General features: G+C 43.5%; 2 protein-coding genes and 2 long non-coding RNA genes across 5 annotated transcripts in view; all 4 read left to right on the forward strand.

Moving 5' to 3' along the window:
- Positions 1 to 1,392, forward strand: part of LOC143818474 (uncharacterized) — an 11,556-nt gene extending 10,164 nt beyond the window's left edge. For both annotated transcript variants that reach the window (XM_077299771.1, XM_077299772.1), the window contains one exon: positions 1 to 1,392. This exon is cut by the window's left edge and continues 64 nt beyond it. The gene's annotated coding sequence lies outside the window, so the exon portion shown is untranslated.
- Positions 1,393 to 1,997: 605 nt separating this feature from the next.
- Positions 1,998 to 2,750, forward strand: LOC143818475 (uncharacterized). Its single transcript, XR_013224565.1, has 3 exons — positions 1,998 to 2,344; positions 2,423 to 2,465; positions 2,541 to 2,750. It is a non-coding gene; the product is annotated as an uncharacterized LOC143818475 (long non-coding RNA).
- Positions 2,751 to 9,686: 6,936 nt separating this feature from the next.
- Positions 9,687 to 10,606, forward strand: LOC143818476 (uncharacterized). Its single transcript, XR_013224566.1, has 3 exons — positions 9,687 to 10,027; positions 10,106 to 10,148; positions 10,224 to 10,606. It is a non-coding gene; the product is annotated as an uncharacterized LOC143818476 (long non-coding RNA).
- A 1,669-nt stretch (positions 10,607 to 12,275) lies between these two features.
- Positions 12,276 to 49,223, forward strand: LOC143816893 (thiol S-methyltransferase TMT1A-like). Its single transcript, XM_077297843.1, has 2 exons — positions 12,276 to 12,835; positions 47,628 to 49,223. Exons 1-2 carry the CDS (start codon positions 12,338 to 12,340, stop codon positions 47,862 to 47,864), a joined length of 735 nt encoding a protein of 244 aa, XP_077153958.1. The 5' UTR covers positions 12,276 to 12,337; the 3' UTR covers positions 47,865 to 49,223.
- The last annotated feature ends 11,725 nt before the right edge of the window (positions 49,224 to 60,948 follow it).

Raw genomic sequence — 60,948 nt, forward strand, 5'->3', positions numbered from 1 at the left:
GACATTCCTGTGGGCAGGGAAGGATCCGGTGGCCTGAACCTCTTTTCATCTGTAACAAATCATTGAAGTCAGCAGCATACTGTGAACATTGTATCATTGTGCCAATTTTTTATTATGAGTCGTTAGTATTTATATAATGTATTATTGGTATTCATTTTGTGTGCTTTGTATAGTTTTTTGCATCTTATGTTGTCAATTTTGTGTTTATTTCCTTTTCTATACACATATTTTGTATGGCACATATATTACCGAGTGCTGCTGCCCTTTATAGAGATGGTTTCCACTTTACTTCCGCCCCCCTTTTTTTCTATTGCGGCCAGTATGGAACATAATGGGTGTTATGGTAACCGTTCTCTTTATATTCACCGCCTTCTTCCTGCCGCGGGTCACGCATGCGTGCTGGCGCCTCCTCTGCCTTTCATTCATGGCGGCGTCTGCATGACGCGGTGAGTGTATCGTTTCTATGGGAACCTTTTCCCAACACTCTCCGCTTCTTGACGCCGGCCTGGATGATTGGCTGAGGTGAGCTCCTCCCCCATGCGCTCGTCAGACGCGGCTGGGGCTCATCCAGCTCCACGCAGGTGCGCTGGCTCCTGAACTCACATAGGGTTATTTAAACCTTCGTTACTGCACATTTAACACACTGCCCCCCGAAGAAGCGGCAGCGAAACGCGCGTTGGGGCATCTGTGCGGTTGGCTCTTGGCATCCATGGGTAAGATATGCCTACATTTTGACAATTAAGCACTTTTTTGCACTTTACCTTTTAGTCTCATGGGAACATGGTAATCTTGCTATATGCTATACTTTATAGGTAGTGTGTCCCTGGGATATGTGGTATATATTTTTGCCCATTACAAAATAGTAGGTTTCTACTTGGCTACTCTTTAACTTATATGTATATGATGTTATGACACTTGGTCTTATACTTACTCTGTACTGGGCATATACTTTAAATATTTTTGAGTGCCTTTCTTTTGGATTGCCTACCTCTGCCAGTTTGCATCATTGTTCATTAGACCTGTCCAGTCTCTTTTCTAATTTTAGTACGTGCACTTGTGTGTCTGGCTTGTATTTTGATATATTAATAAAGTTACATGTTTTTTCTACAGTCATTGGCCTGACATCAGTGATTGTTTGCATTTTTGGTTACATGAAGGAATCTAAAGGCTCTTGTTGTCTTTTTCATGTGTTTATTGTATCTATTTATGAATACATAGTTCATGTTAAAGAACGCTCTGACGAAGGTCCTGTGCTGGACCGAAAACGTTTAGCAGTTTTTTGTCTGGATGCATTAATAAATAAGAAGCTTTTGATTGACATTGAATGCCAGGTTTATTCATCTTCTTTCTATCTTCTTTCTTTACATTGTAATCAATGCAATAACGTTCTTAAAGGGGAAAAATAATTTCACCCACATTCGGGCAAGAAGTATAAAATTAAGGATTTCACTACCTGCAACACCTCTTTTGTCGTCTATCTTATCAAGTGTCCTTGCGGTCTCCTCTATATTGGAGAAACAACTCAATCCATCAAAGATCGCATTTCTAAACATAAGTCCACCATTAGATGTAGGAATATGTTACTACCACTTCCACATCACTTCATATCTCGGGGACATAACATAGCACAACTTAAATTCCAAGTCATAGAGCACAGTCCCACACCTAGACAGGGAGGTGATCACATTCATATTCTCAAAAGAACAGAATCCTATTGGATACATGAACTACAGACCTTAACACCAAAAGGCTTAAATAGAGAATATGAACTTTTGTCATTTATCTAACACTTATCTCCCCCTAGACGGCAGTCCCAGATGACATTGGACATGGTTTTAAGTCATTTTTTCTTAATATACCTTTTTCATGCTTTGTATCTTGTGTTTGTACTTAGGGTATAATTGTGCCATTAGTATATGCCTATATATACAGTATATATATATATCCACTTGATGTGTAACAAATCTGTGATTCCAGACAGTATGTTAATATATTGATCCCTCTTTACAGAGCCGTCTATATTGACCACCACTGCAAGTCACCGCCCCTGATCTCCCTCCCCCTTGGACTCTCCTAATTCCTCCTGTCCGACTGCACTCACTAGTGATTTTTTTCTATCTCGTACCACAGCTCCCTCAGTAGTACACTGCACAGCCGCACATCCTTGTCTAACTACATACACCACAGACCAGGTAACAGGATCCCTTAGTTTCCATAGCACTGCTACCGATGGAGCACACACTTCCTGTTGCGCACTTCCAGTCACGGCATGGCGATTAGTCCCGTCCCCCCACCCCCGGACACCGCATTAGATGAGCTGCCTTAATGCCACTATCCACCACCGGTAAGCCACCGTCTATACAGGATGTTTATCTACTATCCCTAATTCAAGCATATTGACTTATACTATGGTGTGTTGCAGATAGGAACATACAGAGCCCTACATATTATTATACAAATCACTGGTAAGACATTCTCTACCTCTATGCATAATCACTTTATTGAATTTGTGGGCTTCATATGATATTACTTATTTACAGACCACTGGATCCAGCTGAACCGGACTATAAGTCGCATACCTCTATTATCAGTGACACAGGTTAGTTTTTGGCGACAATATGACACCTAAAAGGTTTTATTCTCCCCTTCATTATTTATCTAATCTACTCCTCATATGTTTATGCCACATAGGTACTTACTCCACAACAGGGGCTGGATTACCCATGGTTGTTAAATGATGTCTCATCACTAGTAAGTTTAGACCTAGTTTGCCCACAGTTACAATATTTTCATTATATCATTGCTAGACATCTAAATTTCACTCTTTTTCTACTCCTTCAGGCATTTTTGCCTGTTACAGACTACTGTATATTTAAGCAGTCTGGTACGTGCTTTTCCCTTTCCTTTGTTCCTACCTCCTCACTAATCACAATACTATGAGCTATATTGTTATATTATCTTCATTGTGATCACGATTGTATTGTTTTTTTGTTCTTACAGGCATCTACGATGCCTGTGGTGTAGGTGATTAATATTGTAATGGGCAGGAGAAGCTCAAGGCCATGTTCACACATTAAGTATTTGATGTCTCTTTTACCTCAGTATTTGTACGCCAAAATCAGGAGTGTTAAAAAAAAAATAGTGGTGACATGTTTCTATTCTACTTTTCCCCTGACTGTTGCACTCCTGGTTTTGGCTTACAAATTTTGCGGTAAAAAAAAACACCAAATACACAATGTGTGAACGTTGCCTAAGTTCCACTCCTGGTTTTGGCATACAAACACTGATATCAAATACTGATGTGTGAATGAGCCTTTACAAGGATAAAGCACCACCTGAGGTGTCTGATAGAGGCCCCAGGAACCTCTACACCATGACTTGCTGTGTTTTCGTACTGAGAGATTCTGGCAGACATGTAACATAGCATAGAAACGCCATTAAGATTGAAATAATCAGTATAAATGCATGGTTTATCTGACGATTGAACCTTTGCATCATCAGTTACTATATTATTTTGGAACAGTAATTATCTGTGATACTAAGGGCTCATTCACGCATCAGTTTTTTGGTAGGCGTGGTATCCATTGCTTTTTATGTATAGGTCATGGACCCGTCATAATGAACATGTCTTTCTTTTTTTATGTTATGGACTGATGTCCGCAACTGAAAAAAAAAGTCCCAATATGATTCGCATCACGCATCAAATTGGCCAAGGCATGTCAATGGCTCAATGAAAAAAAACGGTTAGCACACGGATGTTATAGATAACAATTGTCATGAAAAATAGGATGTGTTGTGGAAGAATCTTCCCATCTATTGTCAACTCTAGTCAAATATTTTCACAATTCCAAGATCGGCCACTCCTTACCAGCTTGTGAATGCGCTCAGTGACTTTTGACCCTGATTTGCTGTAACAACCTAAGTTAACAATTTATTTTTTTTGGCCTGTGACCTAGATTATGTGTGAGAACCTACATAAAAGCTCCACTGCACATTGTCATGGTTTGTCAGTGTGTCATCTACTGTATACTATGCAACTAGAGACAATAGTGCAGACATCAGGAGCGAAACACAATAAAAGAGATCACAATAATCAGGCATTGGCATGACAGTCTGTCTGGATCTGAAAATTCATGCAGTTTTAGCACAGATCGGCAGAGATTTCAAATGATCAGTTAATGTCCTTACATCAGTCAAAGCTAATGGAAACATTATCAACAAAATGATAACTGCACCAATTTGCTGGCACATAGAGAAGTGTAATACTAGAGATAAGACCATCCTGATTGGTACACCTTGTCGTGGTGGGATGGCTTTTACACTTTTTTTTCCAATTACTGTCAACCAAGTACCCTATGTAGGGGCATATTAAGAATAGCCAGGGCCCCGGGCAGTTTAGAAGGCATGGGCCCCGCCGATACCCAATGTATCATATGACGTGTCACGTAATCCCCCTGGTAGATCATGTGATAGGTCATGTGAGTAACACACAGGTTACATAGTTACATAGTTATTAAGGTTGAAGGAAGACTGTAAGTCCATCTAGTTCAACCCATAGCCTAACCTAACATGCCCTAACATGTTGATCCAGGGGAAGGCAAAAAAAACCCATGTGGCAAAGAGTAACTCCACCATGGGGAAAAAAATTCCTTCCCGACTCCACATACGGCAATCAGACTAGTTCCCTGGATCAACGCCTTATCAAGGAATCTAGTGTATATACCCTGTAACATTATACTTTTCCAGAAAGGTATCCAGTCCCCTCTTAAATTTAATTAATGAATCACTCATTACAACATCATACGGCAGAGAGTTCCATAGTCTCACTGCTCTTACAGTAAAGAATCCGCGTCTGTTATTATGCTTAAACCTTCTTTCCTCCAGACGTAGAGGATGCCCCCTTGTCCCTGTCTCAGGTCTATGATTAAAAAGATCACCAGAAAGGTCTTTGTACTGTCCCCTCATATATTTATACATTAAAATAAGATCACCCCTTAGTCTTCGTTTTTCCAAACTAAATAGCCCCAAGTGTAATAACCTATCTTGGTATTGCAGACCCCCCAGTCCTCTAATAACCTTGGTCGCTCTTCTCTGCACCCGCTCCAGTTCAGCTATGTCTTTCTTATATACCGGAGACCAGAACTGTGCACAGTATTCTAAGTGTGGTCGAACTAGTGACTTATATAGAGGTAAAATTATGTTCTCCTCATGAGCATCTATGCCTCTTTTAATACATCCCATTATTTTATTTGCCTTTGTAGCAGCTGCCTGACACTGGCCACTGAATATGAGTCTGTCATCCACCCATACACCCAGGTCTTTTTCATTGACGGTTTTGCCCAGAGTTTTAGAATTAAGCACATAGTTATATATCTTATTACTTCTACCCAAGTGCATGACCTTACATTTATCCCCATTAAAGCTCATTTGCCATTTATCAGCCCAAGCTTCTAGTTTACATAAATCATCCTGTAATATAAAATTGTCCTCCCCTGTATTGATTACCCTGCAGAGTTTAGTGTCATCTGCAAATATTGAAATTCTACTCTGAATGCGCCCTACAAGGTCATTAATAAATATGTTAAAAAGAAGAGGGCCCAATACTGACCCCTGTGGTACCCCACTGCTAACCGTGACCCAGTCCGAGTGTGCTCCATTAATAACCACCCTTTGTTTCCTATCCCTGAGCCAGCTCTCAACCCACTTACACATATTTTCCCCTATCCCCATTACTCTCATTTTATGTAACAACCTTTTGTGTGGCACCGTATCAAAAGCTTTGGAAAAGTCCATATATACTACGTCCACTGGGTTCCCTTGGTCCAGTCCGGAACTTACCTCTTCATAGAAGCTGATCAAATTAGTCTGACATGAACGGTCCCTAGTAAACCCGTGCTGATACTGGGTCATGAGGTTATTCCTCTTCAGATACTCCAGCATAGCATCCCTTAGAATGCCCTCCAGGATTTTACCCACAGTAGAGGTTAAGCTTACTGGCCTATAATTACCGAGTTCAGTTTTTGCCCCTTTTTTGAATATTGGCACCACATTTGCTATACGCCAGTCCTGTGGTACAGACCCTGTTATTATGGAGTCTTTAAAGATTAAAAATAATGGTCTATCAATGACTGTACTTAGTTCCTGCAGTACTCGGGGGTGTATCCCATCCGGGCCCGGAGATTTGTCAATTTTAGTTATTTTTAGACGCTGCTGTACTTCCTGCTGGGTTAAGCAGGTGACATTTAATGGGGAATTTTTATCACTAGTCATTTTGTCTGCCATGGGATTTTCTTTTGTAAATACTGATGAAAAAAAGTCATTTAGCATATTGGCTTTTTCCTCATCCTCATCCACCATTTCACCCAGACTATTTTTAAGGGGGCCAACACTGTCATTTTTTAGTTTCTTACTATTTATATAGTTAAAGAATATTTTGGGATTATTTTTACTCTCTCTGGCAATGAGTCTCTCTGTCTCAATCTTTGCTGCCTTGATTTGCTTTTTACAGAATTTATTTAATTTTCTGTATATATTTAATGCCTCCTCACTACCTACTTCCTTTAATTCTCTAAATGCTTTCTTTTTGTCCCTTATTGCGCCCCTTACAGCTCTATTTAGCCATATTGGTTTCCTCCTATTTCTAGTATGTTTATTCCCATACGGTATATACTGTGCACAGGTCCTATCCAGGATGCTAATAAACATCTCCCATTTTCTTTGTGTATTTTTATATCTCAGGATATCATCCCAGTTAATTGCACCAAGATCATCTCTCATCCGTTGGAAATTTGCCCTCCTGAAGTTTAGTGTCCTTGTCACCCCTCTACTACACATCTTATTAAAGGATACACGAAAACTTATTATTTTGTGATCACTATTCCCCAAGTGACCCCCAACCCTTATATTTGATATGCGGTCTGGCCTGTTGGTTAATATTAGGTCTAGCAGTGCCCCCCTCCTTGTTCCGTACACGGAATACGACAGAAACAGTATCACACAAATTTCTCCTTTATGTACCGTACAGCATTATAAATAACATAGCTATACAAGAAGGAGCAGGGATGGGAGATTAATTTTCCCAAGGGGCCACATGACAGGCCGTGACTTTAAACTAAATGAAGAGATATTTTTTAAGGGGTTTTTTTGCTATGTTTTACATGTATAAGTCTGATTGTTTTGGTTGTTGATTAAGGGGCCTGTGTGGGGGCTGATACTGCATATACACAAGTGGTCAAAAATGTTGGTACCCCTCGTTTAATGACAGAAAAACCCACAATGGTCACAGAAATAACTTGAATCTGACAAAAGTAATAATAAATAAAAAATCAATGAAAATGAACAAATGAAAGTCAGACATTGCTTTTCAACCATGCTTCCACAAAATAAAAAAAAAAATAAAACTCATGAAATAGGCCTGGACAGAAATGATGGTTCCTTAACTTAATATTTTGTTGCACAACCTTTTGAGGCAATCACTGCAATCAAACGGTTCCTGTAGCATCAATGAGACTTCTGCACCTCTCGACAGGTATTTTGGGCCACTCCTCAAGAGCAAACTGCTCCAGTTGTCTCGTGTTTGAAGGTTTCCTTTTCCAGACAGCATGTTTCAGCTCTTTCCATAGATGCGCAATAGGATTTAGGTCAGGGCTCATAGAAGGCCACTTCAGAATAGTCCAATGTTTTCCTCTTAGCCATTCTTGGGTGTTTTCAGCTGTGTGTTTTGGGTAATTATCCTGTTGCATGACCCATGACCTGCGACTGAGACCAAGATTTCTGACACTGGGCAGCACATTTCTCTCTAGAATCCTTCGACAGTCTTCAGATTTCATTGTATCCTGCACAGATTCTAGACTCCCTGTGCCAGATGCAGCAAAGCAGCCCCAGAAAATAACAGAGCCTCCTCCATGATTCACAGTAGGGACAGTGTTCTTTTCTTGATATGCTTCATTTTTCCATCTGTGAACATAGAGCTGATGTGCCTTGCCAAAAAGTTCCATTTTTGTCTCACCTGGCCATAGGACATTCTCCCAGAAGCTTTGTGGCTTGTCAACATGTAGTTTTACAAATTCCAGTCTTGATTTTTTATGATTATTTTTCAACAATGGTGTCCTTCTTGGCCGTCTCCCATGAAGTCCACTTTGGCTCATACAACGACGGATGGTGCGATCTGATACTGATGCTCCTTGAGCTTGAAGTTCAGCTGTAATCTGTTTAGAAGTTTTTCTGGGCTCTTTGTTACCATTTGCATTATCCGTCTTTAATTTGTCATCACTTTTCGTCCTGCGGCCAGGTCCAGGGAGGTTGGCTACAGTCCCATGGATCTTAAATTTCTGAATAATATGTGCAACTGTAGTCACAGGAATATCAAGCTGCTTGGAGATGGTCTTATAACTTTTACCTTTAACATGCTTGTCTATAATTTTCCTTCCAATCTCCAGAGACAACTCTTTCCTTTGCTTCCTCTGGTCCATGTTGAGCATGATACATACCATGTCATCAAACAGCACAGTGAGTATCTGTAGCCCTATATACAGGCTCACTCACTGATTCTAAAATTGTAGACAACTGTTATGCTAGTAAGTGGACACAACTTGATTTAACATGTCCCTTTTGTCACATTATTTTCAGGTGTACCATCATTTCTGTCCAGGCCTATTTCATGAGTTTTATTTCTTTTTAAATTCTGTGGAAGCAAGGATGAAAAGCAATGTATGACTTTCATTTGTTCATTTTCATAGATCTTTTATTAATTATTACTTTGGTCAGATTCAAGTTATTTCTGTGACCATTGTGGGTATTTCTGTCATTAAAAGAGGGGTACCAACAATTTTGACCACATGTGTAGGGAGCTTTGTGGTGAGTCATACTATATATAGGTGGATGTCAGCATACTTAGTTCTGCTCAATACACCATGTTCCAAGTTATTATGCAAATTATATTTTTCTTGGATTTTCCTAAATGGTCGGTGCAAATGACAGTCAGTCTAATAAAAGCCATCACCCATTAGAGTATACATCTAATTTTATTGAAGAAACGTCCCAATGATAACCGTATAATCTCTAAAATGAATAAAAACTCAAAATGCACTGTTCCAAATTATTAGGCACAGTAGAATTTCTAAACATTTGATATATTTTAAAGAACTGAAAATGCTCATTTGTGGAATTTGCAGCATTAGGAGGTCACATTCACTGAACAAAAAAGCTATTTAACTCTTATACATCCTAACAAGCCAAGTTATGTGTTAACATAGGACCCCTTCTTTGATATCACCTTCACAATTCTTGCATCCATTGAACTTGTGAGTTTTTGGAGAGTTTCTGCTTGTATTTCTTTGCATGAAGTCAGAATAGCCTCCCAGAGCTGCTGTTTTGATGTGAACTGCCTCCCACCCTCATAGATCTTTTGTTTGATGATACTCCAAAGGTTCTCTATAGGGTTGAGGTCAGGGGAAGATGGTGGCCACACCATGAGTTTATCTCCTTTTATGCCCATAGCAGCTTTTTCATGCTTTGTATCTTGTGTTTGTAATTAGGGTTTAATTGTGCCATTAGTATATGCCTATATATACAGTATATATATATATATATATATATATATATATATATATATATACACTTGATGTGTAACAAATCTGTGATTCCAGACAGTATGTTAATATATTGATCTCTCTTTACAGAGCCGTCTATATTGACCACCACTGCAAGTCACCGCCCCTGATCTCCCTCCCCCTTGGACTCTCTTAATTCGTCCTGTCAGACTGCACTCACTAGTGATTTTTTCTATCTCGTACCACAGCTCCCTCAGTAGTACACTGCACAGCCGCACATCCTTGTCTAACTACATACACCACAGACCAGGTAACAGGATCCCTTAGTTTCCATAGCGGTGGAACTCATGCACTGTTACCGGTGGAGCACACACTTCCTGTTGCGCACTTCCAGTCACGGCACGGCGGTTAGTCCCGTCCCCCCACCCCCGGACACCGCATTAGATGAGCTGCCTTAATGCCACTATCCACCACCGGTAAGCCACCGTCTATACAGGATGTTTATCTACTATCCCTAATTCAAGCATATTGACTTATACTATGGTGTGTTGCAGATAGGAACATACAGAGCCCTACATATTATTATACAAATCACTGGTAAGACATTCTCTACCTCTATGCATAATCACTTTATTGAATTTGTGGGCTTCATATGATATCACTTATTTACAGACCACTGGATCCAGCTGAACCGGACTATAAGTCGCATACCTCTATTATCAGTGACACAGGTTAGTTTTTGGCGACAATATGACACCTAAAAGGTTTTATTCTCCCCTTCATTATTTATCTAATCTACTCCTCATATGTTTATCCCACATAGGTACCGTATTTTCTGGTGTATAAGACGACTGGGCATATAAGACGACCCCCAACTTTTCCATATAAAATATGGAATTTGGGATATGCCCGCTGTATAAGACGGGGGTCATCTTATACGCCCAGTCATCTTATACGGCGTGTGGTTCCCAGGGTCTGAAGGAGAGGAGACTCTCCTTCAGGCCCTGGGATCCATATTCATGTAAAAAATAAAGAATAAAAATAAAAAATATGGATATACTCACACCTCCGAGAAGCCTGGCTGTCACCGGTGCAAGCGTCTGCCTCCGTTCCTAAGAATTGCAGAGCTTGAAAGACCTTTGATGATGTCGCGGTCTTGTGATTGGTCCGTGACCGCTCATGTGACCGGTCACCTGACCGCGACGTCATCGAAGGTCCTTCACGCTCTGCAATTCTTAGGAATGGAGGCAGACGCTTGCAGCGGTGACAGCCAGGCTTCTCGGAGGGGTGAGTATATCCATATTTTTTATTTTTATTCTTTATTTTTTACATGAATATGGATCCCAGGGCCTGAAGGAGAGTTTCCTCTCCTTCAGACCCTGGGAACATCCAGGATCGCTCCCTGCACTCGCCGTACCCGGCGTATAAGACGACCCCTGACTTTTGGGACAATTTTTAAGGGTTAAAAAGTCGTCTTATACGCCGGAAAATACGGTACTTACTCCACAACAGGGGCTGGATTACCCATGGTTGTTAAATGATGTCTCATCACTAGTAAGTTTAGACCTCGTTTGCCCACAGTTACAATATTTTCATTATATCATTGCTAGACATCTAAATTTCACTCTTTTTCTACTCCTTCAGGCATTTTTGCCTGTTACAGACTACTGTATATTTAAGCAGTCTGGTACGTGCTTTTCCCTTTCCTTTGTTCCTACCTCCTCACTAATCACAATACTATGAGCTATATTGTTATATTATCTTCATTGTGATCACGATTGTATTGTTTTTTTGTTCTTATACTATGTTATGCAGTATACTGAGGAAGATCATGTTTTGACCGAAACGATTATGTTCGACCACAATAAATTTACCTTTTCTTCATTCATCCATACGAGTTGAGAGCCAATTTCTATTGTTCACTATATCACTGGTTTGGGAACCTAATTGAGCACCATCACAGCTCTGCCACACTATACTACATGACTAACCTGAGTGACAGATCAAAATCACTCATACAAGTCAATGGGACAGTGAAAATCAGAGACACTACATGGATGCATCAGTGTACGATCCCTGTGGTGTAGGTGATTAATATTGTAATGGGCAGGAGAAGCTCAAGGCCTTGTTCACACATTAAGTATTTGATGTCTCTTTTACCTCAGTATTTGTACGCCAAAATCAGGAGTGGTAAAAAAAAAAAATAGTGTGGTGACGTGTTTCTATTCTACTTTTCCTCTGACTGTTGCACTCCTGGTTTTGGCTTACAAATTCTGAGGTAAAAAAACCCACCAAATACACAATGTGTGAACGTTGCCTAAGTTCCACTCCTGGTTTTGGCATACAAACACTGATATCAAATACTGATGTGTGAATGAGCCTTTACAAGGTTAAAGCACCACCTGAGGTGTCTGATAGAGGCCCCAGGAACCTCTACACCATTACTTGCTGTGTTTTCGTACTGAGAGATTCTGGCAGACATGTAACATAGCATGGAAACGCCATTAAGATTGAAATAATCAGTATAAATGCATGGTTTATCTGACGATTGATACTCTTTGAACTTTGCATCATCAGTTACTATATTATTTTGGAACAGTAATTATCTGTGATACTATATTGCCTCTATGACATGCATTTGCTCCTTGGCCTAGCAGCAGAAGCAGTAGCAGCAGGAGGAGGAGGCAGCGTGCAGCCCATCTACCGGTTACACCCTCTGCTCACTGTTGTGCACGTCACATACAAGCTCGGAAATCAGCTTACATTACATCTTACACTGGCTGAACATGGCTGTACACATATTATTCTGCCAGATATGTATTGCTATCATTACACTGCCAATCCACATTCTTTACATGTTGGGTCTGTGGAATCCTTTAGCTAAGAAGTGGATGCCTTACCTCCTGAATAGAATCACCAAGACCTACAACAAATACATGAAAGACTACAAGAGAGAACTATTCAGCAACTTGAGTGATTTTAAAGGCCCCTCTGGAGATCTTAAAGTTCTAGAGCTTGGTTGTGGCACCGGTGCCAACTTCCAGTTCTATCCTTCAGGATGCAGAGTGACGTGCGTGGATCCTAACCCAAACTTCAGGACATACCTGAACAAGAGCCTGGCCGAGAATGATCATGTGCAATTCCAGGATTTTCTAATAGCCCCAGGGGAGAATATGCCCCAAGTAGCCAGCGGTTCCATGGATGTGGTGGTCTGTACATTGGTACTTTGCTCTGTGGAAAATGTTGATGGCATCCTGGCAGAGATACATAGAGTCCTGAAGCCTGTGAGTCTTATTTTCTGTATTGTATTACCAAACACACAGTAAATATTTGATTTAAAAAGCATATTAAGGGGGCATTTCAATTGTAAAAAATGATCACCTATATACAGGATAGGTGATAACTTTTAGATTGTAGGTGCATTTGCTGAGACCCCCACAGATCACCAGAAAGGGGTACTTCTGTTCTCCAGCTAGTTGAGCATGTTCTTTGTCGCTTTATTCAGATGGAGGACAGAAGTACCCTTTTCTGGAATTTAGTGAAGGTCTCAGTAGTTGGATCCCCATCAATCTAAGGGCTTGCTCACACAATCAATGATCTTCTCTTTTGAGAGAATTTAATCAATTATGCTAATGACACTGGGCTCAAACTCTGATCAGCGCTTAAGCGGAGTGTCAGTTTACTGTGATCCAATTGTCTCACATGAGAGAACAGTTTCACAGGTGTGAAGATGGAAAACTTAATTTATCCATCTTCTCTATTGTCTCTATCCACATAAATGGGAGCAAACCCTTAAAGTCATCACCTATTCTGTGGATAGGTGACATCTTGTAACATGTATTCCCGTTTAAGTTTATGGTCACCTTTTGAGACTGTAAATATGGGAGTAGGACATTTGCCATTCTGGAGTCCAGAAAAGCTGGGTGATTACTGCTGTGGCAGAAGGAGGAGAAATGCCTGTCTAGTAAGGGCTCATTCACGCATCAGTTTTTTGGTAGGCGTGGTATCCATTGATTTTTATGTATAGGTCATGGACCCGTCATAATGAACGTGTCTTTCTTTTTTTATGTTATGGACTGATGTCCGCAAGTGAAAAAAAAAGTCCCAATATGATTCGCATCACGCATCAAATTGGCCAAGGCATGTCAATGGCTCAATGAAAAAAAACGGTTAGCACACGGATGTTATAGATAACAATTGTCATGAAAAATAGGATGTGTTGTGGAAGAATCTTCCCATCTATTGTCAACTCTAGTCAAATATTTTCACAATTCCAAGATCGGCCACTCCTTAGCAGCTTGTGAATGCGCTCAGTGACTTTTGACCCTGATTTGCTGTAACAACCTAAGTTAACAATTTTTTTTTTTTGGCCTGTGACCTAGATTATGTGTGAGAACCTACATAAAAGCTCCACTGCACATTGTCATGGTTTGTCAGTGTGTCATCTACTGTATAATATGCAACTAGAGACAATAGTGCAGACATCAGGAGCGAAACACAATAAAAGAGATCACAATAATCAGGCATTGGCATGACAGTCTGTCTGGATCTGAAAATTCATGCAGTTTTAGCACAGATCGGCAGAGATTTCAAATGATCAGTTAATGTCCTTACATCAGTCAAAGCTAATGGAAACATTATCAACAAAATGATAACTGCACCAATTTGCTGGCACATAGAGAAGTGTAATACTAGAGATAAGACCATCCTGATTGGTACACCTTGTCGTGGTGGGATGGCTTTTACACTTTTTTATCCAATTACAAGTACCCTATGCAGGGGCATATTAAGAAGAGCCAGGGCCCCGGGCAGTTTAGAAGGCATGGGCCCCGCCGATACCCAATGTATCATATGACGTGTCACATGATCCCCCTGGTAGATCATGTGATAGGTCATGTGAGTAACACACAGGTGCTCTGGGGCACATCCGTACACGGAATACGACAGAAACAGTATCACACAAATTTTTCCTTTATGTACCGTACAGCATTATAAATAACATAGCTATACAAGAAGGAGCAGGGATGGGAGATTAATTTTCCCAAGGGGCCACATGAGACAGGCCGTGACTTTAAACTAAATGAAGAGATATTTTTTAAGGGTTTTTTTTGCTATGTTTTACATGTATAAGTCTGATTGTTTTGGTTGTTGATTAAGGGGCCTGTGTGGGGGCTGATACTGCATATACACAAGTGGTCAAAAATGTTGGTACCCCTCGTTTAATGACAGAAAAACCCACAATGGTCACAGAAATAACTTGAATCTGACAAAAGTAATAATAAATAAAAAATCGATGAGAATGAACAAATGAAAGTCAGACATTGCTTTTTAACCATGCTTCCACAAAATTTAAAAAAAAATAAAACTCATGAAATAGGCCTGGACAGAAATGATGGTTCCTTAACTTAATATTTTGTTGCACAACCTTTTGAGGCAATCACTGCAATCAAACGATTACTGTAGCATCAATGAGACTTCTGCACCTCTCGACAGGTATTTTGGGCCACTCCTCAAGAGCAAACTGCTCCAGTTGTCTCGTGTTTGAAGGTTCCCTTTTCCAGATGGCATGTTTCAGCTCTTTCCAAAGATGCGCAATAGGATTTAGGTCAGGGCTCATAGAAGGCCACTTCAGAATAGTCCAATGTTTTCCTCTTAGCCATTCTTGGGTGTTTTCAGCTGTGTGTTTTGGGTAATTATCCTGTTGCATGACCCATGACCTGCGACTGAGACCAAGATTTCTGACACTGGGCAGCACATTTCTCTCTAGAATCCTTTGACAGTCTTCAGATTTCATTGTATCCTGCACAGATTCTAGACTCCCTGTGCCAGATGCAGCAAAGCAGCCCCAGAACACAACAGAGCCTCCTCCATGATTCACAGTAGGGACAGTGTTCTATTCTTGATATGCTTCATTTTTCCGTCTGGGAACATAGAGCTGATGTGCCTTGCCAAAAAGTTCCATTTTTGTCTCACCTGGCCATAGGACATTCTCCCAGAAGCTTTGTGGCTTGTCAACATGTAGTTTTACAAATTCCAGTCTTGATTTTTTATGATTATTTTTCAACAATGGTGTCCTTCTTGGCCGTCTCCCATGAAGTCCACTTTGGCTCATACAACGACGGATGGTGCGATCTGATACTGATGCTCCTTGAGCTTGAAGTTCAGCTGTAATCTGTTTAGAAGTTTTTCTGGGCTCTTTGTTACCATTTGCATTATCCGTCTTTAATTTGTCATCACTTTTCGTCCTGCGGCCAGGTCCAGGGAGGTTGGCTACAGTCCCATGGATCTTAAATTTCTGAATAATATGTGCAACTGTAGTCACAGGAATATCAAGCTGCTTGGAGATGGTCTTATAACTTTTACCTTTAACATGCTTGTCTATAATTTTCCTTCCAATCTCCAGAGACAACTCTTTCCTTTGCTTCCTCTGGTCCATGTTGAGCATGATACATACCATGTCATCAAACAGCACAGTGAGTATCTGTAGCCCTATATACAGGCTCACTCACTGATTCTAAGATTGTAGACACCTGTTATGCTAGTAAGTGGACACACCTTGATTTAACATGTCCCTTTTGTCACATTATTTTCAGGTGTACCATCATTTCTGTACAGGCCTATTTCATGAGATTTATTTCTTTTTAAATTCTGTGGAAGCAAGGATGAAAAGCAATGTCTGACTTTCATTTGTTCATTTTCATAGATCTTTTATTAATTATTACTTTGGTCAGATTCAAGTTATTTCTGTGACCATTGTGGGTATTTCTGTCATTAAACGAGGGGTACCAACAATTTTGACCACGTGTGTAGTGAGCTTTGTGGTGAGTCATACTGTATATAGGTGGATGTCAGCATACTTAATTCTGCTCAATACACCATGTTCCAAGTTATTATGCAAATGATATTTTTCTTGGATTTTCCTAAATGGTCGGTGCAAATGACAGTCAGTCTAATAAAAGTCATCACGCATTAGAGTATACATCGAATTTTATTGAAGAAACCTCCCAAAGATAACCGTATAATCTCCAAAATGAATAAAAACTCAAAATGCACTGTTCCAAATTATTAGGCACAGTAGAATTTCTAAACATTTGATATATTTTAAAGAACTGAAAATGCTCATTTGTGGAATTTGCAGCATTAGGAGGTCACATTCACTGAACAAAAAAGCTATTTAACTCCAATACATCCTAACAAGCCATGTTATGTGTTAACATAGGACCCCTTCTTTGATATCACCTTCACAATTCTTGCATCCATTGAACTTGTGAGTTTTTGCAGAGTTTCTGCTTGTATTTCTTTGCTTGAAGTCAGAACAGCCTCCCAGAGCTGCTGTTTTGATGTGAACTGCCTCCCACCCTCATAGATCTTTTGCTTGATGATACTCCAAAGGTTCTCTATAGGGTTGAGGTCAGGGGAAGATGGTGGCCACACCATGAGTTTATCTCCTTTTATGCCCATAGCAGCCAATGACTCAGAGGTATTCTTTGCAGCATGAGATGGTGCACTGTCATGCATGAACATGATTTTGCTCCTGAAGTCACGTTTCTGCTTTTTATACCATGGAGGAAATTTGCCAGTCAGAAACTCTATACACTTTGCAGAGGTAATTTTTACACCTTCAGGAACCTTAAAGGGCCCCTACCAGCTGTTTCCCCATGATTCCAGCCCAAAACATGACTCCTCCACATCCTTCCTGACGTCGTAGCCTTGTTGGGACATGGTGGCCATCCACCAACCATCCACTACTCCATCCATCTGGACCATCCACGGTTGCTCGACACTCATCAGTAAACAAGACTGAAAATTAGTCTTCATGCATGTCTGGGCCCACTGCAACCGTTTCTGCTTGTGAACATTGTTTAGGGGTGGCCGAATAGTAGGTTTATGTACCACAGCAAGCCTTTGAAGGATCCTAAACCTTGAGGTTTGAGGGACTCCAGAGGCACCAGCAGCTTCAAATATCTGTTTGCTGCTTTGTAATGGTATTTTGGCAGCTGCAGAAACCTTCCTCACTATGCCTTTATCTGCATGAACTCTGTCTGTGCTCTGTTTCAGTTACAAATCTCTTAACAGTATGATGATCACCCTTAAGTTTTCATGAAATATCTACTGTTTTCATCCCTTGACCAAGGCATTGCACTATTTGATGCTTTTCGGCAGCAGAGAGATCCTTTTTCTTTCCCATGTTACTTGAAAACTGTGGCCTGCTTAATAATGTGGAACATCATTTTTAAGTAGTTTTCCTTTAATTAGAATCACCTGGAAAACTAATTATCACATGTGTTTAAGATTTATTTCAGTGATCCATTGAGCCCTGAGGCACAATACCATCCATGAGTTTATTTGAGAAACAAAACAATTAAATCTTTATGACACTTAAATCCAATTTCCATAATAATTTGGAACACGGTGTATTAAGTCATGCAGTTATTTATAATTATTTTTTATGTTGTATTAATATTTAATTAATCTCAGCCTACCGGGCGGTAGGCCAAATTGCCCTCATTATAATCCCCCTGTGATGCTATGTTATTTACTTGAACGGTGGCTCGGTGGTTAACACTGTTGACTTGCAGCACTGGGATCCTGGTTTTATATCCCACCAAGGACAACATTTGCAAAGAGTTTGTATGTTCTCCCCGTGTTTGCGTGGGCTTCCCACAGGTTCTCCGGTTTCCTCCAACATTCCAAAGACATACTGATAAGGAATTAGATTGTGAACCCCAATGGGGACAGAGATGACAATGTCTGTAAAGTGCTGCAGAATATGACGGCACTATATAAGCAATGCATAATAATACTATTACGATTTAGTTACCATATTTACTTACTGCAGGGTATTTGTACATTTTGTTTTTATCCTAGCTTCTGTCACCTGTGTATGCCTGAATTCATCTACCATCCTGGTGGAGAATTACTCTACCAGCAAAAGCCTGTTATCCTATATTGTGTTTAAAGAGGCACATCACCAACATATACAGTGGAGAAAAAAGTATTTGATCCCTTGCTGATTTTGTCAGTTTACCCACTGACAAAGACATGAACAGTCTACAATTTTAAGGGTAGGTTAATTTTAACATTGAGAGATAGAATATCAAAAATAAAATCACATATCTACTATATAATCGTCTTTCTGTCTGTCTGTCTGTCACGGATATTTATTGGTTGCGGCCTCTGTCTGTCATGGAATCCAAGTCGCTGATTGGTCGTGGCAAAACGCCCACGACCAATCAGCTACTCGCACAGTCCGGAAGAAAATGGCCGCTCCTTACTCCCCGCACTCACTGCCCGGCGCCCGCATACGCTGTCCGGTCACCGCTCACACAGGGTTAATGCCGGCGGTAACGGAGCGCGTTATGCCGCAGGTAACGCACTCCGTAACCGCCGCTATTAACCCTGTGTGTCCCCAATTTTTTACTATTGAGGCTGCCTATGCAGCATCAATAGTAAAAAAATGTAATGTTAAAAATAATAAAAAAACAAAAAAACTGCTATACTCACCCTCCGTAGTTTGCCGAGCCGCTGGCGCCCGCCGCCATCTTCCGTTCCCGGCGATATATTGCGAAATTACCTAGAAGACTTAGCGGTCTCGCGAGACCGCTAAGTGTTCTGGGTAATTTCGCAATACATCCTGGCAAAGGAAGATGGCGGCGGCGCCAGCGGCTCGGCGGAGCTTCGGTGGATCCCAAACGTCGGTAACCGCTTCCTGGATCCAGGTGCCAACGGAAGGTGAGTATATAACTATTTTTTATTTTAATTCTTTTTTTTTTTTTTTTTTACAGTGATATCATTCCCACATTGCTATATACGTGGGCTGCGCAATATGCAACGTGGCCTGCGCAAAATACTACATGGGCTGCGCAATATACTATGTGGGCTGCGCAGTATAATACGTGGGCTGCGCAATATACAACGTAGGCTGGGCAATATACTACATGGGCTGCGCAATATACTACGTGGGCTGCGCAATATACTAAGTGGGCTGCGCAATATACTATGTGGCTGGGCAATATACAACGTGGGCTGGGCAATATACTACGTGGGCTGCGCAATATACTACGTGGGCTGTGCAATATACTACGTGGGCTGCGCAATATACTACGTGGGCTGCGCAATATACTATGTGGGCTGCGAAATATATTATGTGGCCTGCGCAATATACTACGTGGGCTGCGCAATATACTACGTGGCCTGCACAATATTCTACGTGGGCTGCGCAATATACAACGTGGGCTGGGCAATATACTACGTGGGCTGCGCAATGTACTACGTGGGCTGCGCAATGTACTACGTGGGCTGCGCAATGTACTACGTGGGCTGCGCAATGTACTATATGGGCTGCGCAATGTACTACGTGAGCTGGGCAATATACTATGTGGGCTGCGCAGTATAATACGTGGGCTGCGCAATATACTATATGGGCTGCGCAATATACAACGTGGGCTGTACTGCGTGGGCTGTGCTATACACTACGCATACATATTCTAGAATACCCGATGCGTTAGAATCGGGCCACCATCTAGTAATCACATAATTATATAAATTTATTTGTATTTTGCAGTGAGAAATAAGTATTTGATCTCCTACCAACCATTAAGAATTCTGGCTCCTACAGACCAGTTAGATGCTCCTAATCAACTCGTTAGCTGCATTAAAGACAGCTGTCTTACATAGTCACCTTTATAAAAGACTCCTGTCCACAGACTCAATTAGTCAGTCAGACTCTAACCTCTACAACATGGGCAAGACCAAAAAGCTTTATAAGAATGTCAGTGACAAGATCATAGACCTGCGCAAAGCTAGAATGGGCTACAAAACCATAAGTAAGGCGCTGGGTGAGAAGGAGACAACTGTTGGTGCAATAGTAAGAAAATGGAAGAAATACAAAATGACTGTCAATCGACATCAATCTGGGGCACCATGCAAAATCTCACCTCGTGGGGTAGCCTTGATTATGAGGAAGGTGAGAGATCAGCTGTTGTGAAATTGGATTTTGGGCTCCCTGTCATGATTCTCAATGGCGAGAGAACATAGCCCAGCATATATGAGAACTAGCTCTTGGAAGATGGAAACTATACTGACCATGAACTAAACCCGCCGCACAACTAGAAGTGGCCGGGTAGCATGCCTACGTTCTTTTATCCCTAGATGCCCAGCGCCAGCCGGAGAACTACCTAATCCTAGCAGAGGAAAAGACAGTCCTGGCTCACCTCTAGAGAAACTTTCCCAAAAGGCAGACAGAGGCCCCCACATATATTGGCGGTGATTTTAGATGAAATGACAAACGTAGTATGAAAATAGGTTTAGCAAAAATCGAGGTCCGCTTACTAGATAGCAAGAAGACAGAAAGGCACTTTCATGGTCAGCAGAAAACCCTATCAAAACACCATCCAGAAATTACTTTAAGACTCTAGCATTAACTCATAACACCAGAGTGGCAATTTCCGCTCACAAGAGCTTTCCAGACACAGTAACGAAACAGCAGCTGTGAACAGGAACAAAATGCAAAAACACACAAGGACAAAAGTCCAACTTAGCTGGGAGTTGTCTAGTAGCAGGAACATGCACAGAAAGGCTTCTGATTACATTGTTGACCGGCATGAAACTGACAGAGGAGCAAGGTTATATAGCGACTCCCACATCCTGATAGGAGCAGGTGAACAGAGGGGATGATGCACACAAGTACAATTCCACAAGTGGCCACCGGGGGAGCCCAGAATCCAATTTCACAACAGTACCCCCCCCTCAAGGAGGGGGCACCGAACCCTCACCAGAACCACCAGGGCGATCAGGATGAGCCCTATGAAAGGCACGGACAAGATCGGAGGCATGAACATCAGAGGCAGTGACCCAAGAATTATCCTCCTGACCGTATCCCTTCCATTTGACCAGATACTGGAGTTTCCGTCTGGAAACACGAGAGTCCAAGATCTTTTCCACAACGTACTCCAACTCACCCTCAACCAACACCGGAGCAGGAGGCTCAACGGAAGGCACAGCCGGTACCTCATACCTGCGCAACAATGACCGATGAAAAACATTATGAATCGAAAAGGATGCAGGGAGGTCCAAACGGAAGGACACAGGGTTAAGAATCTCAAATATCTTGTACGGGCCGATGAACCGAGGCTTAAACTTAGGAGAAGAAACCCTCATAGGGACAAAACGAGAAGACAACCACACCAAGTCCCCAACACAAAGCCGAGGACCAACACGACGACGGCGGTTGGCAAAAAGCTGAGTCTTCTCCTGGGACAACTTCAAATTGTCCACCACCTGCCCCCAAATCTGATGCAACCTCTCCACCACAGCATCCACTCCAGGACAATCCGAAGATTCCACTTGACCGGAGGAAAATCGAGGATGAAACCCCGAATTACAGAAAAACGGGGACACCAAGGTGGCAGAGCTGGCCCGATTATTGAGGGCGAACTCCGCCAAAGGCAAAAAAGCAACCCAATCATCCTGATCCGCAGACACAAAACACCTCAAATATGTCTCCAAGGTCTGATTAGTCCGCTCGGTCTGGCCATTAGTCTGAGGATGGAAAGCAGACGAAAAAGACAAATCTATGCCCATCCTAGCACAGAATGCCCGCCAAAATCTAGACACGAATTGGGTCCCTCTGTCAGAAACGATATTCTCCGGAATACCATGCAAACGAACAACATTTTGAAAAAACAGAGGAACCAACTCGGAAGAAGAAGGCAACTTAGGCAAGGGAACCAGATGGACCATCTTAGAGAAACGGTCACACACCACCCAGATGACAGACATCTTATGAGAAACAGGCAGATCCGAAATAAAATCCATCGAGATGTGCGTCCAAGGCCTCTTCGGGATAGGCAAGGGTAACAACAATCCACTAGCCCGAGAACAACAAGGCTTGGCCCGAGCACAAACGTCACAAGACTGCACAAAGCCTCGCACATCTCGTGACAGGGAAGGCCACCAGAAGGACCTTGCCACCAAATCCCTGGTACCAAAGATTCCAGGATGACCTGCCAACGCAGAAGAATGAACCTCAGAGATGACTCTACTGGTCCAATCATCAGGAACAAACAGTCTACCAGGTGGGCAACGATCAGGTCTATCCGCCTGAAACTCCTGCAAGGCCCGCCGCAGGTCTGGAGAAACGGCAGACAATATCACTCCATCTTTAAGGATACCTGTGGGCTCAGAATTACCAGGGGAGTCAGGCTCAAAACTCCTAGAAAGGGCATCCGCCTTAACATTCTTAGAACCCGGTAGGTAAGACACCACAAAATTAAACCGAGAGAAAAACAACGACCAGCGCGCCTGTCTAGGATTCAGGCGCCTGGCAGACTCAAGGTAAATTAAATTTTTGTGGTCAGTCAATACCACCACCTGATGTCTGGCCCCCTCAAGCCAGTGACGCCACTCCTCAAAAGCCCACTTCATGGCCAAAAGCTCCCGATTCCCAATATCATAATTCCGCTCGGCGGGCGAAAATTTACGGGAAAAAAAAGCACAAGGTCTCATCACGGAGCAGTCGGAACTTCTCTGCGACAACACCGCCCCAGCTCCGATTTCAGAAGCGTCGACCTCAACATGAAAAGGAAGAGCAACATCAGGCTGACGCAACACTGGGGCGGAAGAAAAGCGGCGCTTGAGCTCCCGAAAGGCCTCCACAGCATCAGGGGACCAATCAGCAACATCAGCACCCTTCTTAGTCAAATCAGTCAATGGTTTTACAACATCAGAAAAACCAGCAATAAATCGACGATAAAAGTTAGCAAAGCCCAAAAATTTCTGAAGACTCTTAAGAGAAGAGGGTTGCGTCCAATCACCAATAGCCTGAACCTTGACAGGATCCATCTCGATGGAAGAAGGGGAAAAAATGTATCCCAAGAAGGAAATCTTTTGAACCCCAAAAACACACTTAGAACCCTTCACACACAAGGAATTAGACCGCAAAACCTGAAAAACCCTCCTGACCTGCTGGACATGAGAGTCCCAGTCATTTGAAAAAATCAGAATATCATCCAGATACACAATCATAAATTTGTCCAAATAATCGCGGAAAATGTCATGCATAAAGGACTGGAAGACTGAAGGGGCATTTGAAAGACCAAAAGGCATCACCAAATACTCAAAATGGCCCTCGGGCGTATTAAATGCGGTTTTCCACTCATCCCCCTGCTTGATTCGCACCAAATTATACGCCCCACGGAGATCAATCTTAGAGAACCACTTGGCCCCCTTTATACGAGCAAACAAATCAGTAAGCAGTGGTAACGGATATTGATATTTAACCGTGATTTTATTCAAAAGTCGATAATCAATACACGGCCTCAAAGAGCCGTCTTTCTTAGACACAAAGAAAAAACCGGCTCCTAAGGGAGATGACGAAGGACGAATATGTCCCTTTTCCAAGGACTCCTTTATATATTCTCGCATAGCCGCGTGTTCAGGCACAGACAGATTAAATAAACGACCCTTAGGGTATTTACTACCCGGGATCAAGTCTATGGCACAATCGCACTCCCGGTGCGGAGGTAGTGAACCAACCTTGGGTTCTTCAAAAACGTCACGAAAGTCAGACAAGAATTCAGGAATCTCAGAGGGAATAGATGATGAAATGGAAACCAAAGGTACGTCCCCATGTGTTCCTTTACATCCCCAGCTTAACACAGACATAGCTCTCCAGTCGAGGACTGGGTTATGAGATTGCAGCCATGGCAATCCCAGCACCAAAACATCATGTAGATTATACAGCACCAGAAAGCGAATAACCTCCTGGTGATCCGGATTAACACGCATAGTCACTTGTGTCCAGTATTGTGGTTTATTACTAGCCAATGGGGTGGAGTCAATCCCTTTCAGAGGTATCGGAGCCTCCAATGGCTCCAAATCATACCCACAGCGTTTGGCAAAGGACCAATCCATAAGACTCAAAGCAGCGCCAGAGTTGACATAGGCGTCCGCGGTAATAGATGACAAAGAACAAATCAGGGTCACAGATAGAATAAACTTAGACTGTAAAGTGCTAATTGAAACAGACTTGTCAGGCTTCTTAGTACGCTTAAAGCATGCTGATATAACATGAGTAGAATCACCACAATAGAAGCACAACCCATTTTTTCGTCTAAAATTCTGCCGCTCGCTTCTGGACAGAATTCTATCACATTGCATATTTTCTGGCGTTTTCTCAGTAGACACCGCCAAATGGTGCACAGGTTTGCGCTCCCGCAGACGCCTATCGATCTGAATAGCCATCGTCATGGACTCATTCAGACTCGCAGGCACAGGGAACCCCACCATAACATCCTTAATGGCATCAGAGAGACCTTCTCTGAAAATCGCCGCCAGGGCGCACTCATTCCACTGAGTAAGCACAGACCATTTGCGGAATTTTTGGCAGTATATTTCAGCTTCATCTTGCCCCTGAGACAAGGACATCAAGGCCTTTTCCGCCTGAAGCTCTAAATGAGGTTCCTCATAAAGCAACCCCAAGGCCAGAAAAAACGCATCCACATTGAGCAACGCAGGATCCCCTGGTGCCAATGCAAAAGCCCAGTCTTGAGGGTCGCCCCGGAGCAAGGAAATTACAATCCTGACCTGCTGTGCAGGGTCTCCGGCAGAGCGAGACTTCAGGGACAAAAACAATTTGCAATTATTTTTAAAATTTTGAAAGTGAGATCTATTCCCCGAGAAGAATTCAGGCAAAGGAATTCTAGGCTCAGACATAGGTGCATGAACAACAAAATCTTGCAAATTTTGTACCTTTGTGGCGAGATTATTCAAACCTGTAGCTACACTCTGAAGATCCATTTGAAACAGGTGAACACAGAGCCATTCAAGGATAAGAAGGAGAGAAAGAGAGGAAGGCTGCAGTATAGGCAGACTAGCAAGTGATTCAATTAAGAGCACACTCAGAACTAGAGGGAAAAAAAAAAAAAAAAAAAAAAAAAATTGTAGCAGACTTCTTTTTTCTCTCCTTTCTCAGCCAGTAATTTAACCCTTTTTTTTAGGCCGGTCAAACTGTCATGATTCTCAATGGCGAGAGAACATAGCCCAGCATATATGAGAACTAGCTCTTGGAAGATGGAAACTATACTGACCATGAACTAAACCCGCCGCACAACTAGAAGTGGCCGGGTAGCATGCCTACGTTCTTTTATCCCTAGATGCCCAGCGCCAGCCGGAGAACTACCTAATCCTAGCAGAGGAAAAGACAGTCCTGGCTCACCTCTAGAGAAACTTTCCCAAAAGGCAGACAGAGGCCCCCACATATATTGGCGGTGATTTTAGATGAAATGACAAACGTAGTATGAAAATAGGTTTAGCAAAAATCGAGGTCCGCTTACTAGATAGCAAGAAGACAGAAAGGCACTTTCATGGTCAGCAGAAAACCCTATCAAAACACCATCCAGAAATTACTTTAAGACTCTAGCATTAACTCATAACACCAGAGTGGCAATTTCCGCTCACAAGAGCTTTCCAGACACAGTAACGAAACAGCAGCTGTGAACAGGAACAAAATGCAAAAACACACAAGGACAAAAGTCCAACTTAGCTGGGAGTTGTCTAGTAGCAGGAACATGCACAGAAAGGCTTCTGATTACATTGTTGACCGGCATGAAACTGACAGAGGAGCAAGGTTATATAGCGACTCCCACATCCTGATAGGAGCAGGTGAACAGAGGGGATGATGCACACAAGTACAATTCCACAAGTGGCCACCGGGGGAGCCCAGAATCCAATTTCACAACAGCTCCCCCTGTGGCCACTGGTGGAATTGAACTGGTGTGCATCATCCTCTCTGTTCACCTGTTTCCATCAGGATGTGGGAGTCGCTATTTAGCCTTGCTCCTCTGTCACTTCCATGCCGGTCAACATTGTAATCAGAAGCCTTTCTGTGCATGTTCCTGCTGCTAGACAACTCCCAGCTAAGTTGGACTTGTGTCCTTGTTTGTTTTTGCATTTTGTTCCAGTTCACAGCTGTAGTTTCGTTTCTGTGTCTGGAAAGCTCTTGTGATCTGAAATTGCCACTCTGATGTTATGAGTTAATACTAGAGTCTTAAAGTAATTTCAGGATGGTGTTTTGATAGGGTTTACAGCTGACCATGAAAGTGCCCTTTCTGTCTTCCTGCTATCTAGTAAGCGGACCTCAATTTTGCTAAACCTATTTTCATACTACGTTTGTCATTTCATCTAAAATCACCGCCAATATTTGTGGGGGCCTCTGTCTGCCTTTCGGGGAAATTTCTCTAGAGGTGAGCCAGGACTATATTTTCCTCTGCCAGGATTAGTTAGTCCTCCGGCCGGCGCTGGGCGTCTAGGGATAAAACGCAGGCTACGCTACCCGGCTACTGTTAGTTGTGCGGCAGGTTTAGTTCATGGTCAGTTTAGTTTCCATCCTTCCAAGAGCTAGTTCTTATGTTTGCTGGGCTATGTTCTCTTGCCATTGAGAACCATAACAGTTTGACCGGCCAAAAAAGGGTTAAATTAATTGACAGAGAAAGGAGAGAAAAGAGAAGTCTGCTGAAGATATTTTTTTTTTTTCCTCAGTTCTGAGTGTGCTTGTAATTGAATCTCTTGCAAGTCTGCCTATATTGCAGCCTTTCTCTCTCTCTCTCCTTCTAATCCTGGAATGGCTCTGTGTTCACCTGTTTAAAATGGATATTCAGAGTTTAGCTGCAGGTTTGAATAATCTCACCACGAAAGTTCAAAATTTACAAGATTTTGTTGTTCATGTTCCTATATCTGAACCTAGAATTCCTTTGCCTGAATTTTTCTCGGGGAATAGATCTTGCTTTCAAAATTTCAAAAATAATTGCAAGTTGTTTTTGTCCCTGAAATCTCGCTCTGCTGGAGATCCTGCTCAGCAGGTCAGGATTGTGATTTCCTTGCTCCAGGGCGACCCTCAGGATTGGGCTTTTGCATTGGCTCCAGGGGATCCTGCGTTGCTCAATGTGGATGCGTTTTTTCTGGCCTTGGGGTTGCTTTATGAGGAACCTCAGTTAGAACTTCAGGCGGAAAAGGCCTTGATGTCCCTATCTCAGGGGCAAGACGAAGCTGAAATATACTGCCAGAAATTCCGTAAATGGGCTGTGCTTACTCAGTGGAATGAGTGCGCCCTGGCGGCGAATTTCAGAGAGGGTCTCTCTGATGCCATTAAGGATGTTATGGTGGGGTTCCCTGTGCCTGCGGGTCTGAATGAGTCCATGACAATGGCTATCCAGATCGATAGGCGTCTGCGGGAGCGCAAACCTGTGCACCATTTGGCGGTGTCTACTGAGAAGACGCCAGAGAATATGCAATGTGATAGAATTCTGTCCAGAAGTGAACGGCAGAATTTTAAACGAAAAAATGGGTTGTGCTTCTATTGCGGTGATTCAACTCATGTTATATCAGCATGCTCTAAGCGGACTAAGAAGCTTGATAAGTCTGTTTCAATTGGCACTTTACAGTCTAAGTTTATTCTTTCTGTGACCCTGATTTGTTCTTTATCATCTATTACCGCGGATGCCTATGTCGACTCTGGCGCCGCTTTGAGTCTTATGGATTGGTCCTTTGCCAAACGCTGTGGGTATGATTTGGAGCCTCTTGAAACTCCTATACCCCTGAAGGGGATTGACTCCACCCCATTGGCTAGCAATAAACCACAATACTGGACACAAGTAACTATGCGGATTAATCCGGATCACCAGGAGATTATTCGCTTTCTTGTGCTGTATAACCTACATGATGTGTTGGTGCTTGGATTGCCATGGCTGCAATCTCATAACCCAGTCCTTGACTGGAAAGCTATGTCTGTGTTAAGCTGGGGATGTAAGGGGACGCATGGGGACGTACCTGTGGTTTCCATTTCATCATCTATTCCCTCTGAGATTCCTGAATTCTTGACTGAATATCGTGACGTTTTTGAAGAACCTAAGCTTGGTTCATTACCTCCGCACCGGGAGTGCGATTGTGCCATAGATTTGATTCCGGGTAGTAAATACCCTAAGGGTCGTTTATTTAATCTGTCTGTGCCTGAGCATGCTGCTATGCGAGAATATATAAAGGAGTCCTTGGAAAAGGGACATATTCGTCCTTCGTCATCTCCCTTAGGAGCAGGTTTTTTCTTTGTGGCTAAGAAAGATGGCTCTTTGAGGCCGTGCATTGATTATCGGCTTTTGAATAAAATCACGGTTAAATATCAATATCCGTTGCCACTGCTGACTGATTTGTTTGCTCGCATAAAGGGGGCCAAGTGGTTCTCTAAGATAGATCTCCGTGGGGCGTATAATTTGGTGCGAATTAAGCAGGGGGATGAGTGGAAAACCGCATTTAATACGCCCGAGGGCCACTTTGAGTATTTGGTGATGCCTTTTGGTCTTTCAAATGCCCCTTCAGTCTTTCAGTCCTTTATGCATGACATTTTCCGTGATTATTTGGATAAATTTATGATTGTGTATCTGGATGATATTTTGATTTTTTCGGATGACTGGGACTCTCATGTCCAGCAGGTCAGGAGGGTTTTTCAGGTTTTGCGGTCTAATTCCTTGTGTGTGAAGGGTTCTAAGTGCGTTTTTGGGGTTCAAAAGATTTCCTTTTTGGGATATATTTTTTCCCCCTCTTCCATCGAGATGGATCCTGTCAAGGTTCAGGCTATTTGTGATTGGACGCAACCCTCTTCTCTTAAGAGTCTTCAGAAATTTTTGGGCTTTGCTAACTTTTATCGTCGATTTATTGCTGGTTTTTCTGATGTTGTTAAGCCATTGACTGATTTGACTAAGAAGGGTGCTGATGTTGCTGATTGGTCCCCTGCTGCTGAAGAGGCCCTGGACGCACATCTCGATGGATTTTATTTCGGATCTTCCTGTTTCTCAGAAGATGTCTGTCATCTGGGTGGTGTGTGATCGTTTCTCTAAGATGGTCCATTTGGTTCCCCTGCCTAAGTTGCCTTCTTCTTCCGAGTTGGTTCCTCTGTTTTTTCAAAATGTGGTCCGTTTGCATGGTATTCCGGAGAATATCGTTTCTGACAGAGGTACCCAATTCGTGTCTAGATTTTGGCGAGCATTCTGTGCTAGGATGGGCATAGATTTGTCTTTCTCGTCTGCTTTCCATCCTCAGACTAATGGCCAGACCGAGCGGACGAATCAGACCTTGGAGACATATTTGAGGTGTTTTGTGTCTGCAGATCAGGATGATTGGGTTGCTTTTTTGCCTTTAGCGGAGTTTGCCCTCAATAATCGGGCCAGCTCTGCCACCTTGGTGTCTCCCTTTTTCTGTAATTCGGGGTTTCATCCTCGATTTTCTTCTGGTCAGGTGGAATCTTCGGATTGTCCTGGAGTGGATGCTGTGGTGGAGAGGTTGCATCAGATTTGGGGGCAGGTAGTGGACAATTTGAAGTTGTCCCAGGAGAAGACTCAGCTTTTTGCCAACCGCCGGCGTCGGGTTGGTCCTCGGCTTTGTGTTGGGGACTTGGTGTGGTTGTCTTCTCGTTTTGTCCCTATGAGGGTTTCTTCTCCCAAGTTTAAGCCTCGGTTCATCGGCCCGTACAAGATATTGGAGATTCTTAACCCTGTGTCCTTCCGTTTGGACCTCCCTGCATCTTTTTCTATTCATAATGTTTTTCATCGGTCATTATTGCGCAGGTATGAGGTACCGGTTGTGCCTTCCGTTGAGCCTCCTGCTCCGGTGTTGGTTGAGGGCGAGTTGGAGTACGTTGTGGAAAAAATCTTGGACTCCCGTGTTTCCAGATGGAAACTCCAGTATCTGGTCAAATGGAAGGGATACGGTCAGGAGGATAATTCTTGGGTGACTGCCTCTGATGTTCATGCCTCCGATTTGGTCCGTGCCTTTCATAGGGCTCATCCTGATCGCCCTGGTGGTTCTGGTGAGGGTTCGGTGCCCCCTCCTTGAGGGGGGGGTACTGTTGTGAAATTGGATTTTGGGCTCCCCCTGTGGCCACTGGTGGAATTGAACTGGTGTGCATCATCCTCTCTGTTCACCTGTTTCCATCAGGATGTGGGAGTCGCTATTTAGCCTTGCTCCTCTGTCACTTCCATGCCGGTCAACATTGTAATCAGAAGCCTTTCTGTGCATGTTCCTGCTGCTAGACAACTCCCAGCTAAGTTGGACTTAGTCCTTGTTTGTTTTTGCATTTTGTTCCAGTTCACAGCTGTAGTTTCGTTTCTGTGTCTGGAAAGCTCTTGTGATCTGAAATTGCCACTCTGATGTTATGAGTTAATACTAGAGTCTTAAAGTAATTTCAGGATGGTGTTTTGATAGGGTTTACAGCTGACCATGAAAGTGCCCTTTCTGTCTTCCTGCTATCTAGTAAGCGGACCTCAATTTTGCTAAACCTATTTTCATACTACGTTTGTCATTTCATCTAAAATCACCGCCAATATTTGTGGGGGCCTCTGTCTGCCTTTCGGGGAAATTTCTCTAGAGGTGAGCCAGGACTATATTTTCCTCTGCCAGGATTAGTTAGTCCTCCGGCCGGCGCTGGGCGTCTAGGGATAAAACGCAGGCTACGCTACCCGGCTACTGTTAGTTGTGCGGCAGGTTTAGTTCATGGTCAGTTTAGTTTCCATCCTTCCAAGAGCTAGTTCTTATGTTTGCTGGGCTATGTTCTCTTGCCATTGAGAACCATAACAATCAGCCTAAAACTACACAGGGGGAACTTGTTATTGATCTCAAGGCAGCTGGGACCACAGTCACCAAGAAAACCATTGGTAACACATTACGCCGTAAAGGTTTAAAATCTTGCAGTGCCTGCAAAGTCCCCCTGCTCAAGACGGCACATGTGCAGGCCCATCTGAAGTTTGCCAATACACACCTGGATGATACTGTGAGTGACTGGGAGAAGGTGCTGTGGTCAGATGAGACAAAAATGGAGGTATTTGGCATTAACTTAACTCACCGTGATTGGAGGAGGATAAATGCTGCCTATGACCCAAAGAACACCGTCCCCACTGTCAAGCATGGAGGTGGAAACATTATGTTTTGGGGGTGTTTCTCTGCTAAGAACACAGGACTACTTCACTACATCAATTGGAGAATGGAGCTATGTACCGTAAAATCCTGAGTAACAACCTCCTTCCCTCCGCCAGTACATTAAAAATGGGTTGTGGCTGGGTCCTCCAGCAAGACAACGACCCAAAACATACAGTCAAGGCAACAAAGGAGTGGCTCATAAAGAAGCACATTAAGTCGCCTAGCCAGTCTCCAGACCTTAATCCCATAGAAAACATATGGAGGGAGTTAAAGCTCCGAGTTGCCAAGCGACAGCCTCAAAATCTTAATGATTTAGAGATGATCTGCAAAGAAGAGTGGACCATAATTCCTCCTGACATGTACGCTAACCTCATCATCAACTACAAAACGTCTGACTGCTGTGCTTGCCAACAAGGATTTTGCCATCAAGTTTAAGTCTTGTTTGCCAGAGGGATCAAATACTTATTTCTCACTGCAAAATGCAAATAAATTTATAGAATTTATGCAATGTGATTTTATTTTTGATATTCTATCTCTCAATGTCAAAATTAACCTACCCTTAACCCCTTCATCCCCGGAGCTTTTTTCGGTTTTGCGTTTTCGTTTTTTGCTCCCCTCCTTCCCAGAGCCATAACTTTTTTATTTTTCCATCAATATGGCCATGTGAGGGCTTATTTTTTGCAGGATGACTTGGACTTTTGAACGACTCCATTGGTTTTACCATGTCGTGTACTAGAAAACAGGAAACAAAATTCCAAGTGCTGTGAAATTACAAAAAAAGTGCAATCCCACACTTGTTTTTTGTTTGGCTTTTTTGCTAGGTTCACTAAATGCTAAAAGTGACCTGCCATTATAATTCTCCAGGTCATTATGAGTTCATAGATGCCAAACATATCTAGGTTCTAGTGGTAAAAAAAATTCCAAACTTTGTTAAAAAAAAAATATAATTGCGCAATTTTCTGATACCTGTAGCATCTCCATTTTTCGTGATCTTGGGGTGGGTGAGGGCTTATTTTTTGCATGCCAAGCTGACATTTTTAACTATACCATTTTGGTGCAAATACAATCTTTTGATCACCCCTTATTACATTTTAATGCAATGTTACGGCGACCAAAAACATAATTCTGGAGTTTAGACTTTTGTTCTTGCTACGCCATTTAGCGATCAGGTTAATCCTTTTTTCTTAATTGATAGATTGGGAGATTCTGAACGCGGTGATACCAAATATGTGTATGTTTGATTTTTTTAATTATTGTTTTATTTTGAATGGGTCAAAAGAGGGGTGATTTTAACTTTTATATATTTTTTTAATTTTTAAAAACATTTTTCTTTAACTTTTGGCATGCTTCAATAGTCTCCATGGGAGACTAGAAGCTGCCATGGCCCGATCAGCTCAGCTACATAGAGGCAATGATTAGTTTGCCTCTACGTAGCTGAATTACTGACTTGCTATGAGCGCTGACCACTGCGTGGCGCTCATAGCAATCCGGGAGAACTCTGGTTGTCATGCCGATGAACCGATGGCCCCCAATCATGTGACTGGGGTCACCGGTGCGCGTATTTCTGGCCCGATGACCTGAAACGCGATTTAAATGTCGTTGTCAGAGTTTGACAGCGGCATTTATCTAGTTAATAGCCGCGGGTGGATCGCGACTCCACCAGCGGCTATTGCAGGCACATGTCAGCTGCTCAAAACAGCTGACATGTCCCAGAAAAGATGTGGGCTCACCGCCGGAGCCCACATCAAAGCGGGGGATAGCAACATCGGTGTGCTATTATGCCTGATATCGATAAGGGGTTAAAATTATAGACTGTTCATGTCTTTGTCAGTGAGCAAACTTACAAAATCAGTAAGGGATCAAATACTTATTTCCCCCACTGTAACTGTATTCCATACAGTTGAATATAACTCACATTATAAAAATAGATTTACATAATTTGATGGATTACTCTTAAAAATATAGTTGACTGTGTTTTTCAATGTAGAGTAACAACAGATATTTATTGGCCCATATGTGAGCACTGCTTTACAGAGACCCTTTATACAGTACATCACTGTGGGCAAATGCGGCTGCCCGGCAGTGCAGGTGAGGCCACTGGTGACACTAATAGGATTAGTGGCTGTGTGACAGCTATGCATCTCTTCATTTCAAATTCAGTACCTCTGGTCAGGAGTCAGGACATCCAGTACAGAAACCATCACTTTCTAGCAGTCATTATACCATCGTGGACCAAAGATCTGAGACGGACACAAATGTTGCTTTTCACAATATTTGCTGCTTCAGGTTTTTAAGATGTTTTAGTCAGTTACTATGGTTATTGAAGTACCATTATCAGCATTTCATAAGTTTTTGCACTTTTATTGACAAACTTCAAGTTTATGTAAAGACTCAATATTTACAGATTGACCCTCATTTTTCAAAACTTCTGCAAAATTATGAGTGAGCCCCCTCTCTTGGACGAAAAACAATGCCACACATGAATGGTTTCACTATACTGTACTTTAGTGCTGGCATTACACAGGACTAAAGTAGTGCTCTGAAGGGGGCTTCATCAGAAGAAATACCTTTGCCCCAATACTCTGCAGCCCAATTCCTACACGTCCTGCAGAATGTCAGTTCTGTCCTTTTCTTAGAGAGAAGTGGCTTGTTTGACTTCTTAACACCAAAAGTCATCACTTCCCTGTGCGTTCAGATGCACTGACATCTGTCTGCTGCTATTTCTGAGCAAGCTCTGCACTGGTGTTAATGTAGAGATGGACAAGAGAGACTGAGTAACAGTAAGCAAACACAGTCATCTGCTGGACCAAACTGAAACTGAAAGTTAAAACAGTAAGCAAACACAGTCATCTGCTGGACCAAACTGAAACTGAAAGTTAAAAAAAGAAATAATTGTGTTATCAGGAACCAAATTGTGCTGGGAGATTTCCAGGGGGATTGAATTTGCCTGCTGAACCTGATCAGGAAGGACTTCCTTAATATAAAAGGCCTGGCCAGGCTGAGAAGAGCAGTTGGTGCTTGCAGCCACCATCACCACAGAAGGGTCCAAGAGCAGTCAGATGCCGGAGAAGACCTGAGTTGAGAGGAAGATCCGTGCCCCACTCCAGTGGAAGGCCGGGAGCAGAGCCAAACCAGGCCCGAGGGACGCCGCGGCTGAGTTACTGGGACATACTTGAAGAGCAAGACAGGTGGAACGTTGTGAGACAGTGAGTGAGATTCGGACAACTCTAGTCAAGACCTGGGATCTAGACGACGCTGGTCAAGTACAGAAGACCAAAGCAATGCCGGTCAAGACCCGGAATCCAGATGACACCCCAGACGTCAAGAGTCGATGACCAGCCCCAAACTTTACCATATCGAGGAGATGCCTTTTGGCAGTCAAGCACCAAACATACCCCAAAAATTCAAGACCAGAGACTCTTACCTCAGCTGGTGATCGTAGGACGCGAGTGAACAGTGCCATTGCTTTCAGTACATAGTCACGGTAGTGGGTGTGGGCAGGGGCGAGGCTACAGATGAGATGAGGTCTGACTGACCCTAAAGCAGCCCAGAAAGCGTTATTAGACATTGTCAGGGCCCGTAAAGTCACAAGGGTGCCCTAGAAGCAGTTCTTGCTACATTCAGAGTTTTCTCCCTTCCCGGTTAGACCAAAGTTGGACTGTAGACCCCAAACCTATCTCAAGGACATGTACTAACTAATATATCTTTATGCATATAATAGCCTGTAAATGATCATGTGAATATTGTTCTTGTGCGATTTATCTGTGATAATAACCTTTCCCGCATTTACCCGTTAAGTGAATAAAGTAGAAGTAGATTGTTGATCTCGCTTGTTGACTCTGCTGTTGCATTCAAATCACCTGCACTACCTGCATTGAACCGATCGCATGGCTGAATCCTGAAGCGGTCCTACCACTTGCTGGACTTTTTTGAGCGCCATTAAGCCTTCTTCACAGAAATTGAACCACTCTCTTTGAAAAAGTTTTTTGTGATTAAGTTAATTTTCATGGCAAAGAATAACTTTGTAATTTTATTGAAAATCGTATTTATTACTCATATTAGGGTAGAGTAACACCACCGTATTTTCTCTCATACGAGAGAATTGGGACTAATCACACTCTTACCACAGTTTGATCAGAGTGTGATCCGATTTTCTTTGATCCAGAGCAGATGGAAAAAAATTCTCTATTCTGTCAGTTTGTGAAAATCGGAGCACACTCGGATGTCATCCGAGTGCTGTCTTATTTTTTTGACAGACCCATTGACTTACATGGCCTACTGTGATCTGAATATTGGATGAAACTTGTGCATGCTGCAATTTTTTTCTCGGACAGACTTGTTCTGAGGAAAAAAAATTGGAAATGTTCACAGTCCCATAGAATAACATTGCTCCAACTGTGATCCGATGTTTGAATGAGCCATTACATTCATTATTTTTCATTGCAATCTTGCAATCTAAAGGTAATACAAATGTCCACTATAAAAACTGAAGCACCACACTTTGTGAAACCCAAAATTTGTGTCAGTTTCAAAACTTTTGGCCACCCACGACAATACAGTTAGTGGAGTCTGTTTATTTAACCCCTTAGTGACAGAGCCAATTTGGTACTTAATGACCGAGCCAATTTTTACAATTCTGACCACTGTCACTTTATGAGGTTATAACTCTGGAACGTTTTAACGGATCCTGCTGATTCTGAGAATGTTTTTTCGTGACATGTTGTACTTCATGCTAGTGGTAACATTTCTTCGATATTACTTGCGATTATTTATGAAAAAAATGGAAATATGGTGAAAATTTTTAAAATTTTGCAATTTTCAAATTTTTTATTTTTATGCCCTTAAATCAGAGAGATATGTCACACAAAATAGTTAATAAATAACATTTCCGACATGTCTACTTTACATCAGCACAATTTTGGAAACAACATTTTTTTTTGTTAGGGAGTTATAAGGGTTAAAATTTGACCAGCAATTTCTCATTTTTACAACACCATTTTTTTTTAGGGACCACATCACATTTGAAGTCATTTTGAGGGGTCTATATGATAGAAAATAACCAAGTGTGACACCATTCTAAAAACTGCACCCCTCAAGGTACTTAAAACCACATTCAAGAAGTTTATTAACCCTTTACGTGCTTCACAGGAACTCAAACAATGTGGAAGGAAAAAATGAACATTTAACTTTTTTTGCAAACACTTTAATTCAGAACCATATTTTTTTATTTTCACAAGTGTAAAAACAGAAATTTAACCATACATTTTGTTGTGCAATTTCTCCTGAATACGCTGATACCCCATATGTGGGGGTAAACCACTGTTTGGGCGCACCGCAGAGCTTGGAAGAGAAGGAGCGCCGTTTGACTTTTTCAATGCAGAATTGGCTGGAATTGAGATCGGATGCCATGTCACGTTTACAGAGCCCCTGATGTGCCTAAACAGTGGAAACGCTCCACAAGTGACACCATTTTGGAAACTAGACCCCTTAAGGAACTTAACTAGATGTGTGGTGAGCACTTTGAGCCCCAAAGTGCTTCACAGAAGTTTATAACGTAGAGCCGTGAAAATAAAAAATCGCATTTGTTTACACAAAAATGATATTTTCGCCCACAAATTCTTATTTTCACAAGGGTAACAGGAGAAATTAGACCACAAAAGTTGTTGTGCAATTTCTCCTGAGTACGTCGATACCCCCATATGTGGGGGTAAACTGTTGTGTATTAGACTTTTTGGCTCCCTCTTGTGGTCACTAGTGGTATGACTCTGGGATTGTCTTTTTTCTGTTTGGCACTCACCTGGGTCGTTAGTCCAGGGGTGTCGCTATATTAACTTCCTGGATCCTTAGTCCAGTGCCTGGCATCGTTGTAATCAGATCCTTCTGTTGCTCCTGTCTGCTGGTCCTGGCTCTTGCAAAATTAAGCTAAGTCTTGCTTCTTTGTTTTTTGAGTTACTTGCTTTGCTACTATTTTTGTCCAGCTTGTACTAAATGTGATTTCTGACCTTGCTGGAAGCTCTAGGGGGCTGGTGTTCTCCCCCCGGCCGTTAGACGGTTCGGGGGTTCTTGAATATCCAGCGTGGATATTTTAATAGGGTTTTTGCTGACCATATAAGTCATCTTACTATATTCTGCTATAAGCTAGTGGGCCTCTCTTTGCTAAATACCTAGCTCATTCTTATGTTTGTCTTTTCCTCTTACCTCACTGTTATTATTTGTTGGGGGCTTGTATCCAACTTTTGGGGTCTTTTCTCTGGAGGCAAGAAAGGTCTTTCTTTTCCCTTCTAGGGTTAGTTAGTTCTCCGGCTGGCGCGAGACGTCTAGAACCAACATAGGCACGTTCCCCGGCTGCTTCTATTTGTGGTGCTAGGATTAGATATATGGTCAGCCCAGTTACCACTGCCCTATGAGCTGGTTTTTTGTGTTTGCAGACTTGGTATTTATTCCTGAGACCCTCTGCCATTGGGGTCATAACAGTATGCCAGGCCTACATTGAATGTTTAATGCATTGCAGAAGTGGGATATAAGAAAGGAAATTCTGAATTTTTTTTTTTTTTTCCTCTCTTCCTCCCCTTTACCTCTGAGTGGCTTGAGCTTGCTGCAGACATGAATGTCCAGACCTTGATTACAAGTGTGGACCAGCTTGCTGCTCGTGTGCAAAGCATACAAGATTTTGTTACCAGTAGTCCTATGTCTGAACCTAAAATACCTATTCCTGAACTGTTTTCTGGAGACCGATTTAAGTTTAGGAATTTCAGGGATAATTGTAAATTGTTTCTATCCCTGAGACCCCGTTCATCTGGAGACTCAGTTCAGCAAGTTAAAATTGTTATCTCTTTTTTACGGGGCGACCCTCAGGATTGGGCCTTCTCGCTAGCGCCAGGAGATCCGGCATTGGCAAATATTGATGCGTTTTTTCTGGCGCTCGGATTGCTTTACGAGGAACCCAATCTTGAGGTTCATGCAGAAAAAGCCTTGCTGGCTATTTCTCAGGGCCAGGATGAAGCTGAAGTGTATTGCCAAAAATTTCGGAAATGGTCCGTGCTTACTCAGTGGAATGAGTGTGCTCTGGCCGCAAACTTCAGAAATGGCCTTTCTGAAGCCATTAAGAATGTGATGGTGGGTTTCTCCATTCCTACAAGTCTGAATGATTCCATGGCGCTGGCTATTCAAATTGACCGGCGTTTGCGGGAGCGCAAAACCGCTAATCCTCTGGTGGTGTTGTCTAAACAAACACCTGATTTGATGCAATGTGATAGAATTCAGACCAGAAATGAGCGGAAAAATCATAGACGTCAGAATGGGTTGTGTTTTTACTGTGGTGATTCTACACATGTTATATCAGCATGCTCTAAACGCCTAACAAGGGTTGTTAGTCCTGTCGCCATTGGTAATTTGCAACCTAAATTTATTTTGTCTGTGACTTTAATTTGCTCATTGTCCTCCTACCCTGTTATGGCGTTTGTGGATTCAGGTGCTGCCCTGAGTCTTATGGATCTGTCGTTTGCCAAGCGCTGTGGTTTTGTTCTTGAGCCGTTGGTTAATCCTATCCCTCTGAGGGGTATTGATGCTACGCCATTGGCGAAAAATAAACCGCAGTTTTGGACACAGGTAACCATGTGCATGACTCCTGAACATCGGGAGGTGATTCGTTTTCTTGTTCTGCATAAAATGCATGATTTGGTCGTTTTGGGGTTGCCATGGTTACAGACTCATAATCCAGTCTTGGATTGGAAGGCAATGTCTGTGTCAAGTTGGGGCTGTCAGGGTATTCATGGTGATTCCCCGTCGGTGTCTATTGCTTCCTCTACTCCTTCGGAAGTTCCTGAGTATTTGTCTGATTATCAGGATGTGTTCAGCGAGTCCAGGTCCAGTGTTCTGCCTCCTCATAGGGACTGTGACTGTGCCATAGATTTGATTCCAGGTAGCAAATTTCCTAAGGGAAGACTATTTAATCTGTCTGTACCTGAGCATACCGCAATGTGTTCGTATATCAAGGAATCTCTGGAGAAGGGGCATATCCGTCCTTCCTCTTCCCCTCTTGGTGCGGGATTCTTTTTTGTGGCCAAGAAGGACGGATCTTTGAGACCTTGTATTGACTATCGGCTTTTGAATAAAATCACTGTTAAATTTCAGTATCCTTTGCCTCTGTTGTCAGACTTGTTTGCCCGAATTAAAGGTGCCAAGTGGTTCACCAAGATAGATCTTCGTGGTGCGTACAACCTTGTGCGCATTAAGCGAGGAGATGAATGGAAAACCGCGTTTAATACGCCCGAAGGTCATTTTGAGTACTTGGTGATGCCTTTTGGGCTCTCTAATGCTCCGTCAGTGTTTCAGTCCTTTATGCATGATATTTTCCGGAAGTATCTGGATAAATTTATGATCGTTTATCTGGATGATATTCTGTTTTTTTCTGATGACTGGGACTCGCATGTAGAGCAGGTCAGGATGGTGTTTCAGGTTTTGCGTGAGAATGCTTTATTTGTTAAGGGCTCAAAGTGTCTCTTTGGAGTACAGAAGGTTCCCTTTTTGGGGTTTATTTTTTCCCCTTCTGCGGTGGAGATGGACCCAGTCAAGGTCCGTGCTATTCATGATTGGACTCAACCCACGTCAGTTAAGAGTCTTCAGAAGTTCTTGGGTTTTGCTAACTTCTACCGTCGTTTTATTGCTAATTTTTCTAGCATTGCTAAACCTTTGACGGATATGACCAAGAAAGGTTCTGATGTTGCTAACTGGGCTCCTGCAGCCGTGGAGGCTTTCCAGGAGTTGAAGCGCCGGTTTACTTCGGCGCCTGTTTTGTGCCAGCCTGATGTCTCACTTCCCTTTCAGGTTGAAGTGGATGCTTCTGAGATTGGGGCAGGGGCCGTTTTGTCGCAGAGAGGCCCTGGTTGCTCTGTGATGAGACCTTGTGCCTTTTTCTCGAGGAAGTTTTCGCCTGCTGAGCGGAATTATGATGTTGGCAATCGGGAGTTGTTGGCCATGAAGTGGGCATTTGAGGAGTGGCGTCATTGGCTCGAGGGTGCTAAGCATCGTGTGGTGGTCTTGACTGATCACAAAAATTTGATGTATCTCGAGTCTGCTAAACGTCTGAATCCTAGACAGGCCCGCTGGTCATTGTTTTTCTCCCGTTTTGACTTTGTGGTCTCATATTTACCAGGTTCAAAGAATGTGAAGGCTGATGCTCTTTCAAGGAGCTTTGTGCCTGACTCTCCGGGAGTCGCAGAACCAGATGGTATTCTTAAAGAGGGAGTTATCTTGTCAGCCATTTCTCCGGATTTGCGACGTGTGTTGCAGAGATTTCAGGCTGGTAGACCTGACTCTTGTCCACCTGACAGACTGTTTGTTCCTGATAAGTGGACCAGCAGAGTCATTTCCGAGGTTCATTCCTCGGTGTTGGCAGGGCATCCGGGAATTTTTGGCACCAGAGATCTGGTGGCTAGGTCCTTTTGGTGGCCTTCCTTGACACACATTTCCATGGATTTCATTTCAGATCTCCCGGTGTCTCAGGGCATGTCTGTCATCTGGGTGGTATGTGATCGCTTTTCTAAGATGGTCCATTTGGTACCTTTGCCTAAGCTGCCTTCCTCTTCCGATCTGGTTCCTGTGTTCTTTCAGAATGTGGTTCGTTTACACGGCATTCCTGAGAATATTGTGTCTGACAGAGGATCCCAGTTTGTTTCCAGGTTCTGGCGATCCTTTTGTGCTAGGATGGGCATTGAGTTGTCGTTTTCGTCTGCCTTTCATCCTCAGACTAATGGACAAACGGAGCGAACTAATCAGACTCTGGAGGCTTATTTGAGGTGTTTTGTTTCTGCGGATCAGGATGATTGGGTGACCTTCTTGCCGTTGGCTGAGTTTGCCCTTAATAATCGGGCTAGTTCCGCTACATTGGTTTCGCCATTTTTCTGCAACTCTGGTTTCCATCCTCGTTTTTCCTCGGGACATGTGGAGCCTTCTGACTGTCCTGGGGTAGATTCTGTGGTGGATAGGTTGCAGCAGATCTGGAATCATGTGGTGGACAACTTAAAGTTGTCACAAGAGAAGGCTCAGCGTTTTGCCAACCGCCGCCGCGGTGTGGGTCCCCGACTTCGTGTTGGGGATTTGGTATGGCTGTCTTCTCGATTTGTTCCTATGAAGGTCTCCTCTCCTAAATTTAAGCCTCGCTTCATCGGTCCTTACAAGATATTGGAAATCCTTAATCCTGTGTCCTTTCGCTTGGATCTTCCTGTGTCGTTTGCCATTCACAACGTGTTCCATGGGTTTTTGTTGCGGCGGTACGTTGTACCTGTGGTTCCTTCTGTTGAGCCTCCTGCTCCGGTGTTGGTTGAGGGCGAGTTGGAGTACGTGGTGGAGAAGATCTTGGATTCTCGTCTCCCCAGGCGGAGGCTTCAGTATCTGGTCAAGTGGAAGGGCTATGGTCAGGAGGATAATTCCTGGGTGGTTGCCTCTGATGTGCATGCGGCCGATTTAGTTTGTGCCTTTCACGCTGCTCATCCTGATCGCCCTGGTGGTCTTGGTGAGGGTTCGGTGACCCCTCCTTAAGGGGGGGGTACTATTGTGTATTAGACTTTTTGGCTCCCTCTTGTGGTCACTAGTGGTATGACTCTGGGATTGTCTTTTTTCTGTTTGGCACTCACCTGGGTCGTTAGTCCAGGGGTGTCGCTATATTAACTTCCTGGATCCTTAGTCCAGTGCCTGGCATCGTTGTAATCAGATCCTTCTGTTGCTCCTGTCTGCTGGTCCTGGCTCTTGCAAAATTAAGCTAAGTCTTGCTTCTTTGTTTTTTGAGTTACTTGCTTTGCTACTATTTTTGTCCAGCTTGTACTAAATGTGATTTCTGACCTAGCTGGAAGCTCTAGGGGGCTGGTGTTCTCCCCCCGGCCGTTAGACGGTTCGGGGGTTCTTGAATATCCAGCGTGGATATTTTAATAGGGTTTTTGCTGACCATATAAGTCAACTTACTATATTCTGCTATTAGCTAGTGGGCCTCTCTTTGCTAAATACCTAGCTCATTCTTATGTTTGTCTTTTCCTCTTACCTCACCATTATTATTTGTTGGGGGCTTGTATCCAACTTTTGGGGTCTTTTCTCTGGAGGCAAGAAAGGTCTTTCTTTTCCCTTCTAGGGTTAGTTAGTTCTCCGGCTGGCGCGAGACGTCTAGAACCAACGTAGGCACGTTCCCCGGCTGCTTCTATTTGTGGTGCTAGGATTAGATATATGGTCAGCCCAGTTACCACTGCCCTATGAGCTGGTTTTTTGTGTTTGCAGACTTGGTATTTATTCCTGAGACCCTCTGCCATTGGGGTCATAACAGTAAACCACTGTTTGGGCGCACCGCAGAGCTTGGAAGAGAAGGAGTGCCGTTTTACTTTTTCAATGTAGAATTGGCTGGAATTGAGATCGGACGCCATGTCGCGTTTGGAGAGCCCCTGATGTGCCTAAACAGTGGAAACCCCCCACAAATGACACCATTTTGGAAACTAGACCCCATAAGGAACTTAACTAGATGTGTGGTGAGCACTTTGATCCCCCAAGTGCTTCACAGAAGTTTATAACGTAGAGCCGTGAAAATAAAAAATCACATTTTTTCTACAAAAATGATCTTTTTGCCCCCAAATTTTTATTTTCCCAAGGGTAACAGGAGAAATTAGACCACAAAAGTTGTTGTGCAATTTCTCCTGAGTACGTTGATACCCCATATGTGGGGGTAAACCACTGTTTGGGCTCACTGCAGAGCTTGGAAGAGAAGGAGCGCCGTTTTACTTTTTCAATGTAGAATTAGCTGGAATTGAGATCGGATGCCATGTCGCGTTTGGAGAGCCACTGATGTGCCTAAACAGTTTAAACCCCCCACAAATGACACCATTTTGGAAACTAGACCCCTTAAGGAACTTATCTAGATGTGTGGTGAGAACTTTAAACCCCCAGGTGCTTCCCGGAAGTTTATAACGTAGAGCCGTGAAAATAAAAAAGTCGCATTTTTTCTACAAAAATGATCTTTTTGCCCCCAAATTTTTATTTTCACAAGGGTAACAGGAGAAATTAGACAACAAATGTTGTTGTGCAACCTCTCCTGAGTACGTCGATACCCCATATGTGGGGGTAAACCACTGTTTGGGCGCACTGCAGAGCTTGGAAGAGAAGGAGTGCCGTTTTACTTTTTCAATGTAGAATTGGCTGGAATTGAGATCGGATGCCATGTCGCGTTTGGAGAGCCCCTGATGTGCCTAAACAGTGGAAACCCCCCACAAATGACACCATTTTGGAAACTAGACCCCTTAAGGAACTTATCTAGATGTGTGGTAAGCACTTTAAACCCCCAGGTGCTTCACGGAAGTTTGTAACGTAGAGCCGTGAAAAGAAAAAATCCTTTTTTTTCACTCAAAAATGATTTTTTTAGCCTGCAATTTTTTATTTTATCAAGGGTAACAGGAGACATTGGACCACAAAACCTGTTGACCAGTTTGTCCTGAGTACGCTGATACCCCATATGTGGGGGGAGGGCACTGTTTGGGCACCCATAAGGGCTTGGAAGGGAAGGAGCGCCGCTTGGAATGCAGACTTTGATGGGATGGTCTGCAGGTGTCATGTTGCATTTGCAGAGATCCTGATGTACCTAAACAGTAGAAACCCCCCACAAGTGACTCCATTTTGGAAACTAGACCCCCCAAAGAGCTTATCTAGATGTGTGGTGAGCACTAGGAACCCCCAACTGCTTCACAGAAGTTTATAATGTAGAGCCATGAAAATAAAAAAAATCATATTTTTTCCACAAAAATGATCTTTTCACCCCCAAATTTTTACTTTCACAAGGGTAACAGGAGAAATTGGACCCCAAAATGTATTGTGCAATTTATGCTGAGTAGGCTGATACCCCATATGTGGGGGATAAACCACTGTTTGGGCGCATGGCAGAGCTTGGAAGGGAAGGAGCGCCGTTTTGGAGTGCAGACTTTGATAGAATGGTCTGCAGGCATTATGTTGCGTTTGCAGAGCCCCGATGTACCTAAACAGTAGAAACCCCCCACAAGTGACCTCATTTTGGAAACTAGACCCCCCAAGGAACTTATCTAGATGTGTTGTGAGAACTTTGAATGCCCAAGTGCTTCACAGAAGTTTATAATGCAGAGTCGTGAAAACAAAAAAAAATATTTTTTTCACAAAAAAGATTTTTTTAGCCCCCCAATTTTTATTTTCACAAGGGTAACAAGAGAAATTGGACCCCAAAAGTTGTTGTCCAATTTGTCCTGAGTACACTGATACCCCATGTGTGGGGGGGACCACTGTTTGGGCGCATGGCTGAGCTCGGAAGGGAAGGAGTGCCGTTTTGGAATGCAGACTTTGATAGAATGGTCTGCAGGCATTATGTTGCGTTTGCAGAGCCCCCGATGTACCTAAACAGTAGAAACCCCCCACAAGTGACCTCATTTTGGAAACTAGACCCCCAAGGAACTTATCTAGATGTGTTGTGAGAACTTTGAATGCCCAAGTGCTTCACAGAAGTTTATAATGCAGAGTCGTGAAAACAAAAAAAAATATTTTTTTCACAAAAAAGATTTTTTTAGCCTCCAATTTTTATTTTCACAAAGGTAACAAGAGAAATTGGACCCCAAAAGTTGTTGTCCAATTTGTCCTGAGTACACTGATACCCCATGTGTGGGGGGGGACCACTGTTTAGGTGCATGGCTGAGCTCGGAAGGGAAGGAGTGCCGTTTTGGAATGCAGACTTTGATAGAATGGTCTGCGGGCGTTATGTTGCATTTGCAGAGCCCCAGATATACCTAAACAGTAGAGACCCCCCAGAAGTGACCCCATTTTGGAAACTAGACCCCCAAAGGAACTTATCTAGATGTGTGGTGAGAACTTTGAATGCCCAAGTGCTTCACAGAAGTTTATAATGCAGAGTCGTGAAAATAAAAAATATTTTTTTTTTCCACAAAAAAAGATTTTTTAGCCCCCAAGTTTTTATTTTCACAAGGGTATCAGGAGAAATTGGACCCCAAAAGTTGTTGTCCAATTTATCCTGAGTACGCTGATGCCCCATATGTGGTGGTAAACCACTGTTTGGGCGCACGGCAGAGCTCAGAAGGTAGGGAGCACCATTTTACTTTTTGAGCACAAAATTGGCTGTGGCGTTTAGAGACCCCCTGATGTACCTAAACAGTGGAAACCCCCCAATTCTAACTCCAACCCTAACCCCAACACACCCCTAACCCTAATCCCAACCCGATCCATAATCCTAATCACAACCCTAACCCCCAAAACACCCCTAACCCTGATCCCAAAGCTAACCATAACCCTAATCAAAACCCTAAACCCAACACCCCCCTAATCCTAATCTCAACCCTAACCTCAAAACCTAACCCTAATCCCAATACACCCCTATCCTTAATCCCAACCCTAGCCTTAACCCTAATCCCAAACCTAACCCTAATCCCAAATGTAACCCTAATGCCAACCCTAATCCAAATCCTAATCCCAACTCTAACCCTAACTTTAGCCCCAACCCTAGCCCTAACCCTAACTTTAGCCCAAACCCTAACTTTAGCCCTAAACCTATCCCCAACCCTAACCCTAACTTTAGCCCCAACCCTAGCCCTAACCCTAGCTCTAACCCTAATCCTAGCTCTAACCCTAACCCAAGCCCTAACCCTAACCCTAAGGCTATGTGCACATGTTGCGGATTTTGCTGCGGATCCGCAGCGTTTCCGCAGCTGTGGGTCCGCAGCAGTTTCCCATGAGTTTACAGTACAATGTAAACCTATGGGAAACATAAAACGCTGTGCCCATGCTGCGGAAAAAAACAAACGGAAACGCAGCGGTTTACATTCCGCAGCATGTCAATTCTTTCTGCTGATTCCGCAGCGGTTTTACACCTGCTCCATAATAGAAAACCGCAGATGTAAAACCGCAGTGGAATCCGCACAAAAACCGCGGTACATCCGCGATAAATCCGCAGGAAAAACGCAGCGTTTTGGTCCTGCGGATTTATCAAATCCGCTGCGGAAAAATCCGCAGAGAACCATTCTATGTGTGCACATATCCTAACCCTATCCCTAACCCTAACCCTACCCCTAACCCTAGCCCTAACCCTAACCCTAGCCCTAACCCTAACCCTAACCCTACCCCTAACCCTACCCCTAACCCTACCCCTATTTGGAAAATAGAAATTCATACATTTTTTTTATTTTATTTTTTTCTTACTAAGGGGGTGATAAAGGGGGGGGTTATTTACTATTTTTTTTATTTTGATCACTGTGATAGGATCTCACAGTGACCAAAATAAAAAAAAGAGGAAGAATTTTCTTCTGCCGGCCGGCAAGAAGCCGGCGGCCAGCAGAAGAAGCAGGAGGACCCAGGGACACCGGTAAGTATAACAGGGTCCCCGAATCCCCCTATTTCTCTGTCCTCTGATGTGCGATCACATCAGAGGACAGAGAATGACATCGCTTTTTTTTTTTTTTTGCGGTCGCCGGTAAACAGTTAATTACCGGCGATCGCAAAACAGGGGTCGGTAAAAACCGACCCCGATCATGTTCTTTGGGGTCTCGGCTACCCCCGGCAGCCGAGACCCCAAAGAACATCCGGGTGCCGGGCGGCGGGCGCACTGCGCATGCGCCCGCCATTATTTCCCCGGAAAAAGATGGCGGCGCCCATCGGGAGCCATGAGGAGCACCGGGGGAGGTAGGTGAGTATTGGGGGGCTATCGGGGACCACATTTCTCTGTCCTCCGATGTGCGATCACATCGGAGGACAGAGAAATTAAATGGCAAATCGCGTTTTGTTTTTTTTTGTTGCGACCGCCGGTAAAAGGTTAATTACCGGCGATCGCAACTTGGGGGTCGGTAAAAAAAACCCGAATCATGTTCTCTGGGGTCTCGGCTACCCCCGGCAACCGAGACCCCAGAGAAAATCCGACTCTGGGGGGCGCTATTCACTTTTTCCACAGCGCCGTTAATTAACGGCGCTGTGGTTTAAGTACCCTTAGCGGCCGCCGTTAAAAGGCGTATCGGCGGTCGTTAAGGGGTTAAATGGCTAATATAGCTCCTAAACTCAGACAGCCTAGCACTCTCTTGTCGGAAATATTGTGTCTCATATTGTTTCTGTCTTCTTTTCCAGGGTGGAGCATATTACTTCTTGGAGCATGTAACTGCAGATCCCTCTTCTTGGAATTACTTTTTCCAGATAATTTTGGATCCTACTTGGAGACATATAGGAGATGGATGTAAACTCACAAAGAAAACATGGAAATACCTAGAAACATCAAGATTTTCTGATGTTAAATATAAACATGTCTTAGCACCATTTAAATGGAGTCCAGTTAGACCCCATATTTACGGTTATGCAATTAAATAAATCTGATTAAAAAATATTACATCTCCATTTAAAAAATACTAATAAATCCAAGATCTTATTCTGAGTTTTACATTTTTTTGACAGATTTCTTTAACTATAACTTCTTTTTGATGAGGGAATTTTTGGGGGGGCAACAACCATTTAAAGTGAATCTGTCACGACGTGTAACGCTATTAACCTACAGATATAGGGTTACTTTGCAGGTTAATAGCGCTAAGGTGCAGTCAGACACCCGTATAACAGAGACGATGATCGCATTGCAGTGCCGGACTGGCCGGCGGCTCTCTTCACTCGAGGGTGACAGCTGCATAAAAATACACGCTGTCATTTTCAAGCCAGGAGAGCCGCCAGCCAGTCCCAGCATTACTATGTGATCATTGGTTGTGTCGTATGGTCGTCTGACTGTGTCCTTAGAAAGGTGACCATCACAGTAAAAATGAATTTTACTCCTCCCAGGAGCCACCAGCTTTCAGTCATAGTGGTGTGCCGATACGGCTACAGCCACCACTCACAGCACTGAGAGTAACAGCTGTAAACACAGTGCGGCACTTTGACTGACAGTCTGCCCCACATTGATGCACTGCTGAGGCGGCTGTCATTCTAATTGTTGGGGCAAAAACTGTAGCCATGTCAGGAAGCCTGTATGACTGAAAGCTGGATTAAAGTTCATTTTCTCCCAAGTGCTGCACTTTCAGTCTGGCACTAATGCTATTAACCTGTAGATTAGCCCTATATTCACAAGATAAAAGCATTAGCCGACATGACAGGTTCACTTTAGGCCTTACTCACATGTCAGTATTTCTCACGTTTGCAAAAATGGTACCGGTATCACCAGTGCTTTGGATCAGCGTCTTATCAGTGTATGGTCCGTTTGTGCGTTTTTTTCCATCAGTATGTCGTCAGTGTTTTTCACGGATAAATAAATTACAATGTTAAACACAGACAGAACACGGATGTCATCATGTTTTTCATGGACCCATAGGCTTGTATTGGCCCTTTTCATCCATGCAGACAGAAAAAACAGACATGCTCTGTGAGTTTTGCACAAACACACAGTTCATAAAAAAAATGAACATGTGACTATTCGCATAGAAACTATAATGGGTATGTGTTCTATACGTGAAAAGCACAGAACGAGTACATGCAACATGAATTTCTGAATGAAGTCTTAAAATGAGGGGAAAAAAGCAACCTGATTTTCTTTCCAAATTACTGTACTTGAAGGCTCCTATATTACCTATGGTGGTTGTTAAATCTGCTGTTGTGCTGGGACACTCAGCTTGATACTAATACTGTTCTAGTGCTCGATTATTATGTACTGTCTTTTTATATACTGAATAAATAGAAATGTTTTGAAAATGTTTGCTCCATTTTTCATCATTTGCAAAAATTCAGCTCACATGTTGCAACTAGGTTCCACACTTTCACTCCAATCCTTGTCATTTGTGTGGTGCTTTTCTACACTAAATCTAAAAAACATAACATGAAAGCTTAGAAAAATTGATGTGCAAGCCGGTGGTATAATTCACTTGCGCTGCTGATAATATTCAAGGCAGAGGCAAAATCGAAGGTGTTTAATATTAGAGGTTTTTAAAAGTCAACCTGTTTCAAGGTTCTACATGACCTCTTCATCAGGATAAAAACCAAAAAGGATAGCGGTCAGGAAAGTTCATCTTATAAGCTTCATTTAAAAAAAAAATACCAAACCAGGCACATGACCGAATAGGGTTCAAACAGTTAATCCAGAAGCATGTGGTGTTAGGCATATGTAACATATAATTCTTATAATACAGATTATTAGTACATTTATAAACAGTTTATTAAAACTATAAATTCATTAAAACATTAAGGAAAAAGATTAAAATGGAAGGTTGGGAAGCTCCTATTAATGATATACACTTTGTTCCAAATTATTATGCAAATTGGATTTAAGTGTCATAACGATTTAATTGTTTTGTTTTTTCAAATAAACTCATGGATGGTATTGTGTCTCAAGGCTCAGTGGATCACTGAAATTAATCTTAAACACATGTGATAATTAGTTTTCCAGGTGATTCTAATTAAAGGAAAACTACTTAAAAATGATGTTCAACATTATTAAGCAGGCCACAGGTTTCAAGCAATATGGGAAAAAAAAGGATCTCTCTGAAAAGCGTTAAATATGATAATTTAAATATGATGTTAAGTATGAAAACATTACACTGTGTGCAGAATTATTAGGCAAGTTGTATTTTGATCACATGATCCTTTTTATACATGTTTCCCTACTCCAAGCTGTTCAGGCTTGAGAGCCAACTACCAATTAAGTAAATCAGGTGATGTGCATCTCTGTAATAAGGAGGGGTGTTGTCTAATGAAATCAAAACCCTATGTAAGGTGTGCTTAATTATTAGGCAACTTCCTTTCCTTTGGCAAAATGGGTCAGAAGAGAGATTTGACGGGCTCTGAAAAGTCCAAAATTGTGAAATGTCTTGCAGAGGGATGCAGCAGTCTTGAAATTGCCAAAGTTTCAAAGCCTGATCAGATCACTGAACAATCAAGCGTTTCATGGCAAATAGCCAACAGGGTTGCAAGAAGCGTGTTGGGCAAAAAAGGCGCAAAATAACTGCCCATGAATTGAGGAAAATCAAGCGTGAAGCTGCCAAGATTCCATTTGCCACCAGTTTTGCCATAATTCAGACCTGCAACGTTACTGGAGTAACAAAAAGCACAAGGTGTGCGATACTCAGGGACATGGCCAAGGTAAGGAAGGCTGAAAAACGATCCCCTTTGAACAAGAAACATAAGATAAAACGTCAAGACTGGGCCAAGAAATATCTTAAGACTGACTTTTCAAAGGTTTTATGGACTGATGAAATGAGAGTGACTCTTGATGGGCCAGATGGCTGGGCAGGAGGCTGGATCAGTAAAGGGCAGAGAGCTCCTCTCCGATTCAGACGCCAGCAAGGTGGAGGTGGGGTACTGGTATATGGTAGAAGTCGGTATCGTTCAAGAAAAACATGATTTTCATGCAGGACAATGCTCCATCACATGCCTCCAACTACTCCACAGCGTGGCTGGCCAGTAAAGGTCTCAAAGAAGAAAAAATAATGACATGGCCTCCTTGCTCACCTGATCTGAACCCCATAGAGAACCTGTGGTCCCTCCTAAAATGTGAGATCTACAGGGAGGGAAAACAGTACACCTCTTGGAACAGAGTCTGGGAGGCTGTGGTGGCTGCTGCACACAATGTTGATCGTTAACATATCAAGCAACAGACAGAATCTATGGATGGAAGGCTGTTGAGTGTCATCATAAAGAAAGGTGGCTATATTGGTCACTAATTTTTTGGGGTTTTGTTTTTGCATGTCAGGAATGTATTTCTAAATTTTGTGCAGTTATATTCATTTACCTGGTGAAAATAAACAAGTGAGATGGGAATATATTTGGTTTTTATTAAGTTGCCTAATAATTCTGCACAGTAATATTTACATGCACAAACAGATATCTTCCTAAGATAGCCAAATCTAAAAAAAAACCCACTCTAACTTCCAAAAATATTAAGCTTTGATATTTATGAGTCTTTTGGGTTGATTGAGAACATAGTTGTTGATTAATAATAAAAATAATCCTCTAAAATACAACTTGCCTAATAATTCTGCACACAGTGTAGATATTTCACAAAAATGTAAGAGTTATCATCGTACTATGAAGAGATTTGTGACTGAAACAGAGCACAGAGTTCATTCAGATAAAGGCACAATGAGGAAGGTTTCAACCAGGCAAGTTTATCGGATTAAGAGAGCAGCTGCAAAAATACCATTACAAAGCAGCAAACAGTTATTTGAAGCTCCTGGTGCCTCTGGAGTCCCTCGAACCTCAAGGTGTAGGATCCTTCAAAGGCTTGCTGTGGTGCATAAACCTACTATTCGGCCACCCCTAAACAGTGTTCACAAGCAGAAACGGTTGCAGTGGGCCCAGACATACAGTACATGAAGACTAATTTTCAAACAGTCTTGTTTACTGATGAGTGTCGGGCAACCCTGCATGGTCCAGATGGATGGAGTAGTGGATGGTTGGTGGATGGCGCTTTTGTATGATAGAGATTTTCTGTTATCCCTATTTTGTTTTTGTGCCTTTTTTACCTAACATTTCTGTCCCATGTATCATGGGGAGGGAGAGGGAACAGATCAGGGTTTAACAGGAGCATAGTAAGATAAGAGACTTGGGCCTCTCTACCTTCAAGAATACCTCCGGGTATTCCAGTTCCAGGGACAGCTTGAGGCCCCCCTTCTTTACTGAAGACCGTCACAACATGACAGAGAACAAACTTAATTTTCAGGTGCATGTCTCCAGAAGCACAAGCTGAGCACAATGTACGGGCACTACAATATTCTGGGCACTGCTATGTATGGGCACTACACTGTGTTAAATATTAATTATTAATTGAATTATTCTTATACTGAATTCTGTACTGAACACATTGTCTCTCGCTGACATTACAAAAGCTATTTATGTATATATAGCTCAGATTATAAGTTAACACCATATAGAGAGAACACGTGATCTGTGGGACATATACATAATGTCTCTTAGGAGGTGGAGGGGGTCGTCACATGGGGGCTGTCACCTCCTGCCTTCACCATCATTCTCCATGGACGTCAGACAAGTCACACAAGGAAGGAACAGCTGGTAGCCATGATTCTACTCCATGAAAGAAAGGTGACTTCTACTACATCTCAGAAACGATGAGTAACAAGCGCTGATATTTACAAATGGACAATCTGTTCGTAACTATTTAATCTATTTTTATGTTTTGCTGCAATGTGGACAATTCAATAAACCACTACATTTTTTATAAAAATATCATGACATTTTTCTTTAAGAGTAACGCACCTGGTAAATAGTCCAGATTAAATAAATGTGCAAAATAAGCATATTTAACAGACTGGCAGATTTACAATTTTCACTCAGCAACATTCACTGATGCTTGTTTCTTGCAAACGCCCATGGAGTCAAAATCGTCACTACACATGTAGATAAATTCCCAGAGGGGTGTAATTTCCAAAATGGGGTCACTTGAGGGAGGATTCTGCTCTTCTGGAACTTATGGCAGAAGGGCCAAATAGCACTTCTTCCCTCCTGAGCCTCGCCTTGTGGCTAAGCAGTACAGCACAGCCACATATGGAGTATGGCCACGTTCAGAACACATTGTGTGACAATGTAAAATCTGGGTCTAAAACAATTTTTTTGTGGTAAAAATGTAATTATTTTTTCTTCACTGCGCAATGGTGTAAAGGTCTGTGACACACCCGTGGTGTCAATGTGATCACTGTTCCCCCAGATGAATTCATTGAGAGGTGTAGTTTGAAAAATTAGGTCACTTATGGGGAGTTCTGCTGTTATAACACTTCAGGAGCTCTGTTAATGTGACATGGCACCCTTAAATCATTCCAGCAAGATGTGTACTACAATATGGGGCTTCTTTCCTTCAGAGCTTTGCACTGTGCCTTAAAAGTAGTTTTCAAACACATATGGGGTATTGGGGTACTAAGGAGAAATTGCGTAACATATTTTGTGTTCCATTTTCACCTATTATCTCTTTTCAAAATTTAAAACGTGAGGGCAACGTAACATTTCAGTGGAAAATAATGGTAATTGCAAAACAATGCTACTTTTCCATTGACTCAGCCCAATGTTACACAATTCTGTGAATCGCTTGAAGATTAAAAAAGCTCACTACACTGCTAGATGAATTCTTCAAGATGTGTAGTTTCCAAAATGGGATCACATGTGGGGATTTCTGCTGTTTTGTCATGTCAGGGGCATTCGCAATCTGTTCCAGTCAAAATTGCGCTACAGAATTCAATTGCTGATCCTTCCCTTCCAAGCCCTGCCGTGTGCCAAAACAGTAGTTTTCCACCACATACGGGGTATCAGCATACTCAGAACAAATTGCGCATGAAATTGTATGGTAAATCTTCTCCTGTTACCCTTGTTAAAATGAAGAAATTGGGGCTAAAGCTATATTTTTGTGGGAAAAATGTATTTTTTTAATTTTCACAGCGCAACAGTATAATTCTGTGAAGCACTTGTGGGTTCAAGGTGCTCACCACACCTCTAGATAAGTTCCTTGAGGGGTCATGTTTCCAAAATCGGGGTCACTTGTGGGGCGTTTGTTTCCACTATTTAGGCACATCAGGGACTCTGTAAACACAACATGGCATGTGCTATCTATTCCAGCCAATTTTGGGTTCCAAAAGTCAATTGGCGCTCCTTCCCTTCTGAACCCAGCCGTGCATCCAAACTTTAGTTTTCCACCACATATGTGGAATTGTTATACTCAGGAGAAATTGCACAATAAATTGTATAGTCCATTTTCTCCTGTTACCCTTGTGGAAATTAAATATTTGGGGCTAAATTAACAATTTAGTGGGAAAAATGTATTTTTTAATTTTCATGGCTCAACAATATAAAATTCTGTGAAACACCTGTGGGTTCAATGTGCTCACCAGGCCTCTAGATAAGTTCCTTGATGGGTGAAATTTCCAAAATGGGATCACTTGTGGGGGTTTCCACTGTTTAGGCACATCAGGGGCCTATCACCTCTTCCTCCTCCATTTGTTCCTCTACTCCTGCACCTTCACTAACAGTTTTTCTGGTACCATGAGCCCCCTCGATCGCTGTAATCCACCCTCCCATGGCACCCGCCTCTGCGACGATAGTCTGGAACTTAGAGATATTGTTATCCCTTCCGCACCCTCATCTGCTTCTTCCTCTTGGACCACCACCTCCTCCCGCAGATTATTGAATGTGTGCTTCAGCATGTAGATGATCAAAATAGTGATGCTGATGATGGTATCATCAGCGCTAACCATCTTCATAGCCATTTCAAAACTGTGCAGAAGGGTGCAGAGGTACTTCATCTGTGTCCACTCCACAAGAGTGATTTGCATCACGTCCGTACTGCATTAGCCCAGGCTATGCAAAATGACGTACTGCACCAGGGCTCGTCGCTATTGCTACAGTCGCTGCAACATGTGCAGAGTGGAGTTCCACTGTGTCGGCACATAGCAGATCAGCTGATTAACCGGTAGCCCAAAAGACCTCTGTAGCGATGCAAGTCGATGACCACAGGGTGCGAACAGCGGAAGTGTAAATGAGGGCATCCCGCAAGATCGCTGCCTCAGAGTAAACCTGGACTCTGATCTCTCCTTCAAAACACATATCCATGCTCTTTCCACTTCCTGACAACTACAATTCAAAAATATTTCCTAGATCCGTACATTCCTTAATCAAGATTCTGCAAAAACACAAGTCCATGCATTCATCATCTCATGCCTCGACTACTGCAACCTCCTGCTTTGTGGCCTCTCTTCCAACAGTCTCGCACCCCTAAGCTATCTTAAACTCTGCTGCCTGACTAATGCACCTATCCCCCGCTATTCCCCGGCCACTCCTCTCTGTTAATCCCTTCACTGGCTCCCCATTACCCAGAGACTCCAGTTTTAAAACCATGGCATACAAACCCATCCGCAACTTGTCTCCTCCATACACACAATCTACAATAACCATCATTCCACCATACTGCTGCACAACCAGCTCTATCCTCACCTACTGTATTCTCACCCATCCCTCGTAGATGGTGAGCCCTCAAGGGCAGGGTCCTCTCTCCTCCTGTACAAGTCGGTGACTTGTATTGTTTAAGATTATTGTATTTATTTTTATTATGTATACCAATTTTCACATGTAAAGCACCATGGAGTAAATGGCATGTAGGGATTTCACTCACTCAGGTGCGACGGCTGACACTTAGGAGGCTGGTTCCAACAAAAGTTCAAAGGTTTATTGCTTCATAAACCAGTTTAGCATAAACAGGAAAAACATATAGCCTTTAACTCAGGCAAAAGGGAAAAAACAAGTGTCCATTCCTTCAGGCTCAGTGCTGGAGCCTTAACACACTGGAGGCTAGCACCTCCACACATATCCCCTGTTTTAAACATTAGCCTGTCTTATATAGAGCTAACCACACCCAGTAACCCATCACATGGTTAGCCATGTGGTCTGACATCACCACAGGTCCTGACAGACATATAGGTAGCTATGGTTACATCACAGCGGCAAGCCATCTATGCGATACATATCTCCCGTCGATTAGACACCCTTTAGCCACGCTACATACCTCCCCCCTCTGCCTAAAGCCGTGGGGCTTGGCACTTTCCCCCACTAGACAAGGGATTCTTGACAGGGCATCAGTATTACCGTGCAGCTTTCCGGCCCTATGTTCCACATGGAAACAGAAGTCCTGCAGGGCTAAGAACCAACGGGTGACCCTAGCATTTCTACCCTTCGTTTCCCTCATCCACCTAAGTGGGGCATGGTCGGATATCAATCTAAATTTACGTCCCAGCAGATAGTACCGTAATGTGTCCACCGCCCATTTTATGGCCAAGCACTCCTTCTCAACGATTGAGTAGTTCTTTTCAGACGAGGACAACTTCCTACTCAGATAGAGGACAGGATGCTCCTCCCCATGTAGCTCTTGGGAAAGGACTGCTCCCACCCCGACATCTGAGGCATCTGTCTGAAGAATAAAGTCTTTTTTTAAGTTTGGGGCCATCAGAACGGGTTGCTTACACAAAGCCTCTTTCATTTCTTGGAAGGCTGACTCTGTTTCTTCGGACCACTTAACCATTACTGATTTTGTCCCTTTTAGCAGGTCAGTCAGAGGCGCAGCCATCGTGGCGAAGTTTGGGATGAACCTCCTGTAATATCCCACGATTCCCAGGAAGGCTTTAACTTGCTTCTTGGAAACTGGTTTTGGCCATGTTTGAATTGCCTCCACTTTACTGATTTGGGGTTTTATTTCTCCACGACCCACTATGTATCCAAGGTACTTAGCTTCTTCTTTACCCAAGGCACACTTCTTCGGGTTTATTGTAAATCCGGCCTCTCTTATAGCATCAAACACAGCTTGGACCTTTTCCAGATGACTCTCCCAGTCCGGGCTAAAAATGACAATATCATCCAGGTACGCAGCAGCGTATGCCTTATGGGGTGCAAGGATTCTATCCATAGCCCTCTGGAAGGTCGCCGGAGCTCCCTGTAGGCTAAACGGCATCCGGACATACTGGAAACATCCATCTGGTGTAGAAAACACCATCTTCTCTTTGGCTTCCTGTGCCATGGGGATCTGCCAATACCCCTTCGTCAAATCCAAGGTGGTTATGTACCTGGCGGGCCCAAGCCTTTCGATGAGCTCATCAACGCGAGCATGGGATAAGCATCAAACTTGGAGACCTCATTCAACTTCCGATAGTCGTTGCAAAACCTCCACTCTCCATCAGGTTTTGGGACCAGGACAATTGGGCTCGATCAACCGCTCTTGGATTCCTCAATAACTCCAAGCTTCAACATACGCTCCACTTCCTTGGAGATAACTTCTCGACGAGCCTCAGGAATACGATAGGGCTTCACGTTCACCCGCACATGTGGCTCTGTTAGGACCTCGTGCGCTATGACCTTCGTGTGTCCTGGCAACTCTGAAAACAGGTCCCTGTTTTTCTGGAGTAACTCCCGGCACTGTTGTTTCTGGGTCTTCGATAGCGTCTCCGCTATAGTAACCGCTCCAACCTCACCTTCTGGGTTGCTTAACAACGATGGAGTTACTGTCGGCTCTCTATCTTGCCACGGCTTGATGAGGTTGACATGGTACACTTGGAATGGTTTCCGTCTTCCTGGTTGGTGAATTTTATAATTTACTTCACCAAGTTTCTCGACAACCTCATATGGCCCTTGCCATTTGGCCAAGAACTTGCTTTCCACCGTCGGAACTAACACAAGAACTCGGTCTCCCGGATTGAACTGCCTCACTCTTGCAGACCGGTTGTAGATTCTGGCCTGAGCTTCTTGTGCCTGGAGGAGGTGTTCTTTCACGATAGGCATCACCTTTGCAATCCTCTGCTGCATCAGGGCCACATGCTCAATGACGCTTCTGTGGGGCGTGGCTTCGGCTTCCCAGGTTTCCTTGGCTACATCCAGGAGTCCTCGCGGATGTCGGCCATATAGAAGCTCAAACGGTGAGAACCCTGTGGAGGCCTGTGGAACTTCACGAATGGAAAACATCAGATAGGGTAAGAGACAATCCCAGTCTCTACCGTCTTTCCCTATAGCTTTTCTCAGCATGCTCTTCAGTGTCTTGTTAAATCTCTCAACAACACCATCTGACTGGGGATGGTACACCGAGGTCCTCAACTGGGAGATTTTCAGGGCTTTGCATAACTCCCTCATCACCTTGCTCATGAAAGGTGTCCCCTGGTCAGTCAGGATCTCCTTCGGCAGACCTGTCCGGGAAAAGACATGGACCAACTCGCGGGCTATACTCTTCGAGGAAGAATTTCTCAAGTGAATTGCCTCAGGATAGCGTGTGGCATAGTCCAGGATGACTAATATATACTGATGGCCCCGGGCTGATTTAACTAAGGGACCAACCAAGTCCATGGCAATTCTCTCGAACGGTACCTCAATAATGGGCAGTGGCACAAGGGGGTTCCGGAAATGAGGAGTGGGAGCAGTTAGCTGACATGTAGGGCAGGACCTGCAATAGTTCACTATTTCTCGGTGACACCCAGGCCAATAGAATCTCTGCACAACCCGTTCCTGCATTTTTTCCACCCCTAGGTGTCCACCCAAGATGTGTGAATGGGCCATGTCCAACACCTTCCGTCTTTATGGACCCGGCACTACCAACTGCTCTACCAACTCCTCCCTTATTTTCGTGACCCGGTACAACAACTCCCCACTCATCAGAAAATGGGGAAACCTTGTGTCTGCCCCCGGCTCCTGTACCACCCCGTCAATAACTGTGACATTATTAAAGGCTTCCCTCAGAGTTGGGTCCCTATGTTGGGCAGTCCCAAAATTTTCACCGGTTACCTCTAACTCCATAGTGTCAGATGCAGGGGACACTTCCTCCTCATCCCCAACCAGCACACAAAAAGGAAACCTGTCTGTCTCTGGGTGTGGTGACACCCTTCCAGGGTTCACTGGTTCCCTACTCTTGCTAGGGAGCTCAGAACCTTTTCCCCACAAATCCCAAAACAGACAGAAATCCCGGCCAATAATTATAGGGTGCAACAAGTCCTGCACGACGCCGACTATGTGGGACTCAGTGCCACATGCCGTTTCAATGTCCACCCTGGCCAAAGGGTAGTCCTTGGCATCACCATGTATGCACCGCACGCCGACCTTCTTTCCCGGGAGCAGGTGGAGAGGGAAAGTGGCCCTCACCAGGGTCACTAAGCTCCCTGAGTCTAACAGCGCCGTTGCTGCTCGACCGTTCAGCCTTACGGGACACGCTTGAGGTCCCTCGTTGGGCGGAGAGTTCACACCGCAGGCTGGATACGCATAGTATGAACAACGGCATCCCATGCTGCAGTCCATCTGCTCAGTGGTCTGGGAACAATGGGCAGCTATATGTCCTGGCCCGTGGCACCTCCAGCAAATAATATCACCCGTAGGGACCTTGGGCACCACCTCCCCCACCCTTTGTGACCTTGGACGCGCCACCCCTTTTTGAGACTCAGCAGCTTTCTGGGACCCCCAGTACGGCATGGGCTGCCTCCCAAAGGAGCCTTCCATCCCTTAGTATCTCTCGACCAGTCCGATCAGTTCGTCGGCATTCTGGGGATCACCCTGGGCAACCCAAGTCTGTATGGACCTCGGGAGGGAATGCACAAACCGATCCATCATCACCCGTTCTACCATCTGTGCAGGCGTAGAGGACTCTGGCTGTAGCCATTTCTGGACCAGGTGCAACAGGTGAAACATTTGGGAGCAAGGCCGTTTGTCCCGGTGATAGGCCCAGCAGTGAACTCGCTGTGCCCTAACAGTCAGTGTCACCCCCAAACGTGCGAGAATCTCGACTTTCAATTTGTGATACTCTTTGGCATCCTGCAAGGTCAAATCATAGTATGCCTTCTGGGGTTCTCCCGTCAGGTATGGCACCAGTACCTCAGCCCACTGCTCTGGCGGGAGTTTTTCCCTCTCAGCGACCCTCCCAAACACCGTCAGGAAGGCCTCAACATCATCCCCGGGGGTCATTTTCTGTAATGCGCGTCTTACCGTCTTCCGGACGTGGGTGTCATCAGCCAAACCTGGGGTTGGGGCGCTCGTCTTGCCCTGGATGGCGATTGCCAGAAGCTGCATCTGCTGCCGTTGCTCCTCCTGGTTCTGTTGCATCTGCTGCCGTTGCTCCTGCTGATTCTGCCGTTGCTCCTGCTGGCTCTGTTGTATCTGCTGCATCAACAGCTTGTTGGTCTCTTGCTGGTTCTGTTGCAACTGCTGCATAAACAGCCTGTTAGCATCTTGCTGCTGTGACTGCGACTGGACCAAGTGTTTCAGCAGGTCCTCCATTTTCCCCGGCAATGCTTGCTGGCTTACAGCCGACTTGTCCCAGGACATCCAAAAAATAGACTTACATCTCCACTGGGAACGCTGCCCGCACGTCTACCACCAATTGTAGGGATTTCACTCACTCAGGTGCGACGGCTGACACTTAGGAGGCAGGTTCCAACAAAAGTTCAAAGGTTTATTGCTTCATAAACCAGTTTAGCATAAACAGGAAAAACATATAGCCTTTAACTCAAGCAAAAGGGAAAAAACAAGTGTCCATTCCTTCAGGCTCAGTGCTGGAGCCTTAACACACTGGAGGCTAGCACCTCCACACATATCCCCTGTGTTAAACATTAGCCTGTCTTATATAGAGCTAACCACACCCAGTAACCCATCACATGATTAGCCATGTGGTCTGACATCACCACAGGTCCTGACAGACATATAGGTAGCTATGGTTACATTACAGCGGCAAGCCATCTATGCGACACATATCTCCCGTCGATTAGACACCCTTTAGCCACGCTACAGGCACTATAACAATAAATAATAATACCGCTGTGCGTCTGTCAAAGAAAGGGAGTCGAGTAGCCCGTCCAGTAACAGAAGTTGTGAAAATGCTGCCCAATTATTCAATTTCTACTCTGGGGAAATTGATGCCACTTTAGCGGTGTGTGGCAAAATCTTTTTTGAAATGTGGAGACTCCAAGTT

Source organism: Ranitomeya variabilis, chromosome 3 (genome assembly GCF_051348905.1).
Source record: "Ranitomeya variabilis isolate aRanVar5 chromosome 3, aRanVar5.hap1, whole genome shotgun sequence".
Taxonomy (NCBI): Eukaryota; Metazoa; Chordata; class Amphibia; order Anura; family Dendrobatidae; genus Ranitomeya; species Ranitomeya variabilis.

What these genes read in the sequence shown, in the direction of transcription:
- LOC143816893 (XM_077297843.1), top strand. Translation starts at nt 12,338, where the DNA reads ATGGCTGTACACATATTATTCTGCCAGATATGTATTGCTATCATTACA. An exon ending in TACATAGAGTCCTGAAGCCT is followed by an intron (nt 12,836 to 47,627) that starts GTGAGTCTTATT and finishes CTTCTTTTCCAG; the next exon opens with GGTGGAGCATATTACTTCTT.